This window comes from Lissotriton helveticus, chromosome 11, assembly GCF_964261635.1.
Source record: "Lissotriton helveticus chromosome 11, aLisHel1.1, whole genome shotgun sequence".
Taxonomy (NCBI): domain Eukaryota; kingdom Metazoa; phylum Chordata; class Amphibia; order Caudata; family Salamandridae; genus Lissotriton; species Lissotriton helveticus.
In genome coordinates this window covers 983,568,395-983,640,483 of record NC_136072.1, presented here as the reverse complement: position 1 = coordinate 983,640,483, position 72,089 = coordinate 983,568,395, and positions in this window count along the sequence as shown.

The window sequence follows — 72,089 nt, the reverse complement described above, 5'->3', positions numbered from 1 at the left end:
GGTTTTTAACTATACACTAAGGTCTTATCCTTAAAGCAATTATCTACTAAAGAGATTGTCTTTGTATGTTTAGAGCGGTGCCTTATTCGTCCGAGCAGTTGCCGGGTGAGGTGAGGCTTACTTCCCACACACTGATGGGTAAGTTTAAAAAAACTTTTGCATTCTGATTATTTATTGGTGACGAAATGCACCGTGAATGTGGCTATCATAAATTAGTGATGGTCCAGTTTGAGTTTAGGTGAATTGGCACTGGTTTTGCACAGTCATGGAACCTCACGTAGCACATATGTAATATGTAACATTGAGGATTATGTATAAATATTGTCTACATGGTTCTTTTCCGTTTTATTTTTACACAGGAAAGACCAATTGCATCAAGAGCAATATTAAGAAGATGCGGTAGGATGGTCTTAAGTGACCACTCTTATTTTATTTTGACAATGGTCTACTGATTTTTTGCTTTCACTATTCTAGCACATACGGTAGTGGTTTTTGCAGTAGCATATAAGAGCTTGGCCCTGACGAATGCCAGTGATTTTTCACATAAAGGCAGAAACATGTTGGCCCTACATAGATCTTTTTGGATTTCTACCAAGCAAGTCAGACAGGGATTTTTTCACACTGTCCCCTCACTATCTTTTAACCTGACGTCCAGGCAAACACTATTAAAGGTTCTTGTTTGCTTTGACAGCCATTTTAGTACACTTCACTTGATTTAATTTCTGCACTGCACATATCAGCCTTACCTTCTGTACGAATAACTGCGGTGACCAGACCTTGGTCCAGTGATGCATCGCTAATATACAACTGGGCGATCACACATAGACCGAGGTTTGGAAGTCCTACATGATGAGGCTCCGCCATCAGGTGGGCTGATAGGACTTAATCAGCACTTGTTGATAGTCTTCTTGATTTTTGAGTCACCATATTCATTTATTTCTCTGTGCAATCCAGCCAGTGTTAATCCTTATATCTCAGCACCACTCGACCTACTGGCTCCGTTGTTATTTATGAAGAAATAATTATGCCTGCCTTCTCAAATCATATTCCAATTCATAAAAAATATACACTTGCAAGAAAGTGGGCAGTAGCTCAAGCTCCTGCTTTATATAAAAATCATGTAGGATGGGATGAGGACTCTCCTCCTCACAAAATCCAGTTAAAATCACAACCTACTTCACAAAGGCAGTATCCAATCAAGCAAGAAGCTAAAAAAACAGGTAAAAGAAATTCTAGATCAACTAGAATACCAGGGGGTGATTGAAACTTGCACCTCACAAATGAACAACCCTTTGTTTCCTGTCTCCAAACCAGACAATTCATATCGTCTAGTTTTGGATTACAGACACCTTAACTCATGTTGCAAAACTTTTGCAGTACAAAACTCGCATAGTGCTGCACTAATGAATAACATAGTGCGCAAAAAATATAAAACAACATTAGACATCTCTAATGGATTCTTTTGTCAAAATATAGCACCAGAGAGCAGATACTTATCAGCGTTCTCAATAAATGGCGCTCAAAAAGAATTCTGTCGGTTACCCCAGGGGTACAAGAACAGCCCAGGAGTATTTTCAGCGAGAGTAACAGAGTTACTACAAACATATGATGACGAAGCATTATCTTATGTCGATGAAATATACCTAACAGATGATGACTTGGATACTCACTTGAAGAGAGTGAACACCATAATACTTGGCTTCGCGGCAGAGGGTTACAAATTCAACTTTAAAAAATCTAGAATTGCCCATCTAACAGTCCTGTTCTTAGGATATGAATTATCAAGTGAAGGCAAAAGCCTGGCTGACAATTTCCTAGAGAAATGTGCCGTACTCCAAGCACCTAGAACACAAAAAAACCTACAGTCAATTCTAGGCTTCCTAAATTTCGGAAGAACATACATTGCAAACTACGCAGAAAGGGTCAAACCCCTTTATGATCTAATAAAACCAGATTTTAAAAAAACCAATTGGACTCAAAAACACACAGAAATTCTGAGATCCTTACAAACAGATATGTTAATTAAAACAAAATTAGAAACACGTGATAACACACGCAACCTTGTGATTCGAGTCATCCCAGGAAGATGCGGATTCACATACCTGACCTCTAATGAGGGAGAAAAGGTACCAATTGCATTCAAATCACACTTGTACACTAAAGCTGAAATGAAATTTAGCCCAACGGAAAAAATTCTTACTGCAACACAGACAGCTATAGCAAAAGAACGAGCCCTTTCACAAGGTAAACGAATAATAATCGTTACACCGATACCAGCCCTAGAGGCTGTAACAAAAGCAAGCATACCAAATGCTAAAGCGCTCCATCCGAGATGGATACAATGGGCTAATTCCCTTGCTGCAACAGACGTGGCATACGAATTTGATCCTAACTTAAAAACACAAGAGTTTCTCCAATACGAATTCGAATGTCCGCCGCCGACCGAAATTCTGCCTCTAGAACATTACGGCTGTATAATATTGTGGCACTTCGGGGTCGCCCGGGACTTGGTCCTTAGGTATGGGAGGGGACGGGGCTGCTGCGCTGGGTAATATCCCCTCAAGGAGACTCACAGAGACAGGGATTCTGGGTAACGCTGGCTTTATTAACTTAAAGGTGCGTTTGCGGTTTATGGTTTTCCGGTAATAGGGAAGTGCTGACTCTGCCTCTTCTGTCAGTCTTTGAAGGCGTTTCTCCGACGCTGTTTTCCTCTCGTCCCGGTGTCTTCTGGGACTGGGAGTCCGGTCCTTCTCCTCCACGGTGTCGGGCCGTCTCGTCAGGGGGGGATGAAAAACAACAACAGTGCTTTAGGATCCTGGTCGGACCGTTAACACAGGGAAAGAGAGTGAGGACTCACACATGCACAACTCGGCTCTAGGGTGCTGGGTAGTGAGGGTGGGGTAGTGCATAGGATGTGAGTGTGGTACGGCTACTGTGGTTTCGCCCACTTAAAGCCCGCCCAGCCCGCAAGCCGTGACCGTACCTCTGGTAGCCACACTTCCCTCGATGAAGTGTGGCTGGGCGAAGAGCCTTCCTGATGGCCTCCTGGCTTTCCCCGTCGTCCTCTCTCCTCCAGTCCCGACTCGACCTCCTGCCTCCGATGTTCTCTCGTCTCCTCTCCTGCCTCCTGCCTCCGATGTTCTCTCGTCTCCTCTCCTGCCTCCTGCCTCCGATGGTCTCTCGTCTCCTCTCCTGCCTCCTGTTCTTTCCTCTGCTCCCGCCTCTCCTCCGTCGCCGTCCTCGATCTCCGCTCGTCCTCTTCTCCTCTTCTCTCACCGTCGCTCTCAATTCCGCCTCCTCCGAGTGCATAACACACCTGAGTGTGTTCCGGGGCGTCCTTTACCTGAGCCGAGGGGGCGTGTCCAGTGACGATGTCTTTGTCCAGCTCCGCCCAGTTAAAGTAACAGGGTCCACCAGTATCGTCCGAGTCTGAGTCGTCCTGTTCCTCAGCTCCCCGCCAGGCCCCTGTATGCTGTTCAAAGAGAGGTGAGACAGGTAAGCCAGGTGGACCCGCGTCCACCCCGTCACAAATATATACAGACGGATCAGCACAACCCGCAGTAGGAGGTAAACAAGCTTACAGTGCTGCGTGTGCGATTGTAAAAGGTCGCTGGCACGATGGGAAATTCAAACCAGCGGTCACTAAAACACAATCTCTAGGAGATTGTACAGCTCAGCGAGCAGAACTACTAGCATTCAAGATGGCGCTTGAAAATACCGATCGAGAATTCCCCACACTCATAGTGTGTGATTCGTATTATTGCGTTCAGTCTTACAATGAATACTTACAGATCTGGCTTCAGAATGGTTTTAAGGATGCAAAAGGAGGCACAATCAAGCATAAAATGCTTTGGGAACAAGTAGTTCTTTTACAAAAGGAACTACCAAAGACTCATGTGATATATACACTGAGTCATCAACGTGATGGCGTTCACGTTGCAGGGAATTCATTGGCTGATGAGGCCGCGAAGGCAGCTGTGCAAACGGCTTCCGTAGCTGCCATCACTCGTTCAAAAACATAAATAGACAGCGATATATTACAAGCTGTCAGCGCTACAGTAAAAGATGCGATAGAAACACTCCCGAAAGGCTTTCCAGTAAAGTACTCATACATAACTGATGCGAATAATGTTCCATTTGCTCGAATCCCTGGAGTGGGGGATAGAGTAATTCCAAACATGGAACATAGGTCAGGACTCATCATAGCGGCACACGAAGGACTTGCTTCTGTACATGCTGGCATCTCAGCCACAGTATCGTTATTAAAACAGAGATACTGGTGGCCACAAATGAGAAGACAAACCAGGAACTATGTTCTAGAATGTGACATATGTAAAAAAATGAAAGTATCAACAGTGAGACGACCAGCACAGACGCCCCTTCTAATCTCGGATAAACCATTAGCCTGTGTTTACCTGGACCACTGTGGTCCCTTACAAAGGGATGGTAACTATAAATATATCTTGGTCGCAGTGGATTCATGCACGAGATTCATATGGATGTGGCCCCAGCGAACGGCTGAAGCCAGAACTGTTATAAAAGATTTGCAAGTCTTTATCGGCACATACGCAATTGGCATGCTGCATTCTCACCAGGGTCCTGCTTTTAGCTCTAGAGCTTATAAGGAGGCCATGGCCAGCATGGGCGTTACATTGCGGTATTCTTGTCCATTTCATCCCGAGGGAAACGGAATTGTTGAAAGAAAAAACCGTGACATAAAGCAATCTATAACAGCAAAGGTATTAGGTTCGGGAGCTGGGTGGGTCAAACATCTAATAAGTGTCCAACGTAGTCTAAACAACTTGCCAAGAAATTCTCTGAGGGGATTCAGTCCGTACGAATTACTGTTTGGGACTAGGATGCTAGTCTTAGATCTTGACAGTCAGACTTCAGTGGTGGAAGAAAAAAGCTTTGATATCAAAGATCGTTTGGCTATTTTACAGGACTTAAACGAAACAAGAAAAGACCTGAGCAACATAAAGTTGAAACAGCAGCCAACAACCACTGAAGAACCACCACCTGTCCCAGCAAGACCTGTCTGGATTCCAAAAGTCGGGGATCTAGTCAGAGAAAAGATCGCGGTAAAGAAGGAATTTGGGCCTTCTTACAGAAAAGCAGTTCCTGTCTTGTCCATCAACGGGACGAGATCAGTTGTACTACCGCCACTTGCTGGTAAAAAGGAGAACCGAGTTGTATCCATCGACCTGGTAAAACCACAATCATGTGGCCGATAACAAACAGTAGGCCAAGTGGACTCCCGATAAGTAGTAGAACACCGAGGTTTGCTACAAGTACAGAGGTGCTAACTAAAAGGCTAATCACATTCGAAACGCCTACAGAACAACAACAAGGACTATGCAACAATGCAATGGAACTCACACCTCTGAAAACCCAAATAAAAACATTTAGTAGAGAAACACCAACCTACAATGAAGTAACAAATGAATATGCTGAAGCTGCAAGAAACAGTAATCCTGAAGCAATTGGAACAATAGACAGAACGGCATCCGGCTACTTCATAAACTTTGATGATTCTTCTGAAGATCTAAGTGAATCAAAGACACAGCCATCAACAAAAACTTTTAAAGATAAAGCTAAGGAACTTTTGAAACAGCTGAAAGAAACCTATCTAATTTCTCCATTGATTGAATTTTGGGTGTCCTTTGGTGTATTTATCCTCATACTTTGGCTCATCATGGTACTATGCTTGGGACGCTTCATTGAGGGAAAATATGCAAAAATGGACACAGCAAGCCAGAAAATCAACTTGATCCTCAAGCCACACATGTCTTCACACGTCAAGAAAAGAGAACTTTCTTCAGTCAATTTCACAGCCAATCCTATACCGGGTGGGGTAGCATGGGACAATACTGACTATGAAATTTATGGTCCGGTTGAAATCCTCAAATATCCACACCAAATCAAGATCTCGTTGAGTGACTTTGTAAAACCAAACTCATTTGCTGATGATTGGGACTTTGAAAGTATCAATGACATGATGTCTGACCTAGTGATGTCTGCTAAATTTACCAAACATGATTATTTGCAGGGTTCATCTAATTATGATAGTATGTACTGCTACAACCACTATGGTAACCATTTTTTACATAAATCTGCACAACCTAGAAATGTTTTAAATTATAATCAATGGGAACATGGTGCAACCCCTCCAAAAGGAAGCTCAAGAACCTTTTATGACAAATATTCATACTTTTCAGGGTTCAACACAAGTAATGCTGAAACATTTTATTTCAAATTGTCAAATAAGACAGGAACAAAAACCATGCTTACAAACACGAAATTGATATATTCAGACTCATTTTTTGAACAAATGAATACATTTGGTTTTGATTATTGGGACAAACATGTTGAAGTAAAAAGTGTTTGGGGTACAAAAGAATGGCAAGTACAAGGTATAGAATCATTGTTTAGAGCCTGCATGATCCCAGAACAAATTATATTCTTGAATGAAACTATTCAACAAACTACCTGTCTTGGATTAGCCAAAATCAAAGACTTAAATAAACCGTCTATTCCAAAACCAACAATGAACAGCAATAACTCTGCGGATGAAGAGATAGACGTAAACTATGTATTAAACCAAAACAGAACAAATCCTGATTGGAAACAATGGTTAATCTGGCCCACAGATACTAATAACTGTCAAGACAGATTCCTGAACAAAACACAGGGGTTCACATTGACCAGGCCAGACCCTAGATATTCCCAAAGACAACACCCGGGGATAATCACCACCTTCAGTGTGGGCAAACTCTGCCTTCAATGGCTAAAAACTTCCACACTGACAGAAATTAAGCAACACCTAACTTTACTTACTGATGGTGCTGACTTGCGTGATTTCATTATGGGACCGCGCAAACAGCGTCAAAAACGCTTCATAGCAGCCTCTATATATGCAGCTTACAACGAGGCCTGGAAGATAACTCAAATTGAGACAGCAGAAAGTATACGGGAAATTGACCGTATTAATTTGGAAAAATCGCTTTCTGTAGTGGACAATGGGTTAATGACTCTGTCCTCCAGAATCTTTTCATTGGACAGCATTGTGTCATCAGCAATCGACATATTATCGCAAGACTTACTGTTGTTACAACACGGTCAGTCTCAATTGCGTTCTATTGTACAGCTTGGCTGGACGTTACAAAATCTGCATTCAGGCTATGTGCCTTGGCGTTTAATCAACACAACGTCACTTTTCCATATCTTTAACCTTACTGATAAACAAATCAGTATGGCACAAAAGGGTGCTGATTATACAATCCTGAGCATTGAGAAACTCGAGAGATTACCATTGACAATGTCAGAACGACCTGTCATTGAATGGATAATACATGGGATAATTAAAATTCCGATATCTACTTTCAGGTTTCAATACTGCCAAAAATATATACAGGCTGGCATGTACGAAAAATTGGGAAAAGGGTACATTAAGACAACATGGAACTTGCCCTATTCACATGCATGTGTCAGTAATAAAGGACAGAAAGTGTTTCTTAGTGGCAATAATTGTGCAATGTCACTAAGCGGTACACTTCTGTGTAATGGAATTAGTTTGCATGGAGCCTGTGAAGGGAACTCAAATAACCTTTCATGTCACCAGCTAGGCGCACCTGCAACAGAGATAGAACCATTCTTTAAAAGACTCTATAACGGGAGTTACATTCTAATTGTGGATCGCAGATGTTGTAGTCTACTGCCCGGGGTTCCTTATCTCATAAGTACGACTGCGAAGGTCATTTGCTGTGGATGCTTATTGTTCCCCAGCTCCTTTCCAGACAGGGAGGCAAGGGCATGGCCTAACTTGAAAATTACTTCTATTCGAGTTGATACTTTAAGCAGAATGAAAACAGTGCTTCTTCAGACGCCGACCAGGCTCACGTCATCAAAAGAAACGTATGATCTCCTAGTCGCAAGGACGACTGCAGAGATTCACTCATTGTTATCAACTAATTCCCCCATACATTTCGCAGAAATCCTGAATGAAATCTTAAATATTTCTGATACCAGTGGAGTCTCAAATGTATTTAAGACAGTATTTTCGATGGCATTAACACCATTCAAAGCCATACTGGGTATTTTTCCAGACTTCGTCCATTCGATTTTTGGAGGAGTTTTGGGACTAATTGCAGGAATCCTATTCTTGGTCCTTATATTTCGTTATGGCAAACCATGTCACAGACAAAACACCCGCGACAAGGGAAGAAACAATCCGAGCCATTGGATACCGGGACCGGATATCAAAAATCCTGGGACTAACCCGGCTTAGAGACCTGAACATGACTTGGTTTCTTTCATTTCGGCCGATATGGCAAAGATGTGTTTTACCTGTATTAAGGTGCATGCTGTGCGGAGAAGAATGCGTGTTGGACACCTGTCTGACGCTACAATCGGATGCGCCAATGGATGCAGAAACATTGTTGGGTCCGGTAAAGGCTCATGCATTGTGCTGCCCTCAACGGCTGCCAATCCTGATGACGGCATTCGTGGAAACTTCACCACTACGATTAAGGGGTAGTGAAGATCAAGATGAAAGCAGCATCGATCAGGTACAACCTTCTGTCAGCAATACTACTCAAAACGTCAATGGAGACAATCATGCGCATGAATGCATGGTTACATCCTTTTCCGAGTTAGTGGAACTCTCACAGGAAGCTGTTGACAGCTTTTTCAGCAGTCTCAATGATATGATGTTCTCACCAGAGCAGAAATAATGACTCTTGAACAAGCTAGCACACGGCGTTCCCGACACCTTGAATTTGGCCTTCAACTTTTAATAATAAAGTAGCAAGATCAACTTTTCCTCCAGTCCACGGACAGCAAATTTTTTAGCAGCCCCAAAATATTTTTTATAATTTTTCGGGACACTTATCTTCTGCTTAAAGTAAGAGCTATTCTTGTAGAAATAATTTCTGTTTTTAGAAACTTCATAGACATTAGCTGCCCGCTGGTATGTTCATAAATATATTTTTTTTCTTGAACTGTGATGAAGTGGTCTCGAACTTTTCTTCTGTATTAAGAGCCATTTCATGTGTAATTCTCATATTCGATTACTAATAATGTATACATGCGTAATTAATTTAGCATTAGTCTACTGCTTAAGTGCATATAGTACATATGGCTATTTTATTTTTCCCGTACAATACATAATTTCGAAATGCATTATGTGTATTTTGGGGTGGTAAGGTATACACGATACTCTACAGTATGTTTTACTATGCCTAGATTCGTAGATATGGCCATAGTTAGCGTGGAGTGGGTGTGATGTATTCCTATAGGTTCTGTATCGATCCCCCTATTCCTGACCCTATTCTGGTTAACAAGTTAACTAGCAGCCATCCCATGATGCAGAAACCGTTATCTGATTACGCCAGACCACGGCACAGGAACGCGTTATCTGATTAGGTCACAAGGCTTGCCATCTAATTAGGCAAAAGCAATATTCCTCCAGCCCCTGATAAGGCATACGGAGTTCTCAAAACAAATCAAACCTATGACAACCTGGGAAAAACCCTGCGGCCATTGTTTTGATTTCTCAAAGAACTTCAGTAAAAGAATGTGCTAACGACCAGCTCGTATGACATCCTTATTGACGTATCTATGTCCATCCTTACGTCAATCTCGGCACCTTACAGGTATAAATATTACCGATATTGCCTTAAGCAAACACACGCGGTGGTGACGAGATCGGAGCAGCGAGACTTGCCGAAGCCCAGCAGAGAGCGAAGCCCACTGGCACTGCCCCGCCTTCCTGACGCGCTGAGAACGAGACGCTGCCTTTCTCCTGCCGAGAAATCCAGCTCCGGCGCTTCCAAGCAGCCCTTGCAGGCAGCTGGAATATCGATACCTCAGACGAGAGATACCATCCCTCAACCATCCTAGATTCCAGGTACAGAACTGAATCACCCCCTGCAGAGAATTCTTGAGTCAGTCACTTGGCAAAACAAACGTAACTTAAACTGCTACTTTCTACTCCAGCCCACGTATTAGGCTTAGGTCAGGTACACCAGGGTAGGCGTGGTTAGAAGCACCAGTTGAGTACGATTAGTTAAATGTATATGTGTATGTATATATTCTATCCATTTTAAATAACGTATGGCTTAGAAACCATATCAATGTTTTTACAGTATTATTTTATAATCCTGCTTTTATTGTATCCACTTTACTTAACCATAAGTATTGCGATAATATCGATCCATTTCTCTTGTACGAGAAAAGAGACTGATCAATAAATAACATCTTTTATTGAACACGCCCGTCTCTTCCTTTTCTCTACAATCTGGTGAAACTAAGAATGCACGTACTGACTGAGTAAAATAAGTTGTCTTTTGTTTTCACACGACTCAAGAGATACACTCTTGATTAGGGGAGAGCAAAGTTGTCATGTTCTATGGTTGTCAGAAACTAAATCCCTTCTTGTCTATCCAGGGAGGTTCAACTCCTCCTTGCCTATTCAAGAAAGTTTCTAGTGAACTCTGAGCTAGCTGGCAAACCCAAAACTTTAAGTCTAATATCGACAGTAGAAGACCTAGTTAACGTCTGGTCTAGGTCTATACTATTGGAGGTATTATTCCAATGCGCAGAGCCTATTGGGATAATAGGAACTACACTACAATACTGGCCTCAATAGTTATGTACTGTGCTTTCAAGTTGCTAGTTGTACTGTGACACAACTTTCTGCTCAATCATTTTGTGTTAATCTTAAGGAGCATTGGTTACAGACTATGTCTTTCTTTCTTCATATAGTTGCTCCTTCCAAATCAAAAAAACCATCAAGGAAGGAGCAGGCTCGAATGGCCCGGCAACGGAGGCTGGATGCCACTGTCGCAGAATATCGGCGGCTGCTGGCCCTGAAGGAGGATGACACGCAGTCAACAGGTACATCCACTGCGACAGCTGCATCCTCCTCCGGGCCCACACGGGTTGCCAGCCAGCGCAGTGCTCCAGCGGTACGGAGCCGGGCTACCAAAGCCAACCGCCCCCGCAGAGCAGCAAAGACAGCAGCTACCCCCCACAGGAGTTGCAAGGCACGCCAGCGCCGCTTATGCCTCAGAGTGTCCTACCTGGAGCAGGAGGTCTTAACTTATAAGAACTTGGTGGAGGGCCTCCGCTCCGACCATGCCACCCTCCGCAAGGAGTATGATGCCCTGGCCGCTAAAGTGAACAGCATCCTGCCGTAGTGTCCCTTGCCCCTTTTTTAGAGACTTTTGGGGGGTGGGAATTGGGAGTTGGGTTGTTTTTGGTACTTTTGAAGGACAATCGTTGGTGTTAGGGAGGGTCTTGCGGGAGATTATTTTGTTAGGGCTACACAAATATATTTTTGGAAACTTTATCTGAGCATACCTGATTTTTACTGCTTTTGAGTCTGGTGGGTGGAGGTTTAACAGTAAGTTTGTTTTCCTGAACCTTAAGTCTGTGTCATTTTCTTCCTTTAAGTGTAAATGGCCAAATTGTTTTCAACACTAAGTGCCTCTCACAGAGTAAGTGATCCCCCCTTTCCCACTATGGATTTTCTTCAAATCACTTGCAACCAAAATTACACATTCCCACGAGTGCTCTAAGACCCCAGAACTCAGTTGCAAAAATCAAGAACACCCCGAAACACATGCAATGCTGCTGCTAGGGCTAACCCTAAAGAACCCTAAGTTACAAAAAGTGCCAAAAGGCTTTTCCGCATGGATGTTGTCCAAACCAGTTTTATCCGGTATTAGACCTTCCCAGCAATGGCCCCAGAGCCGTCAACCCAGGCGAAAACAAGTAGAAGACCCCCAAACAGCCAAAAAGCAAAAGTACAAAAATGGGGACTTTGTCACTTTTCTGAAAATTTCCAAAATCACTCAGTGCGCGCTGTGCAGCTAGGCCCTAACTCCCCACTGCCTCCATGGATTTTCTTCAATCCTCTTGCTATCAAAACTATCCATACCCAGCAGTGCTCCCAGACCCCGAAACCCACCCACAAACACCAGGAAGCCCCCCAAACAGGCCCCCGAAAACGCTACATTGAGCGAAATGTCAGAAAATGCAAAAACTTTTTCCTCATGGATGTTGTCCAAACCAGTTTTAACCGGTATTAGACCTTCCCAGCAATGGCCCCAGAGCCGTCAACCCAGGCGAAAACAAGTAGAAGACCCCCAAACAGCCAAAAAGCAAAAGTACAGGTGATTAAAGTTTTAATTATATTAACTGTGCAAAACAAAGAAAGACAGAAACACAGGAATAAAAGTGAATAAGTACGAAAAAGAAAATTTTTGATTCATTGGCTCATTTTCAGGGCTCGGTGTCAGGGAAGAAGAGTTCGTCCTCATACTCTGCGAATTCAGGCAGGAGTAGGTCAGTGTCACCTAACACAGAAGAAATTCCCTCATCTAAGTTGCTGTCCTCCTCGTCTTCTTCCGTCGTGCAATCTGGTACTTTGTAATCTGGTGGTATGAGGTGATCATTCATCTTGATCATTGTTAACCTCTCCACATTTTTGGGCGAGAGGCGGGTCCGTTTGCAAGTTACAATGCCACCAGCAGCACTGAAAACACGTTCAGAAGACACACTTGCAAGTGGGCAAGACAAGTAATGTATAGCCAGGTTGGTGATCTCTGGCCACAATTCTTTTTTCCCATGCCAATACGCCAATGGGTCAGTATTAACATAGACCTCTGTTGAGTCATTCAGATAGTCCTGCACCATCGACTCAAGGTTCTCCACGGTTCCTCCACTTTGCTTTCTTTTTGCTCGAACCTTTTGAGAACCAAACGCAAGCTCAGCTAGCCAATCCTCTTCACTATCATCACCCGATTTTTCTGTTGTGTCTGGTGCAGATGATCCGGTTGCCGGTGTCTTTAACGGCTGAGAGGTCACTTCTGCCACAGGTGCAGAAGTGGAGTCTTTTGACTGGGGATGGCCTGCTGATGCTGATGTACTGCCTTTTCCTTGAATTTGCTGCCGTTCTCTTTCAAACCTCATGGCTGACAAGGCTAGCCAATGTTTGTACTTTGTAACATCTTCATCACCAAAAGGAAATAATGCACTGCCTGCCAGCGCCTTTTTGTAGCGTGGATGCAGAATAGTAGCACAAATATAATGCTGTTCTGAGTGGATCTTTTGAAGACGTTCATCGCCAAGTAGGCGCTCTAATAATTTTTCCGCCAAAACAAAAGCTTCTTGCTTTTCTTCATCTTTTTGAAACTTAGAAGACACCGCCTTCAGTTTGTGCTCCAGCATGCACAACAATGGGATAGCTTTTCCCAAATTACAGTCCTCCCTGCTGACTGCACGCGTGAAGACCTCAAAAGGACGAAGCATGTCTGTCAGGCTTTTAACTAGCTCCCATTCCGCCGCATCTAGCCTCAGGTCCTTCTGAGCTGTACCCAGTGTTAAGAAATACTGATCGAGTACCGTAAACTGCTCATACAGACGCTCAAGCATGTAGAAGGTTGAGTTCCAACGTGTTGGCACCTCCTGGATGAGTGCTTTCACTGGCATTCGACGTTCGTGTAGCAGGCGCCTCAGATGCTTCCGGGCCTTAAAAGAATGGTTGCACATTTTTCGGCAGGTGACCACTAACTCGCAGTCTTTATCCAAGAATGTTTTAACAACCAGGTTTATACAGTGCGCCAAACACGGCACTCTGAAATAGTTACCCAGATCCATGGCCTTAACTACATTGGCGCCATTATCCGTGGAAACATAACCAATCTCACATTTTTTTGGGGACAGCCAGTGAAAGACCTTTGTGTTAAACTCATTCAAAATGTTTTCTGCTGTATGACGTTTCTCCAAGCCAAACATGGCTAGTGTTGCATGTTTCCGAGCAGCTTTAAAAACTTGGTCCAGGTCAACACCTGTGTTTAGCTTTGTTTTAACCCCTGAAAAAGAGACCCAGTGTGCAGTGATGCACATGTAATCAGTGCCTGCACCACTGGTCCACATGTCTGTTGTCAGATGTATAGTGTGAACAGCACTCTTCTGCAAAGCTGCCCCAATCACCTCCAGCATATCTTCATGTAGTGCTGGAGCCGCAACTCGGGCAAAATAGAACCGGCTAGGAACCTTCCATTTAGGGCAGAGCGCTACCACTAATTCTAGAAAACCAACCCCTTCTACAAAAGAAAAAGGGAGAAGATCCAGCGCTAGCATTTTAGCCAGCTTACTGTTATACAGACGCGCCGTTGGGTGGTTGCGTTCATATGGCGCGTCTGAAAACAACATGGTTCTAATGTTGTAATGGACCATTTTATGGGATGATGATGATGACTTCTTCGACCCAGTTACGCTCGCTGATGAACTTTTCGCATTGGTGTCTCACTCTGTCCCACACTCTTAGTGTGGCTCACAGGGGGTGTGCTGACAGGGGTACTGGGTGTAAGTGAAGCGTGTGACGCTTCTTCCTCCTCGTCATCATTAGATGGAACATCAACGTTTTCTCGACTTGCAATTCGGGCTTCCTTGATCTCCTTTAGGTGCGCAAGCCATTGGACAAGGTGCTGTCTCTTAAGATGACCTCTCTGGCCTCCAGTCCCATAATTGGTACCAAGCTTACCACGACTAACTGCAAGCTTACAAATGCTACAAATGGCTAGGTTTTCCCTTGTTGTGCTAACACTAAAGAAGTCCCAAACTGCGGACTTGAAATGTCTGGGGGGGCCAGAGGAGGCGATACTGGTGGTGGTCATGCTGCTAATGCCAGATGAAGTGGAGGATGCGTATTGCTAAACTTTACTACGTTGTGCACTTTGCCCACCACTAATTGAGGTCGAGGTGGATGGAGGTCCCTTCTGGCGAGGAAGAAATATGGAAGCGGTAGGTGGTGGTGTACTAGTTAACTTCAATGATTGTGGTGTTCCCATTGCCTCCTCGTCGACTTCATCATCACGCTCAGCAGCTTGTCGGGCTAGGGTCAAAATGTATGTTTGTTGCATGCCCGCTGGGGCTTCAGTGACGTTAGTGATGACTGCGTTGTCGTCGTGAGAGTCTTCAGCAGCAGGAGTATACGCCACTTCTTGTTGAGCGTCATCACACTCCATAACTATGAGAGTTTCGACGACCTTCCTTTTACGCTTAGCTACCTTTGTCAGATCATGGTGTGCCTCAGCCTCACTCTCAGACGGCAGTGGTGCTGGTTCCCAAGTAAGATCCATATCATCAGAAGGAGGTGGGCTTGAAGAAGATGTAGACACCACCACCCTTGATCTTTTCCTTGCTCGGGATGTGGAAGACAATGAATGATCATCAGGAGGAGTGGCTTCCTCGAATGATACCTCGGCTTGATTGTCGATTTCCAGATGTGCCCCTACTTCTGGAGGAACAACTATTGTGGGCACTTGTTGTGCCCCTCCATGCACTTCTACTTGCTCCTCTCCTTGCGCCGCCTCTCCTTCCACATGTACTTGGGCTAGTACTTGCTCATGTGGTTGTTGTTGCGGCTGTGGTTGTTCAACACTCGTCAGATGAGTTACAACAACCTGTGTTGATTCAGGGACATTGCTGCTACTTTCTTGCGATGAGCCAACATCACTGGTCGATGGTGATTGAACAAGTAGACTGGCTGCCTCTGCAGCACTCAAGGGCTTGGACTTAAGTTGGCGTGGGGGTGGTGGCACTGAGCCCAATGGAGCGGGGGTGCTGCTCCCAACTTGGTCCCCAGCAGATCCCGCTGCTGCTGCAGGCGTACTTTTTTTTTTATTCCCAAAAAATGTGGCGGGCGGCACACCAGTCTGCTTGGTAACTTGCTTCTTCTGCTCCTTTCTGGCATCCTGGCATCTTTCTTGCTAGAGGAGCTACGGGGAACTTTTTTTGGGGCCATCTTCTTCAGATGTCACTCAGAACAGCAGGCCGCAGTTGCACAAGTTCACAGAGTTGTCTGTGGCCACACGTGACGTTGTGCTGCACACACCACAGCAGGACTTCTTCCTGGCACTGGTGGTTCTCTTGTGCACCTAAAAGCAATGGAAGACAGACGAACATCAGTTATACACCCCAAAAAATCGACAAAAACCACAAAATTCAGCACAATCCCAGCCCACCCATGCCCTCAATGATGTTTAAATTCAAGAAGACACAACACAGAAAGACTAGGTCCATGCACCACTCACTACCCCTGGGCATAATGGATGAAAGCTATGCAAAATGGGTGCACCCCAAGCACATGTTGCCTGTACCAGCACTCAAGATGGCCACCACCACCCACATGGCCAGTCCACATCAACAGTACACCCCAAAAAAACGAAAAACACACAAAAATCACCACAATCCAATGCCATCCATGATGTTTACATTAAAGAGACCCCACAGGCAGACTCAGTCCATGCACCACTCACTACCCCTGGGCAAAAGGCCACAACAGCAGCCCCAAAAAAATCGACAAAAACCACAAAATTCAGCACAATCCCAGCCCATCCATGCCCTCAATGATGTTTAAATTCAAGAAGACACCCCACAGAAAGACTAGGCCCATGCACCACTCACTACCCCTGGGCATAATGGATTAAAGCTATGCAAAATGGGTGCACCCCAAGCACATGTTGCCTGTACCAGCACTCAAGATGGCCACCACCACCCACATGGCCAGTCCACATCAACAGTACACCCCAAAAAAAATGAAAAACACACAAAAATCACCACAATCCATTGCCATCCATGATGTTTACATTAAAGAGACCCCACAGGCAGACTCAGTCCATGCACCACTCACTACCCCTGGGCAAAAGGCCACAACAGCAGCCCCAAAAAAATCGACAAAAACCACAAAATTCAGCACAATCCCAGCCCATCCCATGCCATCAATGATGTTTAAATTCAAGAAGACACCCCACAGAAAGACTAGGTCCATGCACCACTCACTACCCCTGGGCATAATGGATGAAAGCTATGCAAAATGGGTGCACCCCAAGCACATGTTGCCTGTACCAGCACTCAAGACGGCCACCACCACCCACATGGCCAGTCCACGTCAACAGTACACCCCAAAAAAAATGAAAAACACACAAAAATCACTACAATCCAATGCCATCCAGGATGTTTACATTAAAGAGAGTGAGAGCCCACGGGCAGATTCAGTCCATGCACCACTCACTACCCCTGGGCAAAAGGCCCCACCAGCAGCCCCCAAAAATTGACAAAAACCACACAATTCAGCACAATCCCAGCCCACCCATGGCCTCAATGATGTTTAAATTAAACAAAACAGTTGTATCATGCACCCATAACTAACCCTGGTCCTACTGGATACTGTGGCTACCCACAATATATTTTATTTAATGTTCTGAAAAAGTTCCAAAATTGTAGTTGCAGCAACTGTAATGCCCCAAACAAACTTACTTGTGAAAGTTGATTTCTAATCCAAAAGTGATCCAAAGAAAGTCAAAAAGGCCTCAAATCCAAATATCCAGCAGCATCCACAAAGAGTAATCCTTCCAGGTCAAGGTCCAAATGAAAGTGACCAGCACATGAAGAAAGCACTGGGAGGAGCCTGCTGGACAGGAACAGGAAGTTGGAGACTGTGGGGCACTTCCTCCCCCCCCCCCCAAAATGGACTCCTTGCTAAAAAAAGTGCAGGCAAATGTCAACCTGAGGAGTGATTCTGATCAAAATCATCATTTTCTGAAGGTTTATGCTGTTTGCTGGTGGATTTCTTGTGCAGAATTGCAAAATCTATATTTCGCAAATGCGAGATTGTTGCTGCCTGCCGCACCTACGTGTTCGCAATTGCGAACTCTCGCGATGCGTACTGTGCAAGGTGGCAAGGCGCGATGACGTAATCGCGGTCGACAAACTCCCGCGGGATCCCGCAGCAAGATCCAAAATGGCGCAGCACTCGCAAAATATTGAGAAAAACAACTCTGCAAACGCTGAATGACGGTAAGTGAACGCCGCTCGCCGCAAAATTGTATCACCAAGAAAAAAAAATCCGCTGCGTGCGAATTTACGGATTTTCGGCAAATTCGCTAGAGTTCGCGGATTGCGAATTTGCAGAAAATCCGCAAATTCCGCGAGCGGAACGGATTTTACGCCCATGCTTAGTCATGAGTGATGTCACTGACCATGTCATGAGTGATGTAATATGTGACGTCATCAGCAATGCATTGCAGGCGCGCAAGTTATAGTGAGTCCAACTAACTAGAACGTCGGAATTTCAATGGTTTTATGTCAGTAAAATTTCCAGCTAACTATAACTGGTGTCAAACCTATGGTTTTTTCAGTGAATTTAATAGGTTTTTTAAATGCTAATTCCTAACTATAACTGGTGTGAAACCTATGGTTTTTTCAGTGAATATATATATATATATATATATATATATATATATATATATTATGCTGGCTGGGTGCGCTTTGAAGAAATAAAACATCTAATTGCTCACCTGCATTTCTGGGTCGACTCCTTGTTTCTGGTCTTCGTAATGCTCCATGCACAGGGGGCTTGGGAGATTTGAATCGAGTCTACGGCATATATATATATATATATTATATATATATTACCTACTGGCGGTCGCCAGTAGGTATATATAGTTAGGATTTTTTCTCTATGGGATTTTTGAAAATTCTATGTCTAATAACTTTGGCGTTTGTGGACGGAATTGGCTGAAATTTTCAGGAAAATGGCACATTTTGTTTCTGAGCAGCCCTTGAAAATTTGGGGGGGGTTCGTCAAGGGGGGGCCGAGAAAAAAGGGGGGTCCCAAAACGTGTTTTTAACATTGAGTTTTCCATAGGGCGGTTGGCCTCACTTTTAGCCCGAACGGCTGAATGGATTTGCACGAAACTTGGCAAAATTGTAGGGACTGGTAGCCCGATGTGCCTTTGCTAGGTCTCAATATATGTGCTCCAGTGGATTTTGAGAAATTAACGTTCAAAAAAAGATATATATCTGTAACAGCGGACCGGGCAGCGCTCCGGTTCGCGGACTTTTCGCGGTACGGAGCTTTGTGAAGCGAAGCTGATTGGTTCTCCGGCGTCTGTGAACATTCCAAACAGTCCGTAGCGGCCGCCATCTTGTCTCTCGGTAGGATCGAGAGACAAGAGGAGGCCAAAGCGAAGGGGCAAATGACCATAAGGGGGCATAGTAGATCCTCGCTGACCCCCTAGGTTTGATGTGGAGGTTTTAAAAGGGCCCCGCGGGGCAAAAAAAATAAATAATAATAATAATCGAACGGCTGAATGGATTTGCACGAAACTTGGTAAAATATTAGGGACTGGTAGCCCGATGTGCCTTTGCTAGGTCTCAATATATGTGCTCCAGTGGATTTTGAGAAATTAACGTTCAAAAAAAGATATATATCTGTAACAGCGCTCCGCTTCGCGTAACGGAGGTTTGCGAAGCTGATTGGTTCTCCGGCGTCTGTAAACATTGCAAACAGTCCGTAGCGGCCGCCATCTTGTCTCTCGGTAGGATCGAGAGACAAGAGGAGGCCAAAGCGAAGGGGCAAATGACCATAAGGGGGCATAGTAGATCCTCCTTGACCTCTTAGGTTTGATGTGGAGGTTTTAAAAGGGCCCCGCGGGGAAAAAAAAAAAATAATAATAATAATCGAACGGCTGAATGGATTTGCACGAAACTTGGCAAAATTGTAGGGACTGGTAGCTCGATGTGCCTTTGCTAGGTCTCAATATATGTGCTTCAGTGGATTTTGAGAAATTAACGTTCAAAAACAAGATATATATCTGTAACAGCGCTCCGCTTCGCGGAGATAAAATTATATCTGTATTACCTAGCTGTTGCTAACACCAGTTAGCGACGGCTAGTAGGAGATAGCAACCATCTTGGGCCCCACTTTGCATGTGAGTGATATTTATCACTAATGACATGCAAAGTGGGCATGCCAAGATGTTAGCGACTGAAAACAGTCGCTAACATCGCTATCTCCTATTATCAACTTTTGGAAATATTCGCGATAAGCGCGAATATCTCCAAAAGCTAGCACCTGCCCTGAGCAGTTCTTAGCCATGTTATCCAATGGGAGGTGGATAACATGGCTAAGAGCATTAGCTCGGTAATGCATGAATATCGCTGAGTTTTCAGCGATATTAATGCATTGCGGTCGTTTTTTATCGTATTTGCAATAAACCTTGATAATAGCAAGGTTTATCTGCGATAATTTCTGACGATGCTTAGCGGTAAAAAAATCGTTGCTAAGCATCGTTAGGGATAAATATCGCTTAACTTTGGTAATATGCCCCAACGTCTGTTAACGTTCGATTCGAAGGAAATCAGGAAGTGTTGAAAAACATTGTCTGCGCCATCTTGCCTTTTTTCAAATGCCACACTTTTGTCGTGCACGGCAGTCATTTTAGATGCCTTGACCAGACCCACTCTGTGCACGCTGTCGATCCTTAGCATGGCTCCCCACCCTCGCAAGCATCTCCCCCAGGCAGTGGTCACCCCCGCTCTCTGTCTTATGCATGGGTAATAAACCACCCCCCATCTGCGCTGCTCTTCCCTGAGAATCACACCCTGTGCCCGCCCGACACCTCCCTTTTGCCCTATTCACTACCGCACCCTCTGACACTCCTTTTCCTCTGTGTCCGATTGTCCAGGCCGGTCCTAGGGTATCAGCTAGCCCTGCAGATGTAGTTTATGGCCCCAGCTGTAAAGAATCACCCCTCTTCAAAGGAGTTATAGTAGATCAAGGCCCACACTCGATGAGATCCGTCACAGCAGACGCGTTCCTATTATCTGAAAACCATCCTGTATTGTGATTGGGGAGGGGACCGAGCCTGAAGCGGAAGATTCCAGGGATGACTCTTTGTACATCAAAGTTTTTACAATTATGTGTCACATTAAAAATATATAGCACTCCAACAAAGTAGTAAGATTATAAAACTTTAATAACTTATAAATATATACAAGAAAACAAAAACAGTAATAACATATAAACATTTTTAGGGAAAAACAACGAAGTAGCGGTCGGCTGTGCGAATAGTCCCAACGCAGCACAACGTCCAGATTTCTGGCGTGGGGCGTCGCGGGGGGTGGGTCATCAGTAGCAAACTGTTGTGCGAATAGTTCCAAGGCAGCAGAACGATGGCACCAAGGTGATGTCCAGTAAGTTGCCGCACTGGTTTTGGTATCCTACAATGCTGCTCCGAATAACATCGTGGGGCGCCCCGGGGGAGGCGGCGTGAACGGGCCTCTCCAGGTGGAGTCTCATCTGTTGTAGTGGGGCGCCCCTTTACCGTTTCAGTTGCCATTCCGTCCGCTTTTGGTCCACTGTGTCAAAAGCCGCAATTCAGCTGAGTTGCGCCCACTCTTGCGGTGCAGCGATAGGCGGCTGTCACAGGACTCTCAAAATGGCGGCAGGCTGTTTCCTTTTTGGGCCTGGTCCACTGAAATGGCCCTGGGACACCTTGGAAATCGGACGCTTGTCTGCTAGGTCTTGGACCCCATTCTCGAAAGCGTCCCCTCCGCCTTGAGGATTCATCAAAAGTTTTGGGGGCCCCCGACTCCTGTAGGCTTCTGGTGGGGAGCGGCTGCCATGATTGCTCGCGGAATGACCACGACGGAGCTACGAGATGGTGGTGCTCTCATGCTGACGCCAGCTTCAGTCTGAAACATCCAGAAACAAGGTGGGGCTTTCATCGTTTGGGAAAAAAAAAAAGTTTTCATCCAATGAAAAGTGTTGTTTTTAGGTCATATGATCAAGCCTTCCATCATTAGGAAACCAAAAGTAAAATGAACCAATGAAAAGTTTTATAAACAAGTCACATGACCTGTTATGCGGCATAGGGTATAAAATGCGGAGAAAATACGTTGGCACGTGAGGCGGCGTCAGTAGCGGATCAGGTAGTCAGATCAGGATGGCACCGAGGTGGTGTCTAGTAAGTTGCCGCACTGGTGTGGCCATCCTACAATGTTGAAAGTCGGCGTGGGGCGCCCCGTTGGCCTGTGAGATGGCGTCAGTAGCGGACCGATGTGCGAATGGGCCAAAGGCAGCGCAACAATATTTTCTGACTAGAAGACACCACAAGGCGCTGAGATGCCAAGATTCGGATGGCACCGAGGTGGTGTCTAGCAAGTTGTGGTACTGGTGTGGCCATCCTACAATGGTAAAAGTCGGCGTGGGGCGCCCTGTTGGCCTGTGAGATGGTGTCAGTTGCGGACCGATGTGCGAATGGGCCAAAGGCAGCGCAACAATATTTTCTGTATGGAAGATACCACTAGGCGTTGAGATGCCAAGATCCGGATGGCACCGAGGTGATGTCTAGCAAGTTGCTGTACTGGTGTGGTCATCCTACAATGCTGAAACTCGGCGTGGGGCGCCCCATTAGCCTGTGAGATGGCGTCAGTAGCGGACCGATGTGTGAATAGGCCGGAACCAGCACAAGGCGCCAAGATCCGGATGTCACCGTGGTGGTTTCATAGTTGAGAGGCACTTCATCTGCAGTGGGGCGCCGAGATCCGGATGGCACCGAGGTGATGTCTAGCAAGTTGCTGTACTGGTGTGGTCATCCTACAATGCTGAAACTCGGCGTGGGGCGCCCCATTAGCCTGTGAGAAGGCGTCAGTAGCGGACCGATGTGCGAATAGGCCGAAGGCAGCACAACGCGCCAAGATCCGGATGGCACCGAGGTGGTGTCTAGTAAGGTGCACTGGTGTGGCCATCCTACAATATTGAAAGTCGGCGTGGGGCACCCCGTTGGCCTGTGAGATGGCGTCAGTAGCGGACCGATGTGCGAATGGGGCCAAAGGCAGCGCAACAATGTTTTCTGAATAAAAGACACCACAAGGCGCTGAGATGCCAAGATCCGGATGGCACCGAGGTGGTGTCTAGCAAGTTGTGGCACTGGTGTGGCCATCCTACAATGGTAAAAGTCGGCGTGGGGCGCCCTGTTGGCTTGTGAGATGGTGTCAGTAGCGGACCGATGTGCGAATGGGGCCAAAGGCAGCGCAACAATATTTTCTGTATGGAAGATACCACTAGGCGTTGAGATGCGAAGATCCGGATGGCACCGAGGTGATGTCTAGCAAGTTGCTGTACTGGTGTGGTCATCCTACAATGCTGAAACTCGGCGTGGGGCGCCCCATTAGCCTGTGAGATGGCGTCAGTAGCGGACCGCTGTGCGAATGGGGCCAAAGGCAGCGCAACAATATTTTCTGAAGAGAAGACACCAAAAGGCGCTGAGATTCGGTTACCACCGAGGTGATGTCTAGCAAGTTGCCGCACTGGTGTGGCCATCCTACAATACTGCTCCGAATAACGGCGTGGGGTGCCCGAAGGGGGGGGGGAGGCGGCGTGAATGGGCCTTCCTAGGTGGAGGCTCGTCTGCTGTAGTGGGGCGCCCCTTTACCGTTTCAGTTGCCATTCAGCTGAGTTTCGGCTGCTCTTGATGCTACAGCGACAGGCGGCTGCAACAGGACTCTCAAAATGGCGGCCTGTTCTTTGGATTTGGGCCTGGTCCACTAAAATGGCCCTGGGACACCTTAGAACTCGGACGCTCGATTTTTTTTTCCTTTCCTGTACATGCAAAAAAAGGTAAATGCCCGGTACGTTACACGCTTCATCTGCCACGATGAACTCTCCAGAGGAACCAAAAAAATATATAGTTATGGTAACTATACCATGCATCGTCATATGGAGAGGTGGCACCAATTAATTATAGTGCTGCATAAAAGAGAGATTTGGAGGAGAACCCCTGACCTGCTAGTACATTCATCAAAGAAGTGGCACTGACAGCATCAGAGGCAAGGGAAACGGTCCCAAATATTTAGAAGAACTTTGGAAAGATTAAAATGACATGTTTAGATTGTGGCAAATTAATTTCATGTGGACAGATGAGTGTTACTCTAATAAATACAGCATATGAACATCATCATAGTCGATGGTTGGTAGAGACATTTTGACTATATCCTGGACCTGCCCGTCATCGCCCAAAATGGCGCCGGAATAAATGGGACTCGTAACTCCTTGTTGTGTACTGGTTGCAGAACCTTGAAATCACGAGATACGTATGCAGTTTTGAAGCACATGGCGGGCGGGGACGAGAATTGATTGAATATTTCGACATCCCTATTGATATTAAGTTCTGATGTGTTATTGATTACTGTACTATTGAAAGTTCGAATTAACGTCACCCATGGTACTTGCCCGCAAATGTATATCTAGATAATTTTATTGTAACTGGCCCTGTCGTATTTTAATTATAAAATGTACGTCCACCGATTCCGTAACTGTTAGACACCTTAGTTCTTGCAACCTAATGGCCCGCCCGCTACGTTCCTCTACAGTGTAAATGTCTACTCATCATATACGATTACAGTTTGCTCCGTGGCCGGCCCACGTGGTTATAGGCTCGTATTTGTATAATGAAATTTTCACAATAAAGGTTTTTAAAAGAAAACATGGTAGTAGTATATACATTGGTAAAGTTTTTAATAATAGTCACTGTTTTAGAATCATTAAAAGGCAAGTGAAATAAAGCAGACCAATTACATGAAGGGTAAAAGGTATAATACGAAGGAACGCAGTAAAGATAAATGGTCAAGGGCTGTTGTGTTTTCTATTCCTGCAACATAAAGTGATCGATAAGAATCTGATATTCAGGAGTATCGGCGACTAAGACAGCAGGTCGACCCTCTTTTGCTCAACGGCTCCGTCATGGGACGAAGAAACGCTCTTTTTCTCGAAAAAAGAATATATTTTACTTGCAGGACAGTTGTAAATTTTCCGGGAAAGTACATTAGCCTGGAACATTATAACATATATTTAAGAAAAAATAATGTTCGGAAGTAATAAAAAGCGTAATTTTTAGGTCATATGACCAAGCCTTTCATCATTAGAATAAGAAAAGTAAAATGAACCAATGAAAAGTTTTATTAACAAGTCACATGACTTGTTATGCTTACGTTACGCGCTGCGCGCCCCGGATGACTTCCGGATGCGCTAACGCGGCGCGTCATATGACGCATTACGCGACAACGCAGGTCCAGAATATAGTCAAAATGTCTCCACCAACCAGCGGTCGGAACACAACCCCTTTCAGCAGGCTAAATAGTTCTGTTAAATGACAACAGAAGGGACAGGCAACAAGAACCATTAGTCAAAGAGGGGAGGGCTAGTTCTTCTCTACCGGGTTACATTGGGGCGCTACCGGAACTGATCGAATTGGTAGTCTACAGTGTTTCTGGATGTTTCAGACTGAAGCTGGGGTTAGCATGAGAGCAACACCATTTCGTAGCTCCGTCGTGGCCATTCCGCAACCAATCATGGCAGCCGCTCTTTATCGTTATTTTGGGCGGGGTGGGTGGCGGAGCCGAGCTGTTTTGCAGCCATCATTGTGTGGAGTTCAGTTCATTTCACTAGTTTTGTATTTGTCATGAGGGGTTGTTCCTAATGTTTCTATTTTAGCGAGGTCAAAAAGAGATCCCATTAGTGGCCTACTGATTTTGCTCGATTCCTTTTCTTTTTTTTTTACACGATTTTTCGTTATCTGCAAAGACTAAACAGAGTATTGCGACTCTGTGTTTGTTTGTAAATAGAGAATGAACCAAAGAGAACCAATTCTAAAACAGTAAATACTTGGATAACAATCAATCAAATGGAGAGAGAAGCAGGCACGACGTATTACAACGGGGGCAAAGGCCTGCGTTAACTACCCTTCACTATGTGCAAAGAGAGAGTACTCCTAATAGAAATGAGGGGGGGGGCACCATTCAAAGCAGATCAGTGTGCATAAACACGAAAATGTTTTCACTTACCACGTACTTGACATTCGACAGCTTATGATATTTGCTATTGAAAAACCATTGAAATTCACTGAAAAAACCATAGGTTATAGACCATATATAGTTAGGAATTAGCATTTACAAAACCTTGAAAATTCACTGAAAAAACCATAGGTTATAGACCATATATAGTTAGGAATTAGCATTTAAAAAACCTTATTTTACTCACACAAAACCATTGAAATTCCATATATAGTTAGTTGCACTAACTATATATCGCGCACCCGCAATCCACTGCTGATGATGTCACATATTACATCATTCATGACATGGTCAGTGACATCACTGATGACATCACTGATGACATCTCAAATGACATCACTGATGACATCACTGATGACATCTCATTTGACATCAATGACCACATCACTGATGATATCATTCATGTGACAATACAATGCATCTCCTCACATTTTAATATAACCTCTGTTTCACCCAGTGTTAAATACAGAGTATAATTTTTGAAACCATTGACACACCAATACTAGTTACTACATACGTACTCACTGATTCCTACGTCTACACACACATTCACTCATTCACCCATACAATCATTCATACATACAATCACTCATCTTTACAACACTATCATATGCACTCATACACCTATACAGACACTCACACTCTGCCACTCATCCATGGAGTTACTCACACACCTAGTCAGTCCTGTAAAGAATCAATCACACTTCCATTTTCTTGTCTATACAGTTAAACATAGAGCACCTTACATTTTCAAACATATACTAACACATACTTACTTTCTTATACAATCATTGATACAAGTACACATTGATCTGCACAGAGTCACACACCTCCCAGCCAGCCACACACACACTCAGTCTCCCATACAAATACTTGGACAATCAATCAATAACCCATATAGTTAATCATATAGCTACTGATGAACACATGCAGCAGTTTACAGAACAACAGACATAATGATGCACAAATTAAGACAGTTTAGTCACTAACCCATGCACTCAGTGAGACACATTTAATCACTCACTCATACATTCAGTCATGCACCTACTAAATCCTTCGTCCAGACAGTTATACATCTACTCATTCTTCAATATGTAAAACATATTTAAACTTTACAGAAACACACAGTCACTGGATGATGTCATCAGTGATGTCATCAGTGATGTCATTTGAGATGTCATCAGTGATGTCATCAGTGATGTCACTGACCATGTCATGAATGATGTAATATGTGACATCATCAGCAGTGGATTGCGGGTGCGCGATATATAGTTAGTGCAACTAACTATATATGGAATTTCAATGGTTTTGTGTGAGTAAAATAAGGTTTTTTAAATGCTAATTCCTAACTATATATGGTCTATAACCTATGGTTTTTTCAGTGAATATATATATATATATATATATATATATATAAAATGCTGGCTGGGTGCGCTTTGAAGAAATAAAACATCTAATTGCTCACCTGCATTTCTGGGTCGACTCCTTGTTTCTGGTCTTCGTAACGCTCCATGCACAGGGGGCTCGGCGATTTGAATCGAGTCTACGGCATATATATATATATATATATATTACCTACTGGCGGTCGCCAGTAGGTAGTTATAGTTAGGATTGATTTCCATAGGGAAATCGTAATATTCTATTGGGAATAACTTTGGCGCCGGTGGACGAATCTGCCTGAAATTTTCCTCAACTTTGCCTCGCGGCGCTCCGCTCCTTCCCTGAAAGTTTGGGGGGCATTTGTCAAGCGGGGGCTGAGATAAAAGGAGGGTCCCAAAACGTGTTTTCCCATGTTAATTTCCATAGGGCGGTCGAACTCACTTTCAGCTCGAACGGCTGAATGGATTTTCACCAAACTTGGCAAAATTGTAGGGACTGGTAGCCCGATGTGCCTTTGCTATGTCTCAAGATATGTGCTCCAGAGGATTTTGAGTAATTTAGGTTCATAAAAATATATATATCTATAAGCGCGCCCCGGTACGCCTACCGGGGAGCGCACCGGGCGCGCTACGCGACTTGCGCACGGAAAGCTGATTGGCTCTCGGGTGTCTGTAAACATTCGAAACAGTCCGCAGTGGCCGCCATCTTGTGTCTCGGTAGGATCGAGATACAAGAGGTGGCAAAAAACAAAGGGGGAAATGACCAAAAGGGGGCAGGGTACACCCCCCCTGGCCCCCTAGGTTTGATGTGGGGGCCGATTTTCGCGGGGGAGCGCCTGGTACGCGCACCAGGGAGCGTACCGGGGAGCGTACTTTGGTGAAAAATAGTGAAAATAGTAGTGTAAAAAAATCATTTTGAGTGATTAGAGGTAGGGTAGATCTGAAAAGAGCTTTTGGGTTCTGTGGCTGTTTTAGGTACCTACAAGTACGTCCCATACACACCCACATGCACACACCCCCACAGCCACACACTCCCCACACATACCTCACACACGCACACCTCCACCCACACCCAAACACCCCACACCCCCACACCGACACCTTACACATCCACACCCACACCCACACACCCCACACACCCACACACACACCTCATCCCTCCCCCAACACACACACACACGCACATACAGATACCTCAGAGACACACCCCACACATCCCACACACCTCCCTCCCTCCCCCCCACACACACACATACACCTCACAGACACACCCACACATCCCACACATACACACACATCCTACACACATACCCCCCACACTCACACACCTCCCACACACACCTCACACACCCACACCTCCACCTACACTCAAACACCCCACACACCCACACACAAACCTTACACACCTACACCGCCACCCACACCCACATACCCCACACACCTACACACACCTATACACCTCATCCCCCCCCCCACACACACACACACTTCACAGAGACACCCCACCATCCCCCACACACACCTCTCCCCCACACATGGGGAAAACTCAGTGAAACAGTAAAATAATCATTTAAAGTGCTTAGAGGTAGGGTAGCTCTGAATAGAGTTGTTGTGTTGTGTGGGTGATTTAAGTACCAACATGTAGGTACCAATGCAGAGTCTTAAATTCAATGTACATCTTTTTTTTCTGTAGATGTCTTGCATGTTGTTACAGAAGTTATTGTGGTATATGGAATCCATATTATAGTCTGTCAGGAAAGCAGAAAGAACATGAAGGCAGGAGATGAAAAAGAGATGTTAAATACACATTGGAGATAATATAGTGGGAGAAAGGAAGTAACTATGAGCAAAATTACTATGTAACATAAAAAAGTTGCATAGTATACTATAAGTCTCAATTTACATTATAATCAATTTGGTACTAGTTTATGAATTACAGATAAAAATGAATAATGTCTTGAACAATTTTTGGTTATTAAATATAAATTTATTTTTCTGATTCTTTTTCCAAATTTAACAGAACTTCTAACAACACATTGTCGGAAATGTCCTCATTTTCAATCAGAGAATCTACAGCTTCTACACATTGAACTAATTCATAGTCCCGTGATTCATCCATGAAATCTAAGTCATCATTGTCTTCAATAACTTTTTCAGCGTTGTTCTCCAGAACAATTTTGAAGGAAATATTCTGCTCTCCTTCCATATTCTTGCTGTAATTTGCATAAAAAATAAATATATCAGTAGAGATAGGGCACTGTTGGGTTTAAGTTCAGACAGGTAGTTTTGATTTTTTAACAGTGAAGTTATCTTTGGGCAGTGTATGGTATCAGGCTGGAAGTAGAAATATAAAAAAGTGTATATCATAACGCCTAAGTAAATTCATAATTATAGAAGACAAGCCTAACTCCATCCATAACTATAACAGAGAAGCCTATCTCAATCTATAACTATTACAGAGGGATAGTATATAACTATCAGAAAATGTTTTCCAAATCACTTAAAGTGCACAACATACTTCAGTTTTCAAAATAACATCTTACCTTTGAAAAAGAAGTTTAAGTTCTCAGTGAAAATCCTTTTGAAATGTACTTCAGGAAGTAGTAGTCAAAATGGCTGTGTTTCCCTCTCTTTCTTTATATATATTCATGTACATAACCAATCAAATGTCATGAAATAATAGTAGAAAATGAAAGTAACATTTTAATTGGTTGTAAATTCTAACACTTCAGATGTGTTTTTGTCAAGTAATTCACCTCAGGATATTTAGAGAGGGCTACAGGCCAAATGGCTCAATGGAATTCCACCAAATTTGGGAAAATGGTAGGGACTGGTATGTAGTATGGCCTATTCTATATTTGGTGAAAGTATCTCCAGTGGTTTTTATGTTAATTAACTCTTAAAATGTTTGGGAGCGCTTCCAGGTGCCCGCCCCGGTACGCGTACCGGCAGCGCTACGGGAGTCCTCCATTTTGTGTTTCGGGAGATTTGAGACAGAAAATGGAGGACAAACAACGTTGGGAATGGGTGTAAGGGGGCATGGTAGGCACTCCCTGACCCTCTAGGTTTTCTGAGGGGGTCTCAGGAGGCCCATATAGGCGAAAAAAATAAAATAATTTTTCGCCGGGGGAGCGCCCGGTACGCGCACCGGGGAGCGTACCGGGGAGCGTACTTTGTTGAAAATTAGTGAAAAAAGTTAGAGTAAAATAATCATTGTGAGTCATCAGATGTAGGGTAGCCCTGAAAAGAGCTTTTGGGTTCTGGGGCTGAATTAGGTACCTACAAGTAGGTTCCAATGCACAATCTTAAATTCAGGAGGAATATTCTATTCCCCTCATCTGAGAAGTGCACACCATCTCCTCTGTAGATATCTTGCATGTTGTAACGCAAGTTGTTGTATATTGAACCCATTCCATAGTCTCTCATGTAAGCAGAAACAGATTTATTCACATGTTTCCTTGCTTTCTCAATCTGTAGACAAAATTGGTTGGACCACTTCCATTTCTGCCTTTGGCATATATTGGAATATACCAAGGCAGTTTGTGGAAAAAGTGTCATCAATTGCCAAAAGGTGTCCTTTAAAACCATTTCCAGACCTACCCCAGTCAAAGTGCCTAGGTCATTTCCACCACAGTGCAAAATTATAAGGTCAGGGTGTGGCAGATGGTGAAAGGTTTTCACCAATGGTATCAATTGATGACATCTCAATCCTCTTTGGCCAATCCATTTTATGTGCACATTTGGTAAATCAAGGTTGTGAAAATTTCTGGTAGCTGCATACCTTTGAGCCCAGTGAATGTAGCTATGTCCAATAATCCAGACAGAGTACATGGTGAGAGGAGTTTCTGGTGCAGTCAGATGAAGTGTAGGAATGAAATGGCAGTTGGAACAGTAGGAGTTTGCAACAAAAAAAAAACTGTGGAGTTTCAGTGCTCTTGAATCACAAGCAATGATTGGTGGATTCAGATAGTTGAAAAATGAAAGTTAGGGTGCATGGTTCTGTTATGTGAAAGAAGTAATTTGAATGGTTAAGAAAAAGTCATTTAAAGAAAGATTGCAGTGGATAAGCTGGTGTATTGAGAGGTCAAACATGCTTGCTGATTTGATTTGCAACATTGTAGAATACACTTTTAACCCTGGGAGCTCAGTGAGGAGGGAGTTGCTATGTTAACAGGTAGAAAGGGCTGAGGGGGGGAAGGGTGTTGATTTGAAAATAGAGAGGGAAGAGTTTTGATTGGTTACCATGAGGAATATGTGTATGAATTAGAGGTTTTCTGTGCCATTAATGGTTGCAGTGCCTGGAGAACATACCTTTTGATCTGCTAAAGAAATATTGGTGTGTGTATCTGACACTGTTCTGAATCTCCTAAAGCATTTGTAAAGGTGAGTTATGATTCATTTAATATAGATAGAGACTGGTATACTCTATGGACAAGATTTGGAAGCAAAATGTGGTTTTTTAATGTGACTTTCTTCATGTTTTTTGAACATGCTTGATTAAAAGTTGTTGCTGGAAAGAGGAATTGTAGTTTGTAAAAATGTGAAGTTTCAGTAGTGACCTGGAATGCTTGTACATATGACCTGCGCTTTGTTTCTAAAATGTTATTCAAAAAACGATTTTGGGGCAAATCAATGGCTTTCAGTAGTGAACATGAATGCTTGTACATAGGACCTACGTTCTGTTCCTAAAATGGTAATTGAAAAACGATTTTAGTGCAAATCCATGGCTTTAACATTTTTAAGAAGGAATAAATAGTGTGTGCATAATTATATAAAAATATTTGATTGTTTTACAAACATGTTACCTGTTTTACCTCAGATTGGGAAGTAGAGTGAGTTTCTTTGCTGTTGGTTTGTTTCATTTTTTGGGTAATGCTTGGTAGGAATGTTTGCAAGAGATGGGAAATGTATTTTGTAAAATAGTGACTTTTCAGTACTGAAATGGAATGATTGTACATAGGACCTGCACTGTGTTTCTAAAATGTTATTGAAAAATCGATTTTGGGGTAAATTAATAGCTTTTACATTTTTGAGAAAGAATAAAAAGTGTGTACATGATTAAATAAAATAATTTGAAGCTTTCACAATCATGTCACCTGTGTTACCTCCGATTAGGAAGAACACTGAGAGCGTTATTTATGAAAACAGCGAGGCGTCACTTTTAACTGTGCACTCCTTGTGACACCAATGATGCATTATATTTAATGTATGATGCATCATGTTTCTAGGACTTACAGATAAGTCAGTATTTCTGATGTATCTGTAAGCGCAAAAGTGGCTTTCAGTAGTGAAAATGAATGCTTGTACATAGGACCTGTGTTCTGTTCCTAAAATGGTAATTGAAAAACGATTTTAGTGCAAATCCATGGCTTTAACATTTTTAAGAAGGAATAAATAGTGTGTGCATAATTATATAAAAATATTTGATTCTTTTACAAACATGTTACCTGTTTTACCTCAGATTGGGAAGCAGACTGAGTTTCTTTGCTGTTGGTTTGTTTCATTTTTTGGGTAATGCTTGGTAGGAATGTTTGCAAGAGATAGGAAATGTATTTTGTAAAATAGTGACTTTTCAGTACTGAAATGGAATGATTGTACATAGGACCTGCACTGTGTTTCTAAAATGTTATTGAAAAATCGATTTTGGGGCAAATTAATAGCTTTTACATTTTTGAGAAAGAATAAAAAGTGTGTGCATGATTAAATAAAATAATTTGAAGCTTTCACAATCATGTTACCTGTGTTACCTCAGATTAGGAAGCACACTGAGAGTGTGATTTATGAAAACAGCGATGCGTCACTTTTAACTGTGCACTCCTTGTGACACCAATGATGCATTATATTTAATGTATGATGCATCATGTTTCTAGGACTTATAGATAAGTCAGTATTTCTGATGTATCTGTAAGCGCAAAAGTGATAAATTGCTGGAGTGTGTCACAAAAATGACGCAACTCCAACAATGCATCCTTTCACATGGGGAAAGCCCCATGTGAAAGCGTTTGCCTCAGTCTTAAGCCTGCTGTGAGGCAGGTGCAAGATTTTGACGTAACAGTGTCCTAAAAGTGACGCAGTGAAATCTCATAGATTTCACTGCGTCACTATTACGAGGCTTTTTGAGGGGGAATGCCCCCTCTGTGTACATTACACCTGACAGAGGTATAATGTGGTGCAGAGGTTTAAAAAGTGACGCATCTACCTACATGCGTCACTTTTTAAATATGGCGCAGAAAGGCACATGTTTTATGCCGCCGATGCGTCAAAAAAAGTAACGCATCTGCAGTGCAAAACTGTCGCAGGGTCTCATAAATGAGGTTCATCTTTTTTTGCACACTACTCCAGTTTAGTCCTGTCCACTGCACTCTTGGACACAAGCCTCACCTTTTGTGCTCCCCTGGACAGGCTTCATCACATCTGCACTCTTGCTTAGGCCTCATAATCTTTTTTTAGAATAACATTTGAAAAACAGAGAAAAGGTCATATGTATAAGCTTTTCATTGTACTACTGAAACATTTTTGGGGCAAATTAATGTCTTTTACATTTTTGAGAAAGAATAAATAGTGTGTGCATGATTACATAAAAAAATTTGAACTTTTCACAATCATGTCACCTGTGTTACTTCAGATTAGGAAGCACACTGAGCTTCTTTGCTGTTGGTTTGTGTCATTTTTTTGGTAATGCTTGGTAGGATTGTTTGCAAGAGAGAGGAAATGTATATTGTAAAATAGTGAGTTTTCAGTACTGAAAAGGAATGCTTGTACTCCAGCAATGCATCCTTTCACATGGGGAAAGCTCCATGTGAAAGCGTTTGCCTCAGTCTTATGTCTGCTGTGAGGCAGGCGCAGGATTTTGACGTAACAGTGTCTTAAAAGTGCCGCTGTGAAATCTGATACATTTCACTGCGTCACTATTACGAGGCTTTCTGCGGAGAAATGACCCCTCTGTGTACATTACACCTGACAGAGGTATAATGTGGCGCAGAGGTTTAAAAAGTGGCACATCTACCTACATGCGTCACTTTTTAAATATGGCGCAGCAAGGCACATGTTTTATGCCGCCGATGCGTCACAAAAAGTGACGCACCAGCAGTGGAAAACTGATGCAGGGCTTTATAAATGAGGCTCATCTTTTTTTTGCACACTACTCCAGTTTAGTCCTGCCCACTGCACTCTTGGACACAAGCCTCACCTTTTGTGCTCCGTTGGACAGGCTTCATCACATCTGCACTCTTGCTTAGGCCTCATAATCTTTTTTTAGATTAAAATTTGAAAAACAGAGAAAAGGTCATATGTATAAGCTTTTCATTGCACTACTGAAACATTTTTGGGGCAAATTAATGTCTTTTACATTTTTGAGAAAGAATAAATAGTGTGTGCATGATTACATAAAAACATTTGGCCTTTTCACAATCATGTTACCTGTGTTACCTCACATTAGGAAGTAGATTGTGCAGATGAAGTGAGGCATGTCCAGAGGGACAGAGGAGGTGAGGCCTGTGTTCAAGACTGTAGTGGGAGAGAGGCTTTTCTTGGAGAGCGTGGGTGGTGAGACCTGTGTCTAAGAGTGCAGTGGACTAGGCTTCATGAAACCTATCTCCCACTGCACTCTTAGACACAGGTCTCAAGTTCTTTGCACCCGTGGACAGACCTCTCTTCTACTACACTCTTCAATAGAGGCCATACCTCTTGTGCACCCCTAGACAATCCTTACCTCATCTGCAACCCTGAATAGACTTCAACTAATTGGCATGCTTAGACAGGCTTCAGCTTATTTACACCCTTGGACATGCGTCACCTCATCTGCACCTACTTACTATCAATTATACTCAATACATTGAGGCCTGTTCAGACGACAGAGATGAGGTAAGGCTTGTCCAAGAGTGAGAGGAGCTTAGTCCTGTCCACTGTAGTCATGGACACTGAATGGTTGTACATAGGACCTGCACTGTGTGTCTAAAATGTTATTTAAAAAACGATTTTGGTGGAAAACAATGACTTTTAGTTTTTTGAGAAGGAATAAAGAGTGTCTGCATGATTAAATACATATATTTCATCTTTTCACAATAATGTCACCTGTGTTACCTTAGATTAGGAAGTAGATTGTGTAGATGAGGTGAGGCATGTCCAGAGGGACAGATGAGGTGAGGCCTGTGTTCAATACTGTAGTGGGAGAGAGGCCTTTCCTGGAGAACATAGGTGGTGAAGTCTGTGTGTAAGAGTGCAGTGGACTAGACTTCATAAAGCTTATCTTCTACTGCACTCTTAGACACAGGTCTCACTTTCTTTGTACCTGTGGACATACCTCTCTTCCACTACACTCTTCAATACAGGTCTCACCTCTTCTGCACCCTTGGAGAATCCTCACTTGATCTGTAACCCTGAATAGACCGTTTGCTTTTTGTCATTGGTTTGTTGTTTGATAATAGTGGTCTATAATGTGCTATTTTTTTCTGTAACACAGATTGAAATCAAGATTTCAAGAGTAAGGAAAGATGCCCTCAAGGCAAAGAAGAAGGAAAAATGAAATACGGTTACAAACAAAAACAGCAACGGAATTACAGCACTCTTCAACAACAAATACTTCAAAAAACAGGAACAAAGCTCCTGGTAAGACAACTAAGTCTTTTTTACGGAACATATGTAGATAAAAGAAAATGTTGGACAGCATGTAGAAAAAGAGAATGAGAGAGTAAATTTGAAAAGGAAGGAGAGACCCTCAAAGAATCCTACAACTGGAGCAGGAGAGAATAATATGTATAGGAATAGAAGGCAGAATCAGTTTAGAGACATTCGTAAACGAATGTTTCGCAATAGGGTGGTTTTAAATTTGTTAAAAAACATTAGGAAAGGTAAACGGAGAGCTGCTTTTTATAAGAAAAAGAAAAGTGTAGAGAAGATTGTTGATCAGGCTTTTGAAGCCTAATAGAATTAGGACACTTAACAAGACAATTGATGTTTTCAAATCAAACAGTAGATGGAAAAGAGTAATTAATCGGACTAATTTTTGTAAAGTTTTTTCAGGAGAATGGATGCACAGTTCAAGTTGTGAGCCATTTTTTAATGAGGACAGTTACTTCCAGGAGAATGAGTTAGTGCATGCAGTTGACACCAGCGGTCGAGCGTATGAAGTGAAAGATGGTTGTCCGATTGAAAAAGAGAAACTTGTGCCTAGAGAACCAGAAGAGGTGTTAACTGATGAAGTTTTAGGGAGACATACTAAGGGTCCAGTGTTCACTTGGAAGTGTAGTCGTATTTGTAGTGTGCGACAGGAATCAATTGATTTGTTTTGTAATTTCTTACGTACATATAGTAAGAAAAGTCTAAAGCAGAAAGTGAAGTTGTTGCAAGACTTAGATCCTTGCAGAGTGAGAGAAAACACAGGTTTGCAAGGGCATTCACTGGCTTGTCTTTCTAGAAAAGTCTGTCAGAGTGTTTTTCATCATTTTAGGATGTTAGCAGTGCATCATACCAAAATGAGGAAATTAGTGAGAATGTTGTATTATGCAAAAAGTCCAGCACTTAAGCTTAAACAATTAAACAGTGCTCTTTTGCATGGAACTGAATTAGATGTGAAGAAGATTTGTGAAGAAATTGAGATTTGTTATTTTGGTGAAAAAGAGGACAGTGTAGAAATTGACGCAGCAATTCAAGGTAATGTGGAAGACAATGTACAGATTTCAAGTACAGAAAAGTTTGAGCAGGAAATTACCAGGTTTAAGGTGAAGTCAAGTGAAAGGCCGAATTTTACTTGTGTGTGTTGTCGACGAAGTCATTATAAGCATCAAACTAGATTAGTTGATTTATACGTAAAAAGTGAAAAGATAAATAATTATGAGTGGAAGGATTTTGCAACTTATTTGTGGGTGGAGAATTGTTTTGATTTGAGTTCTGATCAGCGTATTTGTAAATATTGTTATGATAAATAAATCAAAACAGAATGCCTGCTAGAGCTGTTCATAATAATCTGGAGTTGGTAGACATTCCCCGTGAATTGATGGATTTAAATACATATGAGTCTATTTTGATTCAATGTGTCCATCCTTTTCAGGCAATTGTTCGCATGGAGCCTAAGATAGAGAAATTGCCTCCTACAGATTTGCAGAGAGGATTAAAGGGAAGAGTTGTTTATTTGCCTCTAGATTTCAAAAAAAATATTGATACAATTGGTATAGAAAAAGTAGAAGAGGAACCTTTAGTTATTCTAGTTAATGGGGTTCCGACAAAGAGTAAGAAAATCTGGCAAGATTTAGTGGATGTTAGGAAAGTCAAAAAGGCAACGTTGTATTTAATCAAAAACAATGAGTATTACAAAGATGTATGTGTTGCAGCAGAGGAAACAGCTGCAGATGAAGACAGTGATTGTTCAGGCGGCCAAATTGAAAAAGTTGATGTGTCTAGAAGTGAAGAAATATATGAACATTATACTGTTCATCCTTTGCATTCCAAAGAAGTAATGGGGAATGCAATTGAATTGTTTCAAATGAAAGCAGCAAAAGGAAGTCCCATTAGTGTATGGGAAGAAAGTTTGGAAGCTCGTTGTTTTCCACAGCTATTTCCAACAGGTCGAGGTGGACGATATGACGATCGACCACTTCAAATTCCTGCATCTGAATATCGAACTGTAAGATGATATGCTGAAGATCCAAGGTTTTGTCAATGCATTCCCTATTTGTTTCATCTACTGTATGAAAGTGACTTGTCTGGGCTTTCTTATGCAGTAAACCATATACTGAAAAGTGGAGCACATTTGCAAAATGTTTCGGCGAGGGACTTTATGGAGAAAGTGAATCTGCAAGATAATATTTTGGAATCTCATTTAATCAATCTCATGGCATGTCAGCGTGGTACAAATGAGTATTGGTTCCGTCGTCATGGGGAATTGAAATGTATGCTAAGAAACTTAGGAACTCCTACATGGTTCCTCACTCTTAGCTGTGCTGAGTATGCATGGGACGACTTACTTCAATTTCTACAAGAGGAAAATGCAAATATTCAAAATATAGAATTCAAAACTGCTGGAGAACTGTGTTCTTTGGATCCAGTGAATGTGTGCAGATATTTCAATCATAGATTTGAAGCTATGATGTCTTTTATTACCAACAAAAAAAATCCTCCCCTTGGAGAGGTTTTGGATTTCTTTTGGAGAAAGGAGTATCAAGCGAGAGGTGCTCCTCATATACATATGTTGTTGTGGATTAAAGATGCACCCAAATTTGGAACAGATTCGGATGAGACAGTGATGAGCTTCATTGAAGAGTATTCAACATGTGCTGTTCCGAAAACTACAGAAGAAAACAGTTTAAGGCAACAAGTTTTACTCTTTCAATCCCATCGTTGTGGAAAGTACTGTCGTCGAAAATTCAGAAACAAGGACAAGTTCTACACAAAATGTCGTTTCAGCTTTCCACGACCAGTGATTTCTAAAGGAAGAGTAAATAATTTGATGTCTTCTCTGCGACATACTGTGATGAGGAAATCACCAAAAATACATACAATTTAAAAAGAAACGAAGAGTCCAAGTACATCACGACTACAACCCAGTGATTTTGTCCATGTGGAATGCTAACATGGATATTCAATTCGTTGCTGACAACTCTATTGCTGTGGCTCGATATGTGACATCTTACATCACAAAAAAGAAAAGACAGAACTGAAGGAAATGTGGGAGGACATTTCACATGAAAAGAGTCTAAGCAAGAAATTATACAGTTACAGTCTGAAGATGTTGTCACATCGAGAAATTGGAGCATATGAATGTTCTGATCGATTGTCATCAGCAAGTCTCTATGCCAAATCTAGAACCATCATTTGGGTGAGTCTAGGTCTTGCTGCAACACGAAATCGAGTTTTGAAATCTGTACAAGAAATAGAGTATTTGGCGGAGAAAGAACCAGAAAGTACAGATATTTTGAAGACAAACATGTTGGATACAATCTATCCAAATAGAAGTAGTCATCTTGAGAACAGTTGTTTGTATGAAGTTCTGCAAAACTATATTTATAAGAGAACCATCAGAGAAGATATCCAGAATGGAATATATGTTATCATTGGGTGTGAAGGATGTCTAGTGAGACAGAAAAAAGGTCATTTGATTAATCATCGAAAATTGAGTTGCGAAAATCCAGAGAAAAGGGAATTTTACTATTTAGCTCTTTTGCAACTCTTTAGGCCATGGCGTACAGAAGAGGAACTACTTGGTGATTTTCTCTGTTACAAAGATTCTTTTAATGCAACCAAGGATACCATAGAATGTCCTGTTTTTCCAAATTATCTGCAAATGTTGAACGAAGAAATAGAGCAAGAAGCCACAATTGCTGCAGAGATTGCTAGAGGCAGTTCTCAAGACAGTCAGAGTTCTGCTTCATTGAGTCAGGATCCACTTGGAGGACCAATTATTCAAAATGAAGCTGCCACTGCCATGGATGAGGTGGAAAGAGCTATGGAACAAGCTCAAGATAATGTAGTTAACTTAGAAGATTTGGTTAAACAACTAAACCTTGAGCAGAAACAGATATATGACGAAGTCACAGAACAAATTGAACATGGATTCACTCATGAGAAAAAAGAGTGCTCATGTACATCATTTAAACCAGTCCAACTGTACGTAAGTGGAGAAGCGGGAACTGGAAAAAGTTTTCTGGTTAAAGCAATTGCAACTTATCTGCAGAAAAGGACTGAATCACCGCTATCTTGTGTTGTTACCGCTCCAACTGGGCTGGCAGCACATAATATTAAAGGGATTACTTTACATCGTTTACTGATGCTACCAGTGGAGCATGATAATAAATTGCAATATCACAAGCTATCTGGAGATGCGTGTTCCGAAGTTTCGAGAGTCCTGAAGAAAATGAAACTTCTTATCATTGATGAAGTAAGCATGGTGTCAAATATAATGCTTGCTTGTGTGCATTTGAGAATGCAAGAAATTCTTAGAACAGACTATGATGTCTTATTTGGAGGAAAACATATTATTGTTTTTGGAGATCTACTGCAGTTGACTCCAGTGAAAGGACAACCTGTGTTTAAAATGCTCACACATGAAGATACCAGGAAGTGCCTAGGAAGCATTGGAAACGTTAATATATGGTTAAACTTCAAATATGCAGAACTGCTTCAAAATATGCGGCAGGCTAAGGATGAAGATTCTAAAAATATTCTACAAGATGTAAGAATCGGAAAAGTAAGTCAGCAAGGGAAAGAAGCTTTACATGGACGATTAATTTCAAATTTGTACCCAAATGAAAACATTCTTCCAGAGAATATTTTTAAGAAAATTAACGAGAAGAAATCTGGCATATGTTTGATGCCAACTCTGAAAGAATGTTCCATGTTCAACAACAAAATGTTAAAGTTAGAAAATGAAGAGATAGTGAAACTGGAAGCTATAGATAAAATTGAACATATGGGAGCAACAATTATTTTGTCTGAAAATTTGAAATCAAAATTGGATTCATTAGAGAAGACTATATCTAAAACTGCTGGTTTTGAAGAGACTCTGAATGTGTGTTTAAATTGTCGTATCATTTTGAGAAGGAATCTAAATGTTGAAAGAGGTCTGGTAAATGGAGCAATGGGTCATGTTATTGGTTTTGTGAATTACAAAAATAGAGATGGAATTGAAATTTTAAAAATTAAATTTGATGGCATTGACGAAATAGAACAAATGTGTCGTTGTTCAGCTAGATTTTTGCTTGTAAAAGACTTATATGTTCGCCGAAAACAGTTTCCTATTTGTTTGGCATATGCGGTGACAATTCATAAATCTCAAGGTTTAAGTGTAGATAGTGCTTTGGTGAACATTGGAAGTTCTGTGTTTAAAGAGGGTATGGCATATGTGGCATTATCACGAGTCAGAACTTTATCAGAATTGTACTTGATTGAGTGTGATGAAACAAAGATTTGTGCAGATCTAGATTGTGTTAAAGAATACAATAGGTTAAGAAGAGAGTATGCTCCACATTTGCCTCAATATCCTCTGTTTGAAAAACGTGTGGTAGGCCGATAAAGAAGAAATGAGAATAATTGCAATGAGGTAGTAGCAAAAAGACAAAAAGTAGATGAAACTGTAATTGTAAGGAGAAAGAAAAAGGATTCTGTTGAAGATGTTGTTGGATTTCAGTTTGAAAACAGTTCTGGTGTCAACTGCTATGCTAATGTAGTGGTTAATGTTGGTTTTTTTCTTCAAAATATACAAGAACAGATTGTTGAAAATCGGGATCAAAGATTCTGTTTGTTGAATTCCGTGTTTGAGAAATGTACAAGTGATAGAGCAAAAATAGAAAGTGTTTCAGAAATTCGAAATCTTTTAGACATATGTTCTGGTCAAAATCAATTTTCACAGAATATTCAGCAGGATTGTCAGGAATTTTTAATGTATATGTTTGATGTATTGGAAGATGAAGGTGTAGATATAAAAAATCTTTTTAGCCTTTCTTATCAATGGCAGCATGACTGCGACAACTGTACTTCATCAAGTACTACTAGAATAGAGACTGAAAGATTTATATATTTGACTTTACCAGACTGCAAATCAGTGCCTTTTAATAATCTAGTTAAAGCATCGGATCACAATATGGTGTGTACCCAATGTAAGTCTGCAATGCTGTCCACATTATTTCTACACAATTATGGTCAGTATGTCATTTTAATGTTCCAACGATGTTGACCTGATGGAACTAAATTGACAACTTCTATTAAAAATTTCGTGGCATCTCAGTTATCAATATCAGGAAGAACCTTTGCAACTGTAGCTATTATTTTTCATGACGGTCCTTCTACAACATCAGGGCATTACACATGCTATTTAAAAAGTTGTAAAGGTTGGACCCACTGTAACGACACTCATTTGACTTTCAAACAACGTTTGCCTTTTGGCTTAAAAAATTCATACCTAGTGTTTTTACAACCAAAATTTAAGTAAAGGTAATTGGCCTATGAAGACGGGAGCGGAGCAGTTAATAAAGGTTATTTTGCTGTTTAAAAATATATTCTGAGTAAAAGTGATCCAGGTAATATAAAAAATGGACTTGTTATATAGGTACTGTAAGTGGATCTCATAGTAAGTGATATTAGTATTATACAAAATGATGAACATGACTGAGTCGGAGATGGTTTTACAAATACTTAAATATTGTGAAAATGTTGTATGAGCCTTTCTTTCAGAACGTCGGAAAAAAGGTAATTTCAGAGTTTCTTAGAAATAATTTGAAAATATACTCATACATCTGACACTATTTGGCCAAAAGGAAAGGTACAGGAATGAGTAAAGAGTCATGACTGAAAAAAAGGAGTATATGAAAATAATGAAAATATTTCAGATGTTCTTGGAGCTTTTCTTCTAGAAAGTCGATGAAATGGATTTTTTAGTGAACAGCAGAGTACTTTGCAGCGAGAAAAGGACCTGCATGATATACTATTTGGCCTCAAGGAAAAGTAAGTCAATCAAAGATTAGTGTACATTTGTCAGTATCTAAGTTTTTTTTAAAACACAATCTTTTAGATTGTGTTAAAACACAATCTTTTAGATTATGTTTTTTTTTCGCCGCTATCATATGATGAGTAATTTGAACTCACTGTTTTAAGTGAAATTCAATATATTCTGAGAACAGCAAAAATAAACTATGTAACATGTTGTGCAAATATTCTATACTTTGGATTGTGTAAATTAAATTGTATTCCCATTCTCTGACACTCACTTTCCTTTTTCCATCCTCTTTCAGCTCTTTTTACTCACTTATAATGTCTTTCTCTCACTCTCTGTAACCCCCGTTCCTTTACTCCACTTCTTTGACAACCCCTCATTCTCATTTCAACTGTCTGCATTGCCTCTCTCCCTTGCATAACTTTTCAGCTTTCAGTCTCTCTGCTTTACTTTCCTTTTCCGTATTTTCCTCCTTTGTTCTTTTAGTAATTCCTGTTTACTCACTCAGCAGTATTATCGCACTCTATCACTATAAATCACCCACTCTACCTTGCTTATCTTTGTTTGCTCCTTTCTTTTGACCTCTTCTCTCTATTTTTCGTTCACTACCTCTATGTCCTCAGTGCGTCACTCTCCTTGTGTTATGTTCACTTGTGTTTATCTACCTTATATCATTTCTTTTACAACAACTTCACTGCTCCTCTCTCATCGTTCTTCATCCCATTTCTTTTACTCTGGTTCCATTACTATCCCTCATTTCCTTTCTTTCAATGTCCTTCTCTTTACTTTCATCACTAAATTATTTTCTCTCAGTACCACTGTTTTACTCATCTTCTCCGCTCTTTCCTTTTTTTGCTCCCTTACTCATTTCCTTTTCTCACTCATTGTACTCCACCTCACTCAGTTTTTCTCTTAGTGTGTCTGTCTACTAACTTCCTCACTCTATTTCCCTCAATCATTGTATATTATCCTCTCTCCCTTCATCCCTTCACTCTATGACTGTTCTTCACTTACTCTCAGTTATCTTCTATTCCTCATTCTTCTAAATGCATCCTTAATTAGACTCTTTTCTGTCTCAGTCATTATCTTTTTACTTACTACTGTTTCCTGATTTAGTTTTGCTAACTCACATTGTTTTAGTATCTTTCTTACCTTCAGTTCATTTCTCTGTTCTTCTCTTCCTCTCTGTCAGTGAATCTATATTCCTTACTCTTACTAATTTGTTCTCCTTCTATTTCTTTTTCTCTCTTTTTGTCCTTCTACCTTACTTTATTTCCCTTACTATGTCCTTCACTCTTACTTTATTTCTAAATACACTGTTATGCTTTTTAACCTCTTCATTTGTATCTTTTAATTTAAAATACATATTTTACTAAATATAACTTATTTTTTCTTCTCTCTTTCACAGATACAAAGTGTAGTAAAAAAATGTAATTAAAGTTACATTTATTATATGGTAAGTGTGACTAAAAAAATGTAGTTTGTCATCACCCTTTGTTTTAACATCACTAATATTTTCTCAACGAACCTCACTCCTGTTTCTTTACTCTGCTTCCCTCACTTATTCTCCATATTTACTCCCCTTTCCCTATTTCCCCTCTCATATTCAACTTGTTTCAGTTCCCATTCTTTACTTCACTTACCCTCTGTTCCCTTCTTTTACTTATTCACTCATTCTCTTTTTCTTAATTATTTACTTCACTCCTACACACACACCTCATCCCCCTCCCAACACATACACACACCTCTGACATACACCCCACACACACACTACACACACACCTCATACACACACACACCCCCCACACACACTCTTCACACACACACACACATTCCATACACACACATACATTCCACACACATACCCCCCACACCCATACACCCCTCACAGATATCTCACACACCCTCACCTCCACCGAAACACCCCACACACCCACACCCACAGACACACCTTAGACACCCATATCCCGACCTACACCCACTGAATCCCTATAAGTCACACACACTGCATTACTTACCTTTCTTTGCTGTTTCACTCAAACCCATTCAGGCACTGTTTCCTTTACTCTCTTTGTCCTTTCTCTTTGTCACTCCCCATGTCTTATCCTAATTCAATTTTTCACCCTCTTTCACCCCTCTTTACTTACACTAACTGGTCTTTTCTCACCCTCCTTTACCGTTCTTCATTTATCCCGGTTCCGCCACTACCCTTCATTCTCCATTTTTTACTGTCCTTTCTTTTTCTTTCAACACCCATTCACATTCTCCTACTATCTCTACTTAAGTCTTCTTCCTCTCTCTTCCTTTCTTTCGCTCCTTTAGTCATTTTACTTTTCTCACTTTCACCCTATTACACCTTCTCTGTGTTTTACTATGTAATAAACAATCCCTCTGTGTTTCTCCCTCTAGCTCTCTTTTTCTTAACATTACTCTCTTTGTGTTCTTCTCTCATGCTAACTCCTTCATTAATTTTTTTTCTTTTTTTTTTTTGTGCGCGCCTCGGTGCGCGCCCCGGTGCACGTACCGGTACGCGTACCTTGCAGAAAAAGATTGACAGAGATTCTTTAAAAATATAGGTTTATTTTTATAAAGTAAAGGTAGTTCTAAAAAGAACTGTTTTTTTTCTTCTTTTTGTTGTTTTATATTTTTTTTAATGTTTTTTTGAACATTTTGTACTTTTTTTGGCTTTTCTGAACACTTTCATATTTTTTTTGTATTTTTTATGGGGAGAAACAAAAAACAGGGAATTGTAAATGGCTCAACTGGAGCAAAAAAAAAATCAGGAAAAGTTAGGGTTTTCTTGTACACTTATGGTTATCACCAGCAACCATGATAAGATCGATACTTTGCTCACCATAGCAAAGTGTCTTGTTACAATATTTGCACACGATTTTGTAATCGGCAAACTTAGGTTGAATAGTAGCCAATGTGTCTCTTGCCCCCGGACCCGATGGAGTGGGTTGTTTTGATGTTGGGGGTAGTTTACTGCAGAGGTCCCTTAACTCTGCATTAGAGTAATTGTTTGGATGCCAACGCATCATGTGGCGAATCATTGTATGATTCCCGAAGGAATATTTTTTGTTAGGGTTCCAGCTCAGCACCACAAATCAAGCAAGTTACCTTTGCAGCGTTGACTTTTTTAAAACCCCTTGGGATTTTGTAGAACTCCCATACAAAGTGCTCTTTAGGTTTGTAGGGCTGTTTATCTTCAGGCAGGAACTGCCTTGTCTGTGCCTCCTCTTCATCATCCTCCTCCTCTTCCTCTTGACCACCAATGTAATCTTCTCGTGGTCTTTTATATGGTGGTGGTGGTGGTGGTGGTGGGGCAGATGCTCCAGCTGTTGCTGCTACTGTAGCCATTTTATACTAGTAAAGAGTAGAGATAGAACTCAAAACAGGTCTTCCTCAGTCAAAGGACAAAGTCAGAATAAGGAAAAAAGGTGGGGTATTTCATCATTTGGAAAACAAAACTGTTCTGGACCAATGAAAAGTGTTATTTTCAAGTCACATGATCCAGGCTTTCATCATTTGGAAACCAAAACTGATCTGCACCAATGAAAAGTGTTATTTCGGTCCGTGAGCAAAGCCTTGTGTGGCTGAAACGCGTTGGTGGGGTGAAGCGCTGATTAAAGGCTTCTGAAACTCTCTGTTTGTGCCGCTCCATTGGTACGAAAAAAAAATATATATATATATATATATATATATATATATATATATATATATATATCTGCAATACCTCGCAGATCAACCTCGCATGCGAAATCACGAGCCTGGACCCGATTGTTTGTGCATTATTTTATTCCTTTTTTGCAAAGGTCAAGACGCGTTTCGGACGTCCAAGCGGCCTTGATCACATAACCCACGCAGTCTGACATGCCCCTTTTAAAGTGCACATGCATCAAATTTTGTCATACACATAGAAAAAATACTATCATGTCTAAATACATATGTATTAAAAAGATGCTTATGCATATATTATCTTTTGTATATAACCGTTTAAATACGTTACAACAAAAAAGAAGAATTGTGATAACCGCATAAATGCTTGGTATTTTATAACTAGCTAAAGCAAAAACACAACGGTGGAGGTTCTTGCATGTTACATATACTTTTTCTTGGTAACTGAAGTGCTATAGAACCTCAACAACCGTATAATCATAGACCAATTACAAACACTTCATAAATGTTCTGTTGGGATTTCCTCATGGCGGAAGCTACCACTTGGGGACTATAGCCTCTTTCCATGAATCTAGCGCAGCTCTCCAGCTGTTTTGCTTTGGCACCCTCCACATTGCTACAGATGCGTGAGATGCGAAGCATCTCATCATACGGTATGCTATTAATTAAATGCGGAGGATGGGCACTAGTCGCATGGAGTAATGTATTGCCCGCTGTGGGTTTTCTAAAAATGGTAGTGGTTAAAATATTCTCATTTATAAAAACCTGTACATCTAAAAAGGTTACTGAATGTCTGCAGTAAATCCAAGATTAAGATTATTTACATTAATTTCATTTACAAATTTCCACACACTCTCCTCTGACCCACGCCAAACAATAAAAATATCATCAATGTAGTGCATCCAGGAAACTATGTTGTGTTTGCATTCAAATTCATATTCGCGTTTGAGGACCAGTTCTTCCCACCAGCCCATAAATAAACAGGCATAACTGGGGGAAAAACTGGCCCCCATCACTACACCCTGGATCTGTTGGTAAAATTGGCCATTAAAAAGAAAATAATTATTTTCTAAACAGAACAGCAGCATATCTAACAACATTTTCGTGTGCTGGGTGAGTTCCAGTGGTCTAGTTCTCAAAACATATTCACATGCACGTAGACCATCCCTGTGTTTAATAAACGTATATAGGGAACTCACATCTAATGTTACAAGTAGTAAGTCAGCACTCCACACAATGTTTCCAATTTTGGAAATAAAATCACTAGTGTCTTGTATATATGATTCCAGTTTTTTCATGTGAGTCTGTAAAAAATAATCTATATACTTGGAGAGGTTTTCCAAAGGTCCATCACAAGCCGAAATTATTGGTCTCCCGGGTGGCATATTCAAATTTTTATGGACCTTTGGTATAAAGTATATGTAGGGCACCAGTGGATGTTCCTTTTTGATGAACTTGTACTCATCTCCACTTAAGAGGCCCATGCTCTTCCAGGCTAATAGACTCTTAAAAAGGTTTTCCTGGGATGTTTTGTATTTACCTGGAGTGCTCTTTCTGTAACATCGTGTGTCGTTAAGCTGTCCATATGCTTCATTTAAGTAGTCTACCACTGGCCAAAGGACTATGTTTCCGCCCATGTCCGAATTCCAGATGATCAAATCCTGATTCCTCAATTTGTTAATTAGCTGGTTAAACTTTCTGTCCTAATTAGAACATTTCTTTTTCTTAGTATTCATTGAGAGTGCCAATTTTTTAATGTCTGCCACTACGTGGTCACTGAAGGTATCCAAACCATCATGTGCTGCGAGAGGAACAAACTTGGATTTCAGTTTGAAAGGGGTATTAGGCTTCCTCTGTCCATTCATGGTTACCCCTTCCTGAGATGTAGCCAAATCTCCTGTCATTAATTGACACATATCCTGGTAAATATCATTATCCGAAACCAATAGACCCATATGATTTGTGTCTGGTCTGGTTTCCATTGGTTTATCCATTGCCTGTCTTTGAAGGTGCATTTTCTTCAGTTTCAACTTTCGGATACATTGAAAAATATCCGCCCTCGTTCTGGTATAGTTAAAACTAGATTCAGGACAGTAACTTAATCCCAGGCTCAATAATTGTTTCTCTGCATTGGTTAGAGCCAGGGTGCTTAAATTAATAATGGATTTGCAGTCCTGATTCTTAGATACACCATCAGACAGTGGCGCCATATCATTTGTTGTTACTGACTTTTCCGGGAGCGCCCCCGACCGCTCTTCTTTGATTCTCCGCTGTTCGCGGGACTGGCGCCTCCCCCTTCTCCACTGGCATTTGGTTTTGCCACTGTGCTTCGATTCCGGGATCTTAGTGTGTCCCTGCGGCTCTGTTTTAAAACATCCAATTCTTCCCCCAACGTCAGCTTGATATTTGTTTTATTTGTAGCTTCATTTTCAGATTCACTCTCAGGAGCAGAACTGGAGATTGACGAAAGTTCACTTGGCTGTTTCTCCAATTCTTTTTGAGCTATACCAGCCCCTCGCTTATTAGCAGTAACCGCTCTTAGTTTGTCATAGCGGCGAGCGAAAGTAAAATTTGTCCATTGGCATAGTCATCCCTGTTCCTCTTGAATTTATATATTTTTCGTATTTTTATTTTGTCCTCTTCCTTAGCCAACCTGCCAATCATGTCATCCCTTAACTTCTTTTCTTGGCTTACCTCGTTTGTACCAACTAGTTGCTTAATTTTTTCCTCCATGGCATCTATTTTAATCTGGAGGTCTGCACCATCAATTTCAGCATACTTCACCAAAATTTGAACGAGGCTTCTCGAGTACTCCAAATTGCACTCCCCCCATTCCGCCATCATTAGGGGTTAGGTGCCTCATAACTTGGGGCCAGAGTGCTACGCAGCCCTCTCGGTATTCTACCGACGTCCAAGTATCCTTTTAATGAGTGCGCCTCCCACCATTTTGACTGTTCTTGTCGTTTATACTTTTCAAGTAGTTTAAAGGAATCCCTTAGGTTGGCAGTATCAGCACCACTCACAGTATTTGTTTCTCCATTATTAGTTGGTTCACTTTATAGCGCATCCGAGAACATCTCATCTGCAGCAAGCTCACGGGCTCTGCGTACGTCACTCGACATTATATTGCACAAAAGGAAAAATTGAAAATATGCTGTCTCACACGTTTCGGGGGTGTATTCAGGGGCTAAATATCCACATCAATCATGGGCACTGGCCCCTTGTAATCATACACCTCCTCCGTGTGCACAAAACCTCCCAAACCCGGGCAGCCACAGTCTTTGATTTGCGCGTCCTTACCGCGTTGCGATGAAACTGCTTGTTGCTGTCTCCGTCTCTGGCCTGTTCAGCCGAACGGTTAATCCGAGACGTATGGCAGCAACTCCGCCTCCCCACGCTAGACGCCTCCTTGTTTTAGTGTGCTGCTGCTGCGAGGGGCTTTCCTCGTTTTCCTTGCCAGAAAAATGCTTTCAGTGCCCCTGGGGTCCCCGTCAAAACACGGCCACGCGCCCGCAGCGATGTCGGAATATATATATATATATATATATATATATATATACTTTAGACAGACTGTACACACAAACTGTACATTTATATACATTTATAGATAGTGGACAAATGAAACACATGATTACAAGAAGAAGAATACAAAGACAAACCAAAGGTTAACCATTTTCATGAGATGCCAACAATTCACCCAGAATCAGATTAATCAGTTCTGTATTATAGCAGTACTCGAGTTGAGCCGTCATGTCATGTTGGATTATACAACTTTTCTGTTGGTTTCCAACTTCGTTTTTGATTAGCTCATTCTTATTTTCTGGTTTTAGCCTTCATTCTTACTTGTTCATTTCCCGGTGTATACAGCCGGATGGCTAATTTTCCATCCATTGTAAGGCTATTACACATTGGAAACACGTTACAATGCACTGGGATCTTTCCAGAAGTTTGCTTGCTGCCTGGGATGTAGCCTCTCTTGCGACAAAACTCTTTACTCTTGGTGATAACATACAGGTACGGCTTGGGACAACAGTTGTGACACTGCACTACCCTGCAGTTATCTAAATACTGTTTGTCTTCTTGAGACTTGTGTGTTGTTTTTTTTATTGGTAGATATCAATCCTTGATGCAATATTTCAAGGTAGGTTTCCTGGCCTTTGGATGTTACTTCACTCTAATGCATCAAATCATTTCTGTTATGTGTCTTGCATCGATGCCTTCATCACAAACACTGCGCTCTTTTTTCCACTCAATGTAACTCATTAACTTTTGGATTGGAACATTCTCTATGCACCAATCCTATTCGGCTCTTATCTTTGTTTCAATCATAAGCATGGGATTCACTGACCACCTGCCTTATATGTCAACGGGTCGCGTTCTTGATCTTGCTTGCTTGCTCAATATGGTCTCCACCTCCATCACTATTATGTATTGTTAGATGTTTGTACTATACTTCCTGTTGCGTTGTCACAAATTTTCATGCCACAACGGCTCAACTTGAGTACTGCTATAATACACAACGGGATAGTCTGATTCTGGGTGAATTGTTGGCTTCTTTTGAAAATGGTTAAACTTTGGTCTGTCTTTGCATTCTTCTTCTTGGAATTATATGTTTCATTATTTCATTGTATATAAATGATATAAATGTACAGTCCGTTAAATATATATATAATGTCTAACTTGCAGTCCTAAAGAAGTCCTAGGTTTTAACTGGACGAAACGCGTTGACTGATGTTTTTATGAATTTGAAATGATTCTACAATAAAGTGGGGAGAGGAGTTGGCCTAAGGGCTAGGGCACTCAACCTCGAATTTGGGGAACTGGGTTTGAGTCTCGGCAATGACGCTGAACATCCTGTGATTCTGGGCAAATCACTTAATCTCCCCGTGCCTACCAAAAATGAATGTGTCCTCATGTAATGCAACTGGTGCTATGTAAAGCACTCTGATACCCGATTCAAGTCAAGTTTGCGCTAAATAAAACTCAGTAAAAATAAATAAAAAATAAAAAAAGTGAAGAAGCACAACTGGATTCTGCCAAAAGTTGTCATTTTCAAATTGTCTTATACCTTATTGTAACATATTTTCTCTGCATTTCATATGTGGTGCAGCCCTGGTTTTGCTTTTGTGTATCATATCTTCTTGGTGAGGAAGGCATATTCGGCCAGGAGGTGCAATCAGAGAAGTGCACGCAAGGATAAACAAAATATCCATGAACAAAATACAATAAGGGTGACTAACGATGAGGGTGCTTTCATAGCAATTCTAGGGTCACTGCCCATTTTCAGATGCTTCTGTATGTGTGTGTGTATATATATATATATATATATATATATATATATATATATTACCTACTGGCGGTCGCCAGTAGGTATATATAGTTAGGATTGATTTTCATAGGGAAATCGCAACATTCTATTTGGAATAACTTTGGCGCCGGTTGAGCAATCAGCCTGAATTTTTCAGCAACTTTGCCTCGCGGCTCTCCGCTCCTTCCCTGAAAGTTTGGGGGGGATTCGTCAAGCGGGGGCCGAGATACAAGGGGGTCCCAAAACGTGTTTTCCCCATGTTAATTTCCATAGGGCGGTCGGTCGCACTTTTAGCTCGAACGGCTGAATGTATTTTCACCAAACTTGACAAAATTGTAGGGACTGGTAGCCCGATGTGCCTTTGCTATGTCCCAAGATATGTGCTCCAGTGGATTTTAAGTAATTTAGGTTTAAAAAAATGTATATATCTGTAAGCGCGCACCGGGGAGCGCTCCGGGCGCGCCACGCGACTTGCGCACGGCAAGCTGATTGGTTCTCGGGTGTCTGTAAACATTCGAAACAGTCCGCAGCGGCCGCCATCTTGTGTCTCGGTAGGATCGATACACAAGAGGTGGTAAAAACAAAAGGGAAAATAATGAAAAGGGGGCAGGGTAGACCCCCCCTGGCCCCCTAAGTTTGATGTGGGGGCCATAAAAGGGTCCCTCGGGTAAAAAATAAATTTAAAAAAAATTCGATTTTCGCGTGGGGAGCGCCCGGTACGCGCACCGGGGAGCGTACCGGGGAGTGTACTTTGGTGAAAAATAGTGAAAATAATAGTGTAAAATAATCATTTTGAGTGATTACAGGTAGGGTAGCTCTGAAAAGAGCTTTTGGGTTCTGTGGCTGTTTTATGTACCTACAAGTACGTCCCACACAACCCCACACCCCCACACCCACACACTCCCCACATATACCTCACACACGCACACCTCCACCTACATCCAAACACCCCACAGCCCTACACCGACACCTTACACATCCACACCCACAACCACACATCCCACACACCCAGACACACACACACACCTCACCCCCACAACACACACACACACACGCACACACAGATACGTCACAGACACACCCCACACATCCCACACACACACCTCCCCTTCACACACACACACACACACACCCACACCTCACAGACACACCCACACATCCCACATATACACACATATCTTACACACATACCCCCCACATCCACACACCCCCACACACACCTCACACACCCACACCTCCACCTCCACTCAAACACCCCACACACTCACACCCACACACACACACCTTACACACCCACACCCCCACCAACACCCACATACCCCACACACCTACACACACCTATACACCAACATACCATAGTCTGTCAGGAAAACATAAAGAACATGGAGGCAGGAGATGAAAAAGAGATGTCAAATACACTTTGGAGATAATATAGTGGGAGAAAGGAAGTATCTATGAGCAAAATTACTCTGTAAAACAGAAAAGTTGCCCAGTATACTATAAGTCTCACATTATATTATATTCATTTTGGTACTATTTCATTGATTACATATAAAAAAAGAATAATGTCTGGAACAATTTTTAATTATTAAATATAAATGTATTGCTCTGATTTTTCAAAATTTAATAAGACTTCCAACATTATCTCGTCGGGAATGTCCTCATTTGGATTACATGATTCCATTTCTTCCACATATTTCAGAAACTCTTCATCAAGAGACTGATCGAAAAAATCTGAATTGTTAATCTCTTCCTCTGGGTTGTCCTGAAGATCAAGTTCGAATGAAATATTAAATTTATTTTGATCTCCTTCCATTATGTTGCTGTAAATTGCATAAAAAATAAATATATCAGTAGAGATAGGGCACTGTTGGGTTTAAGTTCAGACAGGTAGTTTTGATTTTTTAACAGTGAAGTTATCTTTGGGCAGTGTATGGTATCAGGCTGGAAGTAGAAATATTAAAAAGTGTATGTGATGAAACCTAAGTAAATTCATAATTATACAAAACAAGCCTAACTCCATCCATAACTATAACAGAGAAGCCTATCTCAATCTATAACTATTACAGAGGGATAGTATATAACTATCAGAAAATGTTTTCCAAAGTAACTTAAAGTGCACAATATACTTCAGTTTTCCAAAAAACATCTTACCTTTGAAAAAGCAATTGAAGTTATTAGTGAAAATCCTTTTGAATTGTACACCAGGAAGTAGTAGTCAAAATGGCTGTGTTTCCCTCTCTTTCTTTATATATATTCAGGTACATAACCAATCAAATGTCAGGTAAAAAGAAGTAGAAAATGAAAGTAACATTTTAATTGGCTGTCAATTCTAACACTTCAGATATGTTTTTGTGAAGTAATTTGTGAGAAATCTTGCACTTGTCTCACAACAGGAATAAGACTGAGGCATACGCTTTCTCATGGAGCTTCACAATTTTACAAAATACAATTCCTCTATGTAAACAAACTCAATATGCTTCCTACACTGAGTTAAAACACAGGTAACATCATTGTAAAGAGTCAAATTGACACCTATGTCTAAGAATGCAGACAGGGATATGCTTCATGAAGCCTAGTCCACTGCACACTTAGATACAATCCTCACCATCTAGGCTCCCCAGGAAAGCCCAAACATGTACCTTTTTTCCCCATATTTAAAAAGTGACGCATGTATGCGTCATTTTTTAAACCTTTGCGCCACATTATACTCAAAAATGTAAAATCCATTTATTTTCCCCAAAATCGTTTTTGACATCAAATTTAGGAAACACAGCACAGATCATATTTACAATCATCTGCCTCACAACAGGGATAAGACTGAGGCAAAATCTTGCACCTGCCTCACAACAGGAATAAGACTGAGGCAAACGCTTTCACATGGAGCTTCACAATTTTACAAAATACAATTCCTCTATGCAAACAAACTCAATATGCTTCCTACACTGATTTAAAACACAGCTAACATCACTGTAAAGAGTCAAATTGACACCTGCGTCTAAGAATGCAGACAGGTATATGCTTCATGAAGCCTAGTCCACTGCACTCTTAGACACAAGCTTCACCAACTACGCTCCCCAGGAAAACCCAAACAAGTACCTTTTTGCTCCATATTTAAAAATTGATGCATGTAGGTAGATGCGTCACTTTTTAAACCTCTGCGCCACATTATAATCAAAAATGTAAAAACCAATCATTTTCTCCAAAATCGTTTTTGACATCACATTTAGGAAACACAGCACAGATCCTATTTACAATCATCTGCCTCACAGCAGGGATAATACTGAGGCAAAATCTTGCACCTGCCTCACAACAGGAATAAGACTGAGGCAAACGCTTTCTCATGGAGCTTCACAATTTTATAAAATACAATTCTATATAACTATATAACTCAATATTTTCTTGGGAAGCATAGGTGGTGAAGCCTGTGTATAAGAGTGCAGTGGAGTTAGACATAGGTCTGATCTTCTTTGTAGTTGTGGACAGAGCTGTCTTCCACTATATTTTTCAATACAGGCCTCACCTTTTGTGCACCACTGGAGAATCCTCACCTGATCTGAAACCCTGTATTGATCGTTTGCTTTTTGTCATTGCTTTGTTGTTTGGTAATAGTGGTCTATAATGTGCTACTGTTTTTCTTTAACACAGATTGAAACCGTTATTTGAAGAAAAAGCAAAGATGCCCACAAAGGAAAGGACAAAGAAACAACGTAACCGGGAAAAATCAAAAACAGCAACGGAATTACAGCATTCTTCCACAACAGATACTTCAAAAAACAGGAACAAAGCTCCTGGTAAGACAACTAAGTCTTTTTTACGCAACATATGTACATCCAGAAAAAATGATGGACACCATGTAGAAAAAGAAAATGAGAGAGTAAAATTGAAAAGAAAGGAGAGAACTTCAAAGAATCCTAAAACTGGAGCAGGAGAGAATAATATGTATAGGAATAGAAGGCAGAATCAGTTTAGAGACATTCGTAGACGAATGTTTCGCAATAGAGTGGTTTTAAATTTCTTAAGAAATATTAAAAAAGGTAAACAGAGAGCTGCTTTTTATAAGAAAAAGAAAAGTGTAGAGAAGATTGTTGATCAGGCTTTTGAAGTTAAGAAAAAATTATTTATTTTAATAATCAATAGAATTAGGACACTTAACAAGACAATTGATGTTTTCAAATCAAACAGTAGATGGAAAAGAGTAATTAATCGGACTAATTTTTGTAAAGTTTTTTCTGGAGAATGGATGCACAGTTCAAGTTGTGAGCCATTTTTTAATGAGGAGAGTTACTTCCAGGAGAATGATTTAGTGCATGCAGTTGACACCAGTGGTCGAGCGTATGAAGTGAAAGACGGTTGTCCGATTGAAAAAGAGAAACTTGTACCTAGAGAACCAGAAGAGGTGTTATCTGATGGAGTTTTAGGGAGACGTACTAAGGGTCCAGTGTACACTTGGAAGTGTAGTAGTATTTGTAGTGTGCGACAGGAATCAATTGATTTGTTTTGTAATTTCTTACGTACATATAGTAAAAAAAAGTATAAAGCAGAAAGTGAAGTTGTTGCAAGACTTAGATCCTTGCAGAGTGAGAGGAATCACAGGTTTGCAAGGCCATTCACTGGCTTGTATTTCTAGAAAAGTCTGTCAGAGTGTTTTTCATCATTTTAGGATGTTAGCAGTGCATCATACCAAAATGAGGAAATTAGTGAGAATGTTGTATTATGTAAAAAGTCCAGCACTTAAGCTTAAATAATTAAACAGTGCTCTTTTGTATGGAACAGAATTAGATATGAAGAAGATTTGTGAAGAAATTGAGATTTGTTATTTTAGTGAGCACAGTGTAGAAATTGAGACAGCAATTCAAGGTAATGTGGAAGACAATGTACAGATTTTAAATACAGAAACGTTTGAGAAGGAAATTACCAGGTTTAAGGTGAAATCAAGTGAAAGGCCGAATTTTACTTGTGTGTGTTGTCGACGGACTCATTATAAGATTCAGATTAGGTTAGTTGATTTATATGCAAAAAGTGAAAAGATGGATAATTATGAGTGGAAAGATTTAGCAACTTATTTGTGGGTGGAGAATTCTTTTGATTTGAGTTCTGATCAGCGTATTTGTAAATATTGTTATGACAAATTAAATCAAAACAGAATGCCTGCTAGAGCTGTTCATAATAATCTGGAGTCGATAGACATTCCCCGTGAATTGATGGATTTAAATACATATGAGTCTATTTTGATTCAATGTGTCCATCCTTTTCAGGCAATTGTTCGCATGGAGCCTAAGATAGGGAAATTGCCTCCTACAGATTTGCAGAGAGGATTAAAGGGAAGAGTTGTTTATTTGCCCCTAGATTTGAAAAAAAATATTGATACAATTGGTTTAGAAAAAGTAGAAGAGGAACCTTTAGTTATTCTCGTTAATGGGGTTCCAACAAAGAGTAAAAAAAATCTGGCCAGATTTAGTGGATGTTAGGAAAGTCAAAAAGGCAACGTTGTATTTAGTCAAAAACAATGAGTACTACAAAGATGTATGTGTTGCAGCAGAGGAAACAGCTACAGATGAAGACAGTGATTGTTCAGGCGGCCAAATTGAAAAAGTTGATGTGTCTAGAAGTGAAGAAATATATGAACATTATACTGTTCATCCTTTGCATTCCAAAGAAGTAATGGGGAATGCAATTGAATTGTTTCAAATGAAAACAGCAAAAGGAAGTCCCATTAGTGTATGGGAAGAAAGTTTGGAAGCTCGTTGTTTTCCACAGCTATTTCCAACAGGTCGAGGTGGACGATATGACGATCGACCACTTAAAATTCCTGCATCTGAATATCGAACTGTAAGATTATATGCTGAAGATGCAAGGTTTCGTCAATGCATTCCCTATTTGTTTCATCTACTGTATGAAAGTGACTTGTCTGGGCTTTCTTATGCAGTAAACCATATTCTGAAAAGTGGAGCACATCTACAAAATGTTTCGGCGAGGGACTTTATGGAGAAAGTGAATCTGCAAGATAATATTTTAGAACCTCATCTAATCAATCTCATGGCATGTCAGCGTGGTACAAATGAGTATTGGTACCGTCGCCATGGGGAATTGAAATGTATGCTAAGAAACTTAGGAACTCCTACATGGTTCCTCACTCTTAGCTGTGCCGAGTATGCATGGAAGGACTTACTTCAATTTCTACGAGAGGCCAATGCTAATATACAAAATATAGAATTCAAAACACCTGGAGAACTGTGTTCTTTGGATCCAGTGAATGTATGCAGATATTTTAATCATAGATTTGAAGCTATGATGTCTTTTATTACCAACAAAAAAAATCCTCCCCTTGGAGAGGTTTTGGATTTCTTTTGGAGAAAGGAGTATCAAGCGAGAGGTGCTCCTCACATACATATGTTGTTGTGGATTAAAGATGCACCCAAATTTGGAACAGATTCGGATGAGACAGTGATGAGTTTCATTGAAGAGTATTCAACATGTGCTGTTCCGAAAACTACGGAAGAAAACAGTTTAAGGCAACAAGTTTTACGCTTTCAATCCCATCGTTGTGGAAAGTACTGTCGTCGAAAATTCAGAAACAAGGACAAGTTCTACACAAAATGTCGTTTCAGCTTTCCACGACCAGTGATTTCTAAAGGAAGAGTAAATAATTTGATGTCTTCTCTGCGACATACTGTGACGAGGAAATCACCAAAAAATACATACAATTTAAAAAGAGACGAAGAGTCCAAGTACATCAACGACTACAACCCAGTGATTTTGTCCATGTGGAATGCTAACATGGATATTCAATTCGTTGCTGACAACTCTATTGCTGTGGCTCGATATGTGACATCTTACATCACAAAAAAAGAAAAGACAGAACTAAAGGAAATGTGGGAGGACATTTCACATGAAAAGAGTCTAAGCAAGAAATTATACAGTTACAGTCTGAAGATGTTGTCGCATCGAGAAATTGGAGCGTATGAATGTTCTCATCGATTGTCGTCAGCAAGTCTCTATGCCAAATCTAGAACCATCATTTGGGTGAGTCTAGGTCTTGCTGCAACACGAAATCGAGTTTTGAAATCTGTACAAGAGATAGAGTATTTGGCGGAGAAAGAACCAGAAAGTACAGATATTTTGAAGACAAACATGTTGGATACATACTATCCAAATAGACGTCATCACCTTGAGAACGCTTGTCTCTATGAAGTTCTGCAGAGATATATTTATAAGAGGAACATCAGAGAAGATATAAATAATGGAATATATGGAGTCATTGGATGTGAAGGATGTCTAGTGAAACAGAAAAAACGTCATTTGATTAATCATCGCAAATTGAGTTGTGATAATCCAGATAAAAGATAATTTTATTATTTGGCTCTTTTGCAACTGTTTAAACCATGGCGTGAAGAAGAGGAACTTCTTGGAGATTTTCTCTGTTATGAAGACTCCTTTACTGCAACGAAGGATACCATAGAATGTCCTGTTTTTCCAAATTATCTGCAAATGTTGAATGAAGAAATAGAGCAAGAAGCCACAATTGCTGCAGAGATTGCGAGAGACAGTTCTCAAGGGAGTCAGAGTTCTGCTTCATTGAGTCAGGATCCACTAGGAGGACCAATTATCCAAAATGAAGCTGCTACTGCCATGGATGAGGTGGAAAGAGCTATGGAACAAGGTCAAGATGATGAAGTTAACTTAGAAGATTTGGTGAAACAACTAAACCTTGAGCAGAAACAGATATATGACGAAGTCACAGAACAGATTGAACATGGATTCAGTCATGAGAAAAAAGAGTGCTCATGTACATCATTTTAGCCTGTCCAACTGTACGTAAGTGGAGAAATGGGAACTGGAAAAAGTTTTCTGATTAAAGCCATTGCAACTTATCTGCAGAAAAGGACTGAATCACCGCTGTCTTGTGTTGTTACTGCTCCAACTGGGCTGGCAGCACATAACATTAAAGGGATTACTTTACATCGTTTACTGATGCTGCCAGTGGAGCATGATAACAAATTGGAGTATCACAAGCTATCAGGAGATGTGTGTTCCGAAGTTTCGAGAGTCCTGAAGAAAATGAAACTTCTTATCATTGATGAAGTAAGCATGGTGTCAAATATCATGCTTGCTTTTGTGCATTTGAGAATGCAAGAAATTCTTAGAACAGACTATGATGTCTTATTTGGTGGAAAACATATTATTGTTTTTGGAGATTTTCTGCAGTTGACTCCAGTGAAAGGACAACCTGTGTTCAAAATGCTCACACATGAAGATACCAGGAAGTGCTTAGGGAGCATTGGAAACGTTAATATATGGTTAAACTTTAAATATGCAGAACTGCTTCAAAATATGCGGCAGGCAAATGATGAAGATTATAAAAATATTCTACAAGATGTAAGGATCGGAAAAGTAAGTCAGCAAGGGAAAGAAGCTTTACATGCACGATTAATTTCAAATTTGTACCCAAATGAAAACATTCTTCCAGAGAACATATTTAAGAAAATTAACGAGAAGAAATCTGGCATATGTTTGTTGCCAACTCTGAAAGAATGTTCCATGTTCAACAACAAAATGTTACAGTTAGAAAATGAAGAGATAGTGAAACTGGAAGCTATTGATAAAATAGAGCATATGGGAGCAACAATTATTTTGTCTGAAAATTTGAAATCAAAATTGGATTCATTAGAGAAGACTATATCTAAAACTGCTGGTTTTGAAAAGACTCTGAATGTGTGTTTGAATTGTCGTGTCATTTTAAGAAGGAATTTAAATGTTGAAAGAGGTCTAGTAAATGGAGCAATGGGTTAAGTTGTTGGTTTTGTGAATTACAAAAATAGAGATGGAATTGAAATTTTAAAAATTAAATTTGATGACATTGATGAAATAGAAAAAATTTGTCGTTGTTCAGTTAGATTTTTGCTCGTGAAAGACTTATATGTTCGCCGAAAACAGTTTCCTATTTGTTTGGCATATGCGGTGACAATTCATAAGTCTCAAGGTTTAAGTGTAGATAGCGCTTTGGTGAACATTGGAAGTTCTGTGTTTAAAGAGGGTATGGCATATGTGGCATTATCACGAGTCAGAACTTTATCAGGATTGTACTTGATTGAGTGTGATGAAACAAAGATTTGTGCAGATTTAGATTGTGTAAAAGAATACAATAGGTTAAGAAGAGAGTATGCTCCACATTTGCCTCAATATCCTCTGATTGAAAAACGTGTGGTAGGCCGAAAAAGAAGAAATGAGAGTAATTGCAGTGAGGTATCAGCAAAAAGGCATAAAGTAGATAAAAGTGTAATTGTAAAGAGAAACAAAAAGGATTCTGTTGAAGATGTTGTTGGATTTCAGTTTGAAAACAGTTCTGGTGTCAACTGCTATGCTAATGTAGTAGTTAATGTTGTTTTTTTTTCTTCAAAATTTACAAAGACGGATTGTTGAAAATCGGGAACAAACATTGTGCTGTTTATTGAATTCTGTGTTAGACAAATGTAGTAGTGATAGAGCAAAAATAGAAAGTGTTTCAGAAATTAGAAATCTTCTAGATATATGTTCCGGTCAAAATCAATTTTCCCAGAATATTCAGCAGGATTGTCAGGAATTTTTAATATATATGTTTGATGTATTACAAGATGAAGGAGTAGATATAAAAAATCTATTTGGCCTTTCTTATCAATGGCAACATGACTGTGATAACTGTGCTTCATCAAGTACTACTAGAATAGACTCTGAAAGATTTATATATTTAACTTTACCAGACTGCAAATCAGTGTCTTTCAATAATCTAGTTAAAGCAGCGGATCACAATATGGTGTGTACCCAATGTAAGTCTGCAATGCTGTCCACATTATTTCTACAAAATTATGGTCACTATGTTATTTTAATGTTCCAACGATGTAGACCTGATGGAACTAAATTGACAACTTCTATTAAAAATGTTGTGGCTTCTCAGTTATCGATATCAGGAAGAACCTTTGCAACTGTAGCTATTATTTTTCATGATGGTCCTTCTACAACATCAGGGCATTACACATGCTATTTAAAAACTTCTAAAGGTTGGACCCAATGTAACGACAATCATTTGACTTTCAAACAACGTTTGCCTTTTGGCTTTATAAATTCATATCTAGTGTTTTTACAGCCAAAATTTAGGTAAAGGTAATTGGCCTATGAAGATGGGAGGCGTACTCATATATACTCATACATCTGACACTATTTGGCCAAATGGAAAGGTGCAAGAATGAGTAAAGAGTCATGACTGAAAAAAAGGAGTATATTAAAATTTTGAAAATATTTCAGATGTTCTTGGAGCTTTTCTTGTAGAAAGTCGATGAAATGGATTTCTAAGTGAACAGCAAAATACTATGCAACGAGAAAAGGACCTCCATGATATACTATTTGGCCCCAAGGAAAAGTAAGTCAATCAAAGATTAGCGTACATTTGTCATTTGTCAGTATGTAAGTTTTTTTTTAAAACACAATCTTTTAGATTGTGGGTTTTTTTTCCCGCTGTCATATGATGAGTAATTTGAACTCGCTACTTTAAGTGAAATTCAATATATTCTGAGAACAGCAAAAATAAACTATGTAACATGTTGTAGAAGTTATTCTATACTTTGGATTGTGTAAATTAAATTGTATTCCCATTTTCTGACACTTACTTTCCTTTTTTCATCTTCTTTCAGCTCTTTTTACTCACTTATAATGTCTTTTTCTCACCCTTCTGTAACCCGCGTTCCCTTACTCCACTTCTTTGACAACCCCTCATTTTCATTTCAACTAAGTGTATCCCGTCTCTCCCTTGCATAACTTTTCAGCTTTCAGTCTTTCTGCTTTTCTTCTCTTTTCCGTATTTTCCTCCTTTGCTCTTTTAGTAATTCCTGTTTACTCACTCAGCAGTATTATTGCACTCTATCACTATAAATCACCCACTCTCCTTAGCTTATCTTTGTTTGCTCTTTACTTTTGACCTCTTCTCTATGTTTTTCGTTCACTACTTCTATTTCCTCAGTGCCTCACTCTACTTGTGTTATTTTCACTTGTGTTTATCTACCTTCTATCACTTCTTTTACAACAACTTCACTGCTCCTCTCTCATCGTTCTTCATCCCATTTCTTTTACTCTGGTTCCGTTACTATCCATCATTTCCTTTCTTTCAATGTCCTTCTCTTTACTTTCATCACCAAATTATTTTCTCTCAGTACCACTGTTTTAGTCGTCTTCTCCTCTCTTTCTTTTTTTTTGCAGACTTACTTTTTTTCTTTTCTCACTCATTGTACTCCACCACAATCAGTTTTTCTCTTAGTGTGTCTACGTTATAACTTCCTCAGTCCATTTCCTTCAATTGTTGTATATTATTCTGTCTCCCTTCATCCTTTCACTGTATGACTGTTCTTTTCTTACTTTCAGTTATCTTCTATTCCTCATTCTTCTAAATGCATCCTTAATTAGACTGTTTTCTGTCTCAGTCATTATCTTTTTACGTACTTCTGTTTCCTGATTTAGTTTTGCTAACTCACATTGTTTTAGTATCTTTCTTACCTTCAGTTCATTTCTCTGTACTTCTCTCTCTTTTTCTTAGTGAATCTATATGCCTTACTCTTTGTAATTTGCTCTCCTTCTATTTCTTTTTCCCTCTTTTTGTCCTTCTACCTTAGTTTATTTCCCTTTCTGTGTTCTTCACTCTCACTTTATTTCTAAATAGAATGTTATGATGTTTTTAGCTCTTCATTTGTATCTTTTAATTTAAAATACATATTTTACTAATTATAACTTATTTTTTCTTCTCTCTTTCACAGATACCAACTGTAGTAAAAAAAATTAAAGTTACATTTATTATATGGTAAGTATGACTAAAAAAATGTAGTTTGTTATCACTCTTTGCTTTAAGGTCACTAACATTTTCTCAATCTACCTCACTCCTGTGTTTTTACTCTGCTTCTTTCACTTATTCTTATTCTCCATGTTTACTCCCCTTTCCCTATTTACCCTCTCATATTCAACTTCTTTTGATCCCTATTCTTTACTTCACTTACCCTCTGTTCCCTTCCTTTGCTTCTTCACTCATTCTCTTTTTCTTAATTATTTACCTTACTCCTACACATATAGCTCATCCCCCTCCCAACACATGCACACACCTGTAACATACACCCACACACACACCACACACACCACACACACCTCATACACACAAAAAACCTCCCACACACACATTCCATACACACACATACATCGAACACATATACATCCCACACTCATACACTTTTCATACATATTTCACACACCCTCATTTCTACCCACACCAAAACAGTCCACACAACCACACCCACAGACACACCTTACACACCCAAACTCCTACCTACACCCACTGACTCCCTGTAAGTCACACACATTGCATTACTTAACTTTTTTTGCTGTTTTACTCAAGCCCATTCAGGTACTGTTTCCTTTACTCTCTATGTCCACTCTCTATGTCACTCACCATGTGTTATCCTAATTCAATATTTCTCCCTCTTTCACCCCTCTTTACTTATACTATGGGTAGCGCACCGGGGAGCGTAACAAGGGGAAAACCAAGAGAAACAGTAAAATAATATTTCAGAGTGCTTTGAGGTAGGGTAGCTGTTGTGTTGTGTGGGTGATTTACTTACTGCACTCCTTCCACTCCTTTTCTCAGTCCCTCTGTTCTCACAGTTCCTCACTCCCGTTCACTCAGTCCGTCTCTCTTACTCTAATTGTCTCTGTCTCTTCACTCTTTCACTACTTGTTCATTATGTTTTCTCCCTGAAGTTCAAGCACACTACGTTATTTACATTTCTTTGCTGCTTCAATTATTCCCTTTCTGTTACTTCTTCTTTTCTTCTTTCAGTTTTTTCTCTCTGTCAATCCACATGTTTTAACTTTAGTCAATTTTATCCATCTTATTTCATCCCTCTTTAGTTATGGACACTACTTTTTTCTCTCTCTCCCTCACCAGTGTTATTTAAATCTGGTTCCGTTATTACCTTTTATTTGTACATCATTTTTTCACTTTCCTTTTACTCTTTACAGCCACTCACATTCTTCATGGGCCTCTGCTTTAGTATTATTCTTCTCTCTTTCTTTGTTTCACAGCCTTATATTTTTTTCATTTTCTCTCTTACACTTTCTTATATCTTTTACACTGTATTACTATGTATTATACAGTACCTCTGTGTTGCTCTCTCTTGCTGTCTGTCTCTTAACATTACTCTCTCTTTCTCTTTCTCTTATGCTCTCCTTCTCTTGTTTTTTTTTTGTTTTTTTATTGCGCTAACGGGGCGCTCTCCGGTGCGCGCACCGGGAAGCGCACCTATGAGAAAAATGAAGTCAAGAGTGCTAAAAATTTTAGTAATTTTTTAGAAATGGGAGGTAGTTCTGAAAAGAACTTTTTTAATGTTTTGGTTGTTTTATATATTTTTTATTTTTCTGAACATTTTTTATTTTTTTTGTATTTTTTGAACAATTTTATGTTTTTTTTGTTTTTTTTGGGGGGGAACAACGAAAAACAGGCATTAGAAAGGGCTCAAAAGGAGCAAAAAATTTTTTACTTCTTGGGGCGTTTTGAGCACTTGTGGTTTTCAAACGCTCTATTAATTAAAATGATACTCATATTCCCATATGAAATTAGTTCACCACAATAAATGCACACTAGCTTCATGTGCACAAAATTCTGTTGAATGTTTGGGACCGTCTCCCTCGCCTCTGGTCCCGATAGTTACCTGTGACGATGTACTGGCCACAGGAGTTGGTAGGTTATCTTGGAGGTGACGCAGCTCAGCAGCGCTGTAATTGTTTGGATGCCACCTATGCATAGTATAGTTACCAAAACTATACTTTTTGTTTGTACCTCTAGACAAAACATCTTTACAAATGAGGCATGTCACATATCGGGCATTGACCTTTTTTTGGTCTCGAGGAAAAGAATAAAATTGCCATATAAAATGGTCTTTGTGGTGTGTTTTGCGGGGCTGTTCAGGCAAGAACTGCCTCCGCTCTACATCCTCTTCCTCTTCTTCTTCCTCTTCCTCTGGGTTTGGAAGGAACTGCGCAGGTGGTCCTTCCTTCCTAGGTGGTTGTGGTGGGGGTGGGGGTCCACCAGCTGCAGCTACTACAGATGCCATTATTTCAACAAGGAGAAACAGGTCTTCCTCTCACAAAGATGAAAGTCAGAGTGAGGAAAAAAGGAGGGGTTTTCATCATTTGGGAAAAAAATAGTTCTAAACCAATGAAAAGTGTTATTTACAGGTCACATGACCTATCACGCTTACGTTACGCATCCCGCTCCGCGCCCGGAGCGCTTCCGGGGTGCTGCGCTTCGCGCCTCGTTCGCGCTCCGGAGCACTTCCGAGTGCGCGAACGCAGCGCGTCATAAGACGCATTACGCGGCAACGCGGCAGTTGTGCAAACGGGACATTTCCCGGTGCGCGGACCGGGTCGCGGCATAAAATTGAGCTAACGGGAAGCTACCCGGTGCGCGAACCGGTAGCGAAACAAAAAAAAAAAAAAATATATATATATATATATATATATATATACATGAAAAATTATATTAAATACATATAAAATATATTTTTCCTTTTAAAAAAAGAATACATTTAACAGCTTTTAATATTTGCTATTAAAAAACCATTGAAATTCACTGAAAAAACCATAGGTTATAGACCATATATAGTTAGGAATTAGCATTTACAAAACCTTGAAAATTCACTGAAAAAACCATAGGTTATAGACCATATATAGTTAGGAATTAGCATTTTTAAAACCTTATTTTACTCACACAAAACCATTGAAATTCGCATATATAGTTAGTTGCACTAACTATATATTTCGCGCACCCGCAGTCCACTGCTGATGATGTCACATATTACATCATTCATGACATGGTCAGTGACATCACTGATGACATCTCAAATGACATCACTGATGACATCACTGATAACAACATCCAGTGTCTGTATGTTTCTGTAAACTTTAAATATGTTTTACATATTGAAGAATGAGAGGATGTTTAAGTGTCTGGATGAAGGATTTAGTAGGTGCATGACTGACTGTATGAGTGAGTGATTAAATGTGTCTCACTGAGTGCATGGGTTAGTGACTAAACTGTCTTAATTTGTGCATCATTATGTCTGTTGTTCTGTAAACTGCTGCATGTATTGATCAGTAGCTATATGAGTAACTATATGGGTTATTGATTGGTTGCCCAATTATTTGTATGGGAGACTGAGTGTGTGTGTGGGTGGTTGGGAGGTGTATGACTCTGTGCATAGATGTGTGAGCAGTTGATTCACTAGATGTATGGGTTCAAAAGTGCATGTGGGAACAGCTGTATGGGCAGTTGACTGTGTGCATGAGTGTATTGGTGAGTGAATGGATATCTCAGTGCTACATGTCAAAGTAAGAACATATGTAAAACACAGTATATGTGAGAGTTGACATATATAAATAACTGTGCATAAGAGTCAGTGAATGTGTGAGTGGCTGTATGGATCATTCTGAAATTGTATCAGGGATTGTATAAGAGAGTAAATATGTGTTAGTATCTGTTTGAATAAGTAAGGTGTGTATAACTGTATAGTTGAGGAAATGGAGGTGTGATTGATTCTTTGCATGACTGACTAGGTGTGTGAGTAACTCCATGGATGAGTGACACTCTGTGAGTGTCTGTTTACACTGAGTGTATATAAGGTTATATTAGAGTCTGAAGAAGTTCATCGTATTATCACATGAATGATGTCATCAGTGATGTGATCAGTCATATCAAATGAGATGTCATCAGTGATGTCATTTGAGATGTCATCAGTGATGTCATCAGTGATGTCACTGACCATGTCATGAATGATGTAATATGTGACATCATCAGCAGTGGATTGCGGGTGCGCGAAATATATAGTTAGTGCAACTAACTATATATGCGAATTTCAATGGTTTTGTGTGAGTAAAATAAGGTTTTAAAAATGCTAATTCCTAACTATATATGGTCTATAACCTATGGTTTTTTCAGTGAATATATCTATCTATATATATATATATATATATATATATATATAGATAGATATATTCACTGAAAAACCCATAGATTTCACACCAGTTATAGTTAGCTGGAAATTTTACTCGCATAAAACCATTGAAATTCCCACGTTATAGTTAGTTGGACTCACTATAACTTGCGCGCCTGCAATGCACTGCTGATGACATCACATATTACATCACTCATGACATGGTCAGTGACATCACTCATGACATCACTGATGACACCATCCAGTAAATGTGTGTCTTTCTGAAAAATAAATATTAGTGAGTAATGTTTAAATATTTAAATATATGTATTATTGTTTCACTTTCTGTATAAGTGGCTGCATGGGTTGGTGAGTAGGTACATGTGTATGTATATGGGTTATTAGATGTTTTTCTTAGTATCAGTATGAGTGTTTGTATGGTTTGGTGGGGGTATTACTTAGCACATAGATGCATGAATGACTGAGTCTCTCTTTGTATGTGTTTTGGAGACAGCATATGTGCAGGACTGTATGGGTGGATGAGTGTGTATATGTGTGTGTTAGTGAGTGAATGCCTATCTCACTAGTGTCTTTATCAGTAACTATATATGTTTTAATCTAGTATATGTGAATATTGATGTATATAAGTGAGTATATGTGAGAGTGAGGGATTTTAAGAGTTCCTGTTTAAATTAGTATGTGCTTCTAGAAGTGATTGTTTGAGAGAGTAAGTACGTGTAAGTTTCCTTAGAAGTAAAGTGGTAGTGTGTGTATAGCTGTATATGCAAATAAATGTATGTTCAATAGTTTATTTGCATGTGTGAGTATGTGTCAGAGTATCTTTTAGATGACTGTCGGTGTGTATCAGGATGTATAGGTGTATCACTACATATGATGAGTGAGTATATGTATGAGTGACTATATAGAACTGTTGGTGAATAAGTGGATGTGTATCTAGATGGTGGAATTATTGAATTGGTTGGTGTTACTGGTATGGGTATCTCCATTTTTTTGAAAATTTTAGTTTCTATTATTGAATATGTGCTTCAAGGGTTACATTACAGTGAAAGGAGGTCTGTCACTCTGTCACAAGGATGGTGTCATCAGTGATGTCATGAGTGATGTCACTGACCATGTCATGAGTGATGTAATATGTGATGGCATCAGCAGTGCATTGCAGGCGCGCAAGTTATAGTGAGTCCAACTAACTATAACGTGGGAATTTCAATGGTTTTATGCGAGTAAAATTTCCAGCTAACTATAACTGGTGTGAAACCTATGGTTTTTTCAGTGAATTTAATAGGTTTTTTAAATACTAATTCCTAACTATAACTGGTGTGAAACCTATGGTTTTTTCTGTGAATTTAAATGTTTTTTTAATAGCAAATCTCTATAGGTATAAAAAGTAAAAAAAATTATAACGAGTTTTATATTGTATAATCATGTTTTTTTTTGTTGTTTTTTTTTTTTTCCCCTGGGGCGCTCCCGGGGCGCGTACCGGTGAATGCATGTGTAAGCGCAATGTTGCGGCGCGCCCCGGGGCGCGCCCCGGGGCGCGTACCAGGGAGCGTCCCATTAGCGCTATTCTCGCGAACGAAAACAACATCATGACGTTTCGCGTAACCACGTGATGCATCATATGACGCACTGCGTAAGCGCACCCGGAAGTACGCGAGCGCATACGATCGCGCAACGTCCTGACGCGCTTACGCTACGCGCCCCCGGGTGCGCCCCGGGGCGCGTAGCGTAAGCGCGTCGGGTCATGTGATCTGAAAATAACACTTTTCATTGGTGCAGAACAGTTTTGGTTTCCAAATGATGAAAGCCCGGGTCATGTGACCTGAAAATAACACTTCTTATTGGTTCAGGACAGTTTTTTTTTCCAAATGATGAAAGACCCCACCTTTTTTCCTTATTCTGACTTTGTCCTTTGACTGAGGAAGACCTGTTTCAACAATAAAGAGAAATATTTTGTACTTTCAAATGGCTACTGTAGCAGCAACAGCTGGAGCATCTGCACCACCACCACCACCACCACCAAGAGGACCACCACAACAGTACATTGGTGGTCAAGAAGAGGAGGAAGAGGAAGAGGAGGAGGGGAGAAGATGGCTGCCTGAAGACAATACCCCATACAAGCCAAGGCCACACATTGTATGGGAGTTTTTTTCAATCCCAGAGGGCAAGAAAAAAGTCAATGCGGCCAAGGTAACTTGCCTAATTTGTGGCATTGAACTCTCAAGGGGCAACCCAAACAAAAAATATTCTTTTGGTAATAATACCATGATTAGACATATGACCCGCAAGCATCCAAACAACTATGCTCGTGCAGAGATGAGGGAACTGGCCAGTAACCTGCCCCAGTCTTCAAGGACCACCTCCAAAAGAAAGTAACCCACTCCATCGGGACCAGAAACAACGGAGACGATGCCTTGCATTCAACAACGATTTGAAGATTTTAGAGTAACATGTATTTATTGTGGCAAACTCATCTCCTATGGTGAAAAGAGCGTAAAGCTCATTGTCCTTGCTGGTGACAATCACAATTGCCCCAAAAAACCCTAATTTTTTCCGTTTTTTGTTTTTTGCTCCAGTTGAGCCATTTTCAATTCCCTTTTTTTTGTTTCTCCCCATAAAAAATACAAAAAAATATAAAACTATTTTGAAAAACCAAAAAAAGTACAAAATGTTGAAAAAAAACATTAAAAATAAATAAAACAAAAAGAAGAAAAAAACAGTTCTTTTTAAAACTACCTTTAATTTATAAAAATAAACCTATATTTTTAAAGAATCTCTGTTAAATTTTTTTCCTTAGTGTACGCATACCGGGGCGCGCACCAGGGGTGCAGAAGAGGTGAGGCCTGTATTGAAGAGTGTAGTGGAAAAGAGATCTGTCCACACGTACAAAGAAGATGAGACCTGTGTCTAAGAGTGCAGTAGGGGATAGGCTTCATGAAGTCTAGTCCACTGCACTCTTACACACAGGCTTCACCACCTATGCTTCCCAGGAAAGGCCTCTCTCCCACTACAGTCTTGAACATAGGCCTCACCTCCTCTGTCCCTCTGGACATGCCTCACCTCATCTGCAAAATCTACTTCCTAATCTGAAGTAACACAGGTGACATTATTGTGAAAGAATGAAATATATGTATTTAATCATGCAGACACTGTGTATTCCTTCTTAAAAATCTAAAACTCATTCATTTGCACCAAAATCGTTTTTTAAATAACATTGTAGACACACACTGCAGGTCCTATGTATAAGCATTCAGTGTCCATGAGTGCAGTGGAGAGGACTGACCTCCTCTCACCCTTGGACAAGCCTTACCTCATCTGTGTCCTCTGGACAGGCCTCAATGTATTGAGTATAATTGATGGTAACTGGGTGCAGATGAGGTGACGCATGTCCAAGGGTGTAAATAAGCTGAGGCCTGTCTAAGGATACAGATTAGTTAAAGTCTATTCAGGGTTGCAGATGAGGTGAGGATTGTCTAGGGGTGCAGAAGAGGTGAGGCCTGTATTGAAGAGTGTAGTGGAAGAGAGGTCTTTCCACGGGTACAAAGAAGGTGAGACCTGTGTCTAGGAGTGCAGTGGGGGACAGGCTTCATAAAGCCTAGTCCACTGCACTCTTAGACACAGGGCTCACCACCTACGCTCTCCAGAAAAGGCCTCTCTCCCACTACAGTCTTGAACACAAGCCTCACCTCCTCTGTCCCTCTGGACATTCCTCACCTCATCTGCACAATCTACTTCCTAATCTCAGGTAACACAGGTCACATTATTGTGAAAGGATGAAATATATGTATTTAATCATGCAGACACTATTTATTCCTTCTCAAAAATCTAAAACTCATTGATTTGCACCAAAATCGTTTTTTAAATAACATTTTAGACACACACTGCAGGTCCTATGTACAAGCATTCAGTGTCCATGAGTACAGTGGAGAGGACTGACCTCCTCTGACCCTTGGACAAGCCTTACCTCATCTGTGTCCTCTGGACAGGCCTCAATGTATTGAGTATAAATGATGGTAACTGGGTGCAGATGAGGTGACGCATGTCCAAGGGTGTAAATAAGCTGAGGCCTATCTAAGGATACAGATTAGTTGAAGTCTATTCAGGGTTGCAGATAAGGTGAGGATTGTCTAGGGGTGCAGGAGAGGTGAGGTCTGTATTGAAGAGTGTAGTGGAAGAGAGGTCTGTCCACAGGTACAAAGAAGGTGAGACCTGTGTTTAAGAGTGCAGTGGGGGATAGGCTTCATAAAGTCTAGTCCACTGCACTCTTAAACACAGGCCTCACCACCTATACTCCCCAGGAAAGGCCTCTCTCCCACTACAGTCTTGAACACAGACCTCACCTCCTCTGTCCCTCTGGACAGGCCTCACCCCAACTGCACAATCTACTTCCTAATCTGAGGTAACACAGGTGACATTATTGTGAAAGGTTGAAATATATTTATTTATTCATGCAGACACTATTTATTCCTTCTCAAAAATCTAAAAGCCATTCATTTTCCCCAAAATCGTTTTTGACATCACATTTAAGAAACACAGCACAGCACCTATGTACAAGCATTCCATGTCCCTACTAAAAC